Raw genomic sequence first — 72,089 nt, 5'->3', positions numbered from 1 at the left:
TGGAATGTTCTGTTACTGGCAATGTAGATCGCACTTTTGTTGTCACAACACATTTGTGAAGCCTTTGTTGCTTCAACTCCCATGTCAGCAAGCAGTCGTCGGAGCCAAACTACTTCCATGGTCGTGGTTGTCATGGCTCTGTATTCAGCTTCGGTGGATGAGAGAGATACCTTCTGCTGCTTTTTACACCTCCACGAGATTAATGATTCCCCTAAAAAGACACAAAAGCCAGTGGTTGAGTGTCTGTTATTGGGATCACCTCCCCAATCAGCATCAGTATATGCAATTAAATCAAGAAAAGAGGAGGAAGATAAGAAAAGTCCTCGTGAAATAGAGGACTTGATGTATCTGATAATACGCATGACTGCTCCCATATGAACAGAAGTAGGAGCATGTTGAAATTGACTTGCTGTATGAACAGCATGTGCTATATCTGGTCTGGTAATGGATAGATAGGAAAGTGCCCCGACAAGCTGTCTGTAAGGAGTAGGGTCTGCAAGAAGTTCTCCATCATCAATCTTCATTTTAACATTAACAACTTCTGGAGTGTCAACTTTCTTATCATCAGTAATACCAGACCTGAAAACAATATCAAAAGCAAATTTAGTCTGAGATAATAAATATCCTCTAGGAGAATAAGCAACTTCAATGCCTAAAAAATATCTCAACAAGCCCAAATCAGTCATTTCAAAATGAGATTTAAGAAGTGTTTTGATTGTTTCAACTCCCTGTTTATCGCTTCCGGTGATGATCATATCATCCACATAGAGAAGAAGCACAATGATCCCTGCATCAGAATTCTTAATAAACAAAGCAGTGTCAGTTAAACAGAATTGAAAACCAATATCAATCATAACACGACTAAACCTATCATACCAAGCTTTTGGTGCTTGTTTAAGTCCATAAAGAGCTTTTTCTAAGCGAAGGACTTTACCCTTAGGAATACTTAGACCACGAGGGGGTTCCATATATACTTCTTCAACTAGCTTTCCATTTAAAAAAGCATTTTTGACATCCATTTGAAAAATAGACCATTTTTTGATAGAAGCTAAGGCAATTAAGGTTCGGACAGTAGTCATACGAGCCACCGGAGCAAAGGTTTCTTCATAATCAATCCCATATTCTTGGGCATAACCTTTGGCTACTAAACGGGCTTTATATCTTTCAAGAGTACCATCACTCTTGGTTTTAATTTTATAAACCCATCGACATCCTATAGTTTTCTTCCCTGGAGGAAGATCTTGAATATTCCATGTAGAAGCCTTTTCAAGTGCATCTAATTCAGCTTTCATGGCTTCTATCCATTTGATATCATTTTTTGCTTGAAAATATGTGGATGGTTCTTCATATGAGTGAATTAATGCAATAACTGCCCTATATGTGGGTGAGAAAGACTCGTATGATACAAACTTTTCTGGAGGCCTCGAGATTCGGGATGATTGTCTAGTTGGAATGTTAGAATATTTCTCAAGTGCACATGGAGTATTAGACTCTTGTCGCCTGGAATATTGAATACTAGTATCTCTATGAACTTCTTCATTTTCAACATTAAGATCAATAATTCTGTGATCATCATCAAAGTTACAATCAAGGTCATATTCATCAGATGTTGATGTTAGATCTAGCAAAAAGGAGTACTCAGTGACGTCTTTTAATTTTCTAAAATCAAAGAAGCTCTCCTTTTCAAGAAAGGAAACATTTCTAGACACATATAATTTATTATTTTTGAAGTCAAAACATCTATAACCTTTCTGGTTTTCAGCATATCCTAAAAAGGCACAGGGAATCGCACGAGGGGAAAGTTTATCATTTTTGTCAGTAAATATGAAACATTTGCACCCAAATATTCTTAATCTAGAGTAGTCTGGAGAAATGTTCATAAGTTTTTCAATGGGAGTGATATTTTGTAACGAAGAAGATGACATCCTATTAATGAGATAGGTGGCAGTTAAGGCAGCTTCTGCCCAAAAGTCTTTAGGGACTTGATTTGCTATTAATAAAGTTCTAGTGGTTTCTATAATATGGCGATGTTTTCGTTCTGCCAGTCCATTTTGTTGAGGTGTATAAGGACAAGATCTTTGATGTGTGATGCCATGCAATTTAAGATAATTTTGAAAATCTGTGGATAAAAACTCTCCCCCTGAATCTGTGCGAAAAATAGTAATATCATTTTGAAACTTGTTTTTAACCATATTATGAAAAGTTTGAAAGTATGAAAATACTTCAGACTTATGTTTGAGAAAGTACATCCACGTATGTCGGGAGAAATCATCGACAAAAATAACATAGTAAACAAATCCTCCTTTAGAAATTACTGGTGCAGGACCCCAAACATCCGAGTGTATTAATTCAAGTGGTCTTGAAGAGAAAAAGGTTCTGTTCTGAAATGGTAATCTTTTCATTTTGCCGAGAATACAATCTTTACAATCAAATGATTCAGAGTTACAAAATTTCCCTAGATTTGGAAAATGTTGGATTTTGGCTATATGTGGGTGACCAAGTCTCTTATGCCACAGTTCCAACTCTATTTTTTGAATATTATAACAAAAAGCTTTCTTCGGCATTTCCAAAAAATTCATGTAATAGAGCCCTCCTTCTCTATGGCCTTCCCCAATCAGCTTGCCTGACTGGCGATCCTGTACCCAACAACCATGAGAAGAAAAAGAAATATTACACCCATAATCAGAAATTTGAGATACAGATAAAAGATTTAAATTTAATTTGGGAACATGTCTAATTTCTGGAATAAAAAAAATTTTTGTTTTATAAATTTTTTCAAAATTTCCTATTCCTTCTATTTCAAGAGAAGTCCCATCAGCAGTAAAGACCTTTGACACACTTGTTTTATTTTTAACACATTTGGATAGACTTTGATTATTTGGGGTCATATGAAAAGATGCACCAGAGTCAAGAAGCCAAGAAATTTTACCTAAATCAGAAAAAGATGAGGCTGCTGCGCCGGTTGAAGCTTCAGATGAGGAAGAGGCACCTTTGATGAGAGGCTGAAGAATCTCCATTAGTTGGGCCAGGGAAACTGGTGCATCCTGATCTTTAGGCTCCGATCCAGCAATTGCAGCTCTTTTTTCTCTCAGCTCCTTAAGTTTGGGACATTGTGGCCTGTAGTGTCCCGGTTCATGACAGTGATGACAAATAACTTTCTTCTTATCATAGTCACCATTTTGTCGGTTAAAGTGAGGAGGCCTATATGATCGAACATGATTCCCTGGTCTAGACACGGCTAAAACGGAATCATCTTCAATTTTTAAAGAACCTTTCCGGAGACGATTTTCTTCCATTGTTAACTCTTTAATAGTTTCAACAATAGAAGGAATTTTTCCCCGGTGAAGTAGGGCCGATTTAGTGGTTTCAAATTCCGGCCTTAATCCAGTGATAAACTGGTAAAAATGTTCAGCATCGAGTTGTTTCTGACGAAGCTCGATGTCTTCGGCACAATGCCACTTTGGTTCTAAAAGGGAAAGTTCTTCCCAAAGTTCGGACAACCCATTGTAATATTCACGAATAGTTTTGTCTCCTTGTGTCATCATTCGAACTTTTTCTTGGAGGTTGCACACGTGTGCAATATCTTTAAGGGAATACATATTCTTAAGGTATTCCCATGCCTTATCGGCATGATCAAATTTGGCAAGACTTGAGCATTTTTTAATGTCAACGCTATTGATAAGCCATGACATTATCTTCGCATGCGATATTCTCCATTCTTTCCATTTCTTCTCGTATGAGGCAATAGCCTTGATTTTCTCTTCTTCCGATAGAGGGACCTCTTTATCTCCCTCCTTTTTAGTAAGAGATAGCTTAGGTTCCGAATCGGAACCATCCACAATCCCCCATAAGCCTTTTCCCCATATATGGTGCTTCATGATTGAAGCCCATGTTACATAGTTCGTATCGCTTAGTTTCATAGGCATGATGGTGACTTTATCATTGTCATCCATCGATTACAAGGAGAGAAAGAATAGGGATAGAAGAGAAACAAGAAGAAAAATGAGAAAGAAAGAAAAAAAAACAATACAACAAGATGTAAAATCTTCTCCAATGAAGTGATAAAACACTTCTCTTCAAGTGGCGAACACTTTTACAAACGGGCACGGAAACCGAGGCAGCTTTTCCTCAAGATTTAGTACTTCCGCGGCTCTGATACCATGAAATGAAATGGGGATCTTCGAAACACGAGCTTTGATTAACAAGAGCAAGTGTCAAGAATGACACTAAAGCATAATCCTTAAAAAGGGTATAACTGAAAACAAAATAAAAATAAAAATGTATTCTTTATTGATATGAAAAACCAATTGCTTAAGAAGCATTGGGGTAAAATACAAGAGGGGCTGCACCCCTTTATATACACAGCTGAAAGAGGACTCAATAGAGCTGTTGGGCACAGTCCAACAGCTCTATTGCTAGTCAAGTCTGGACAGGACTTGACTAGCAACAGTCATTCTAGTTCAAACTGAACTAGATGACATAAAAACAAAAAATAAAAATAAAGGAAAAAAATACAAAAAAGAAAGAAATTAAAAATGTATTTATATATATATATATATAATAATATAATATTATTATATATACATATATGTACAGTTTTACATTTTAACAATCATGTACATGAAGGTACTGGGGGCATTAGACAACCCAAACGGCATGACTAACCACTCGTATAATCCATCACGTGTCTTAAATGCTGTTTTCCACTCGTCTCCCTCGCGTATACGAATCTGATGATATCCGCTTTTTAAATCAATTTTAGAGAAAATGGAGGCCCCGGATAACATATCAAACATATCATCTAGACGAGGAATGGGAAAACGGTATTTGACGGTGATGCGATTGATCGCACGACTATCGACACACATGCGCATGGACCCATCTTTCTTGGGAGTGAGTAAGGCAGACACGACACAAGGACTAACACTCTCACGAATGAAACCCTTTTGCAGTAATTCCTGAACCTGTCTTAGCAACTCCGCGTGTTCGGAGGGGTTCATGCGATAAGCGGGAAGGTTGGGTAGACTCGACCCGGGTACAAAATCAATGGCATGCTGAACCACCCTTGTCGAAGGTAATCCATCAGGAAGGTCATCCGGCATAACGTCGCGGAATTCCTCGAGAAGAGGGGCAACATCCGCAGGAATGGACACAGGTGAACTCATCACTGGCTTAGCCACCAGGGCATAACAATAGCCATCTTCCTGGCAGTGGTCCAGGAAAAGCCGGTACGAGAGGCCTGCGAGTCGGAGGACTCGCTCGGGTTTGTCAACTGTGGGGAAACCCGCCTCCCGGATTGGTAGAAGGACGATCTTATGGCCATTAAAGATAAAAGAGTAAGTGTGATTGCGGCAATCGTGAGTGGTCTGGCGATCAAACTGCCAGGGACGTCCCAAAAGAATGTGACACGCATGCATAGGGGCCACATCACACCACACCTCATCGTGGTAGTGTTCCCCTATGGAAAACCGGACTAGGCAACGCTGAGTGATGGGAACCTCATTTCTTTTCTTGAACCAGGCCATCTTATAGGGTTGGGATAACTTTTCGGTGTTGAGTTTCAAGGTAGACACCACACTCTCAGATACCATGTTCTCACATGCTCCGGTGTCAATGATGACATCACAAGCGTGACCTTCACAGTTGCATCGAGTCCTAAAAATGTTATTCCTTAGCCATTTCGATGGGGTCAATTCTCGGGGTGTGGTCAACACATGACGGATGGACAACAAACTTTCGATGTTGCCGTCGAACTCTATAACTCCCCGCTCATCCTCAACCTCAACTAATGAATTGTCCTCATTATCACTCTCACTTGCGGACTCGACAATCCCTTCAACTAGATGGGTGTTCTTGCTCACGGTCGGACACTTGGACGTGACATGTCCTAACTCTTGACACCTAAAGCAACGAAGGGTCGACTCAGTAGGTTTGGTTTTGGACCGGGTGTGGAAAGCTGGACCTGACTGGTCAGATTTGCTAAGGTCGGTCCTAGGTTTTGAGTCACTAGGGGAGCTTGCTCCCCTGGTTGGGAAACTCAGCTTGGGTCGGTTGGAGGGCTCACTACGGGTCGTCCGATATTCCTGCCTCCGCTTCAGCTTGTCCTCGATGTTCATGGCATAACTGCTGGCTTGATCTAATGTTTCGACTGTGACACAACTAAAATCATCAGAGATAGCAGGGCGGAGACCCGAAATGTACCTCGTGACCTGCTGGCGAGCTGTTTCCTCGATCTGCACACGCAGGGAAAGACGATGGAACTCCGCGGTGTACTCTGCTACAGTTCGGGAACCTTGGCGCAAGGTCAGGTATTCATTGTAAGCTCGCTCGGCGTGATCCGAAGGCACGAACTTTGACTGCATCAGTCTTTGCATTTCCTCTCACGACTGTACGCGTTCTAAGCCCTGCCGCTCCCTTGATCGTTGTAGCTCCACCCACCATGTCTGTGCTAGGCCTCTCAATCGTGTAGAAGCTAACGAAACACGACGGTGTTCAGCAACTGTGTGATAAGCGAAGAAAAACTGCACTGCATAAGACCAGTCGAAAAACTGCTCCGCGTCGAATCGCCCCGCAAACTCCGGAAGATCCAATTTCACGCCATAGGTGGAAGAGTGGTCTGGTGGTCTCTGTTGTCGCGGCTCCACTATCCCTGCAGAATGCTCGTTCCAGAAAATGTCATCGTCCCAAGCTGCTTCATTGCCCATATGGTGGTATTGTTCGCCGGGATGCTGGTGCTGTCGGTCTCTCCTGATGGGGGGGTCGGCGGTCGGGGCGCGCCGGTTCCTGCTGACATTGCCTCGGTCGGGTTTGCCCGTGGGCGGGCACCATCTGTGGCCGGTACGGTGGTACTGGAATGACGGGAAGTCCAAGGTTCGGGGGAGGGTTTAGTTGAGGTTCTGGTGCCGGACGGGTAGGATTGGTATAATATGGTTGTGGGTTAGGATTATGGTATGGGGTCGGATATTGAGTCGGGTTTTGGGTCAGGTTTGGGTAAACAGGTTGGTCTGTGTTTGGGTATGGGTATGGGGGTTGGTGGGTATATGGATGGGTTGACTCACCCGATGGGATGTGAATCGGGCCCACTCCTACACTACTCGTCGGACCCAGATATGAGTGGGTTGGATCGAGGTTCGAGTTGTGGGGATAAGAAGCTTGGTTTGAACTCGATCCCCGATCCATAGCATTATGGGTCTGGTTTTGACCCGGCTCAAATCCAAACTGGAGCTCCGTCCGAGTCCGATATGAGGTATCTGTTGAGGGTCGAGACTAGTGGGTTGGTGCTGGCTCGGGGCTGCCCGCGAACCGGAACCAACTAGGTAGGCTGGGTAAGGGGTGTCTAGACCCAAACCCGTTCCCTGAGACCCAATGGCTGGTCCCAGTGACACAGGCCTGGGTCCTGTTACATTACCAATTGGATTGGATCTTCTTGGATCTGGATCCATCAACAAAGGCTCGCCCATTCCAGCTCGCAGGGATGCGGCTACGGAGCCTCCCTGTGTGGGGTCGGGGAAGGAATGCTCGCCTCTCCCAAATTGGACTGATAGGACCGGGCCAGCAGCAGGGTCTAGTGTGACGCTGGGCCCCTGCCGACTCAGCTCACCCTGCGACACAGCCCGAGCGATTCCCTGCCACGATCCTGGGCCCGCAGGTGGGCCCAGCGCAACACTGGGGCCCTGCAGGCTCGGGCCGACCCTCAGCGCACTTGTTGTTGCTCCTGGCCACGCACCTTGGCCTGCAAGTGGACCCAGCGTGCCGCTGGGCCCCTGCAGGCTCGGGTCCACCTGTGAAACAGGCGCAGTCAACCTTTGTCGGGAGTGGGGTGCTCTTACCAGGGCATCGTTGTTCGGTGGGACCCCCTGGTGCTGTCGCGAGGTGTCTGGACCCTTCGTAGATGCTGAAACAGGCGCAGTCACTCGCTGTAGAGGCATCGGCTGGTGTGATTCAGCCCCTTGGAGGTTCAGATTTGCAAACACGCACTCATCGACGTCAACACCTGGTATTGCGCACATTCCCTTTCGCGCCTCAAGTGCTGTCAACCGGTCGTCCATCCCATCCAGCCTCTTCGATAGGCCTGCCACATCTCGGGTCACACGCAACACATTCTCCTGGATTTTTGTCAACACCTCCATGACACGCAGCATGGGATCTTCGCTGCTCGCTTCCTCACGCACTTCGCTTTGTACCGGATCGGTTCCCTCCTCAAGAGCCATACCGCTGATGAGGTTGGAACACCCGCTGCTCTGATACCACTTTGATGCAGCTCACGTTGAAGGAGGAGAGAAAATAATGGCCCACTGTAAATCGGTGGGACTGAACTTCTTTATTAAACTCAGAAATGTCTCAATAAACAATGGAAAAATGCAATAAACAGGGATGAATGCAAGGGAAAACAGGAAATAAGTAAAGGAAAAGGAAAACTGCAGCAAAAGAAAAGTCGGTTGGGCTTCTTTTAATCTTCAATGATCTTCACGCAACCCTAGACAGGCCTTTTAAAGACTGTCTACTGGATCGGGCCGTGGGTCCAGATTTGGATCCGACCAACGATCCGATTCAGTCCTTCTTTGCAGCTGGTTCTGGGGTGCGTGAGCTCCACCACGCCTGACGTAGGTGCGCAGGGGTACCTCCCTGCGTCGTGGCTCCGTCCCTGCAGGTGAGTCATAGTCACGGGGTCTTTCATCTGCCCTGTGTGGTGGATCGAGTGGCACGATGGGCCCAATCGGGTCCTGCCCTGCATCAGAATCCCAACGTCACTCTTAGGAGACCCTTTTTGTGTGTATAAATAGGGGTGAAACCCCATCTCAAATGTATCATTTATGCATGGTCTTGATCGCTAAAATATTATTTTTATTCCTTGTGTTTGCCCCTTTAGTGGGTGTTTGTGTGAGTGCATGTTGTGGCTTGTGAATGTTCTTTTAGTGTTTTAGTGGAACACTTTAAGCATCCACCTTGTTGTTTTGGTGAATACATTCTCAGAGGATCTTGTTTTCTTACATGGTATCAGAGCTTGGAGATCAAGCTAATTTTTTGGTGCATTGAGAAGTGTGTCACTCAAGATTTTGAAAAGATAAAATCTCTTTTGCAAAATTTATTCAAGTGCTCGTGTGTTCGTAGTGCTTTCTTGGTGACGGAGTGCTCGTGTGTTCAGGTTCTTCAATGGAGGTTCTCTCTTGGCAGTAGAGTGCTTGTGATACTTTTGATTATCGCCTTTTTTTCTTCCTCCTCTCTATCTTTTTTCTCTTAGCCCTTATAAATATGGATGACAATGATAATGTCATCCTAAAACCCATCAAACTCAATGATACAAACTTTGTGACATGAGCTTCAATCATAAAGCACTTCATATGGGGAAAAGGGTTCTGGGGATTAGTGGATAGGTCAGATTTGGAACCCAAACTAATTCTTACTAAGATAGAAGGAGAAAAAGAGGTACCTCTTAGAGAGGCGAAGAAGACCAAGGCTATGATCACGTATGAGAAAAAATGAAAAGAATGGAGAAAGGAGCATGCCAAGATTATGTCTTGGTTCATCAGTAGTGTTGATATCAAGAAGTGCTTGTGTCTAGCTAAGTTTGAACATGCAAATAAAGCATAGGAATATCTCAAGAGAATGTATTCCCTTAAAGATATTGCTCATATTTGCAACTTATAAAACAAAGTATACATCATGACTCAAGGGAGAAAAAATATTAGAGAATACTTTAGTGAGTTATCCAACCTTTGGAATGAGTTGGCTCTTCTTGAGCCACAATAGCATTATCTTGAAAACATAGAACTCTATCAAAGACAAATTGATGTGGAACATTTCTATCAATTTATCGATGGTCTAAAATCGGAGTTTGAGCTTACCAAATCAGTTCTTCTTCATAAAGGAAAAGTTTTTTTATTGAAGATATTGTTAAAGAGCCAAGTATGGAGAAAACCAGAGGAAAAACGAAGACATCTAAAAAATATGATGGTTGGATCCTACCCGTGTCTAGGCCAGAAAACCATGGTCATGCTTATAAACCACCATATTATGGGAGACCAAATAATGATAACCATGGAAAACAAGGTAATGAGTTTGAAAAGAAAAAAACTATTTGTTATTATTGTCATGAACCGGTACATGTCAAGACATATTGTCCTAAATTAAAGACCCTATGAGAAGAAGGTAGCATCGGTTGCACAAGAATCAAGTGAGCTTAAAGCTACACAAGAATCAAACATTGGGAGAATGTCTTTGACTCAACTTGTAGAAGCTCTCCAACCTATACTCAAATGAGCTTCATCAACCGGAGTTGTGGTCTCTTCTTTGGGCATCTCTAGCCCCGGTAAGACTCTTTGGCTTCTTGACTCTGGAGTCTTATTTCATATGATACCAAATGGTGATATCTTATGTGAATGTTATAACTCAAGCTGGTCAAATATTTTTAATGTTGATGGGACATCTCTTCAAATAAAGACAATAGAAAATTTTGAAAATGTTTTATTTCAAAAATTAGATATATTCACAAGTTAAACCTAAATCTTTTGTTTGTTTCTCAATTATCTGACCATGGGTATAATGTTTTCTTCTCTTCTATTGGTTGTCAAGTTCAGGATCGCCAGTGAGGGAAGCTGATTGAGGAAAGTCACTGGGAAGGAGGTTTATACTACATGGATTTTTTTAAAATACCCAAAAATACCTTTTGTTATAATGTTCATAAATTGGATTTGGATTTATAACATAAAAGACTTAGTGATCCTAATGTGTCCAAAATCCAACACTTTCCAAATATGAAAAAAAAAATGTAATTTTGAAAATTTTATATGTAAAGATTGTATTCTTAGCAAGATGAAAAGATTGTCATTGCAAGAAAGAACTTTTGTCTCTACATGACTGCTTGAGTTAGTGCATTCGGGTGTTTGGGGCCCAACACATGTTATACCTAAGGGTAGGTTTGCATTGTAAAAAAATAAAAACAAAAGCAAACAAGTGCCTCTTATGAGCTTACAAGAACACAATCAACCCACAAAGAACATCAATTAATCAATCCACACCACCCACACAAGGGTCAAGAGAATAAAAATAAATTTTTTTGTATTACACAAATGCTAAAGAGAATAAAAATAAATACTTTTGTATTACACAAATGCTTTTATTTTTATTCTCTTAACCCTTGTGTGGGTGGTATGGATTGATCAATTGGTGTTTTTCATGAGTTGATTGTGTTTTTGTAAGCCCATAAGAGGCACTTGTTTTTTTTGCTCTTAGGATGTGATTCATTCAGAAAGGCCAAGAGGAGGATCGTGAGATTGATGGAGCATCGGTTTGTGAAAATTATACAATCATCCCCTAATAGGTTGACTTCTATTATAAGGTAAAATGACCAAAATACCCCTAATGGGTATTTTGGTTTACATATATATTAATATATATATATATACATATAAATATATATATATATATATATATTAGAAGCACATCTTAACATGCATATTATGTAATCTTTGTTGATGACTTTTAGACATGTGGATTTATTTTCTCAAACATAAATATGAAGTTTTTTCATATTTTTAGATATTTTACAATTTGGTCCAAAATAAATTTTGAAAGGATATCTCTATCTTTCACATTGATTAAGGAGGAAATTTTTTATCAAAGGATTTTAAAGATTACCTAGAATTGATATTACACATCAAAAATCTTGTCCCTACACTCCACAACAAAACGGCTTGGCCGAAAGAAAGCATAGGCACATCATAGAAACTACAAGAACTTTGCTTATCTCAAATCAAATACCTAAAGAATTTTGAGCCGAAGCCACTTTGACTGCAGTTATCTTATTAACAGAATGCCATCTGTTATCTTGAAAAATATATCACTAGTTGAAAACTCTTTAAACTTACTCCTCATTGTTGTAGACTAAGGGTTTTTGGATGCAAATTTTCTGTATTCAATGATAAAAATCATAAACTTTCTCCTTGTGCTATTCATTGTTTCTTTTTGGGATATGCAAATAACCAAAAAGGCTATAGATGCTTTGATTTTAAAAATATAAAATTATATGTTTCAAGAAATGTGTCTTTCATTTTACAGGTCTATATAAAAGAGTGTCTAAAGTAGTATCTCAACATCAAACTCTTTTTGCAAACAGGAAACTATAACCAGCATATTAGGATATTTGACTGAATTTGACATGTTACCCTGATGGTGATGTGGTCTGCTGTGGATATGAGCAGCATATCAAACTTTTAGAAAGTGACACGGCACAAAAACTCAACATACATTATACATATATATGTATATATGTATATATGAATGGTGGAGGAATAAGGCAAGATGAATGATGATACTGATCCAATTTATTGTCTATTTATTTGTATGACAATATAATTCACAATGAATAAAATGATCCTTCTGTCACTTCTTTAATAACTCTAGTGTTAAAATAAGCATCATAGAATATAAATGATTATATAACTCAGAAATCGAAGTTAAATCTCAATTCTCAATTTACATATTAGCAAAGGAAACATTTAACATTCTAATGTAATCACTGAAACAGTTTCTCTTTTGCCTGTCTCATGAAATGAGAACTAAATGATCATGGTTGAATACAGTTTTCAATTTTAGCTTCTGACATAAGTTAAAGGTAGTGACAGTATGCAGAATAACAATGAAGAAGCCAGCACTCGTATGTCATGGGAGTACTATGCCGTGTCCTATGTTCTGTCTTGCAACACTAGTAACCAGATGAAAATGGTTGTCCTCGTAACATAGCTTTCAATTTTCCCAATAAGACGCGATACAAATACAAAAACTCGACTTATCCTTGATGCAACACAAATTGTCTACAGAACATTAGATATCTGAAAGACTTTTCCTAAGGTACCAGTACATTCATATTGAAGAAAAAAAGAATAAAAACTTAAGCAGATCACTCTCTTATGACAGCCCAACCATGTGAAAAATCACTATAAAACGTAGAAGCAACAAGGAAACTAGAAAACCATTTGTTACTTGATATACTCATATGTTTTTGTTTCCAATGGTGATATTATTTCTCTTATCTCAAGTTGAAAAAGAAAGAGAAAGAACAAATTTCAATCATCCATACAATAAAATTCTGAACTATGCAAGTTTATACTAGCTCAATCAAATATAAATAAGTGTCACAAATATTATCAATCATTGCAATTGGCGAATTCTCACTTTACTTAACAAAAATATAGAACTACAATCTTTTCTTCAGAAGGGAAAAGAGTTAAATATAAAATTCAAATCCCATTGTTTTAAATTAAGCAGATCAATATAAATCTCTGTTGTAGGACGACGACAACAAGATAATTCAACACATCAAACACTGGTTAAATTCAGATTGAAACTTGCAGAAGAGTTCTTGCAATATGTGTGATTTGCAAGATAGCATCAGCAATCTAAATTTTTCCAAAACAGGCTTCATTGACTGTGAGATGTTAATACTTGTACCTTTTATAAAAATCCAACAACAAACTTTACTAAAATTACAAAGATAATGTTTATAGAAAGTCCTCAAAGAATTTATACGGCAGATCAAGTCATTTATACTTCACTTCATCATAACCACTGCATGTTTTACATCTACCAACGTTATTCAAAGCAAATATATACCTGCAACTTTTGGGGAAGGAACAGATCAATCCTTCAGGATGAACAGCTGTTCTGTAAGGTAAGTCACCTTCAGTGCAGAATTCATCCACCTGTTGTTTAGAATATATTCAAGATTGTAATTGATGGAAAATACTTTGAATGACTGCTAGTACTTGTAAATCAAAAAATTAGTAATGAAATTTTCAATTTTAATTGGAAAAGATAGTTGCTTGGCGATCCTTCAAGGAGGTGGATGTCAAAACTTAAAGGATACCAAACTGTCATATGACACAATAAAGGAAAGAAAAAGAAACAAAATTTTTACAATGATATAAACTTGGAAGCAACTACAACAACCTGATCTTGCAAAATAATGCAGTAAAGTCATCAAAGCGACAACCCATCAAGATTAGGAAGAGTCCTTAGGTATCATGGTGAAATTGTGCCTAGAACTTAGGGAGATTGTATGCCTTCTAGTAAAGGCTAAAACAAAAATAATAATTACCCTCAAACTTAAAGAGCATTGGGTGGTCAGTCTTAATTCATGAAGTAATAAAATGGCTGCTGCAAGTTACAAGGACTATCTAGAAAGATTAGAGCTCAGTATAAGAGATGAAATTTTCAGTGATTAAAACACAAAGTCATTAATTAAACATTATCACAACTTTTATTTTCTTTTGTCAAACAAAAAAATTATTGAGAATATTCCAAGAGATTCTCTCTTGTACTCGATATTAGGGATGGGATGTAAACAGTTCTGACTTCAGATTGGGGTCAGATGTAGTCAATACCAAATCTGACTAACCGGATATTGGCTAATCGCACTCAGATTCTAATTCAGATTCAAATGAGAGAACTAATACTGAAACCAAAAAAACACATGTAATAGGATTTGGATATCCATCGGAATCGGATATCCATCAGATTCAGTCATGAAATCCTTATACTGAATCCAAATCCAAATCCAATTACTAATCGGATTAAGTTTTCTTAACCGAATCACTAATCGGATTCAGAATTGGATTGGATATTGGATATATCAGACTTGTTGACATCCCTACTCAGTATTGCCAGGGAAAGAGAAGAATAGTGGTGGATTGTTCGGTTGGAGGCAGAACTTAAAATTTTACTGACAAAAGTCCCCTGAGCACCAGATTTTCATGAATTGGAAAATACATGCAGTCCTTAAGATCCTACTTACTATCAACAGAAATAGGTTGTGTAGCTTTAGTGATAGATCGGGCTACATTTCCCTTCTTGTTGAGCCAAGGGCAGCTCCATTTCCAAAGAAGACTAGCTGGGGAAATGGTCTTCGTCAGTGACAACAGTGTCCTCTTGCTGATTTCATTGGGCAGCATGTTTCATGCAGATCAGCCCAAAAAAGAAGGAATTCAAAATTGCTGGTAGATGCTGCCTTTTAAGACCCACTGTGCACTTATTTTGGCAATGTTATTTCTTTGAGAAGATTCTAGAGTTGGCCTGGAATGACTGGGATTCAGACATCAAGGGGGTGGATAACCTGGTGAAGATATTGTTGGCACCACAGATTAAGATGAAGGGGATGAAATGCCTGTATTTTTGGAAGTGGTAGCTGACCCTTGCGTCGTGGTTCTCTTGGTTGGAAAAGAATCAGAGAACCTTTGAAGTTGAAGAAATTGATGTTTGAGTGGTTAGTTGAAAAAAACAGTATGGCATTTCATTATGTACACAGAACAAATAGGGGGATACAATCTGGACTCGATAGGTCACAGGAGAGTTGGCTAAACAAGGTCTTGAATCTATTTGTCATTTGAGCTTCAGGGTGACTTTTTGTCGCATATTTTTGTTGTTTTGTTCAATGAGACTTTGCTTTCCATTCAAAAATCACATCAATGTCACATTCAACCACAAGGAAAAGAAGAGCTCCGCAGTTTGTCAGCCTCTTATGTATGGGAAACCAAGCGAAAAACATGAGCATCCAACCACAAGGGAACTAGAGAAAATGATTGCTTTAATCCCTTATTTTCCATCGAAAGATTTCTTTCCCCTCTGGAGTATGACAACTACCTAAGACACTGGCAATCTGCAGAAGCAGACAAAAAAACTAGAAGCGTCTGAAGGGGTAGTCCACTTTAACTACTGAAAAATGGACCACAAGTAAATCATGACATCATCTGAAAAGTGATGAAGTGAAACTATAAAATCCAGGTAGCTCCTTATCCCTCTGTTATTACTGGAATTCGTGATATTCATGAGCCCAGATGCCTTTCATTTATCACCAGAAACCATCACATGACACGATGACATGACTATCTAAGCTGTATCAGAATCGCTGGTTATACATTAAGACAATTAGCTTAATTGGAAATCCCTTTTTCAAGTCTTCACAAGCACTCTGATTGAGAATAGCTGGCAGCTCACCTCTAGTGTCTCCTAAAAGCATACCTTTCTTGCACAAAACTTTTTGATTGGATGAACTTAACTTCCACAACTACCATCGAAAGAATTCCTTCACAGCTCCTCATCATTAACATCCCCACCCATTTCACAGCAACCTTCTCTCATTTACCACAACTAGGTGATGAACCTACCAAGTACCAAGTGCCTTATAATTCCCACTAAGAAATTTATCTGAAATTCCTCCTGTGAATTCATTCACATTTTTATCTAATAAATTCAACTAATACCCCACAATTCGATTACGTATTTACATAAAATCTATATCTAAGGTTAGTCATTGATCCACTAACACAAAGCCCAATTTTCTAGATTTTGGCTGTTCCTCAAAACCATCATCAACCAATTTCTAGATTTAGGTATTCCTCAAACCACCACTCTATCGTCGAGAAAAGAATTGAAAAACATGGGATCAGGAATGAGATTCATAATTTGAAGAATTACACGGAAAAAAAGTAATGGGAGAAAGGGGAGAGGCTTACTGGTGGGGAGAGGAAATTGGTGGCAAAATCGAATTTGGAGATGAAGATGGAGTTCTTGACGCCGGTTTTGCTGTCCCCTCCACCACCACTTAGCACCAAGTAACCGACGGCGGTAGTGGGGATCCCACCCTCTTCTCTCTCTTCCCTCTCTTCGCTCCCTCCTTCCTTCTCCTCCTCCTTGAAATCTATGGCGTGGAGGGGAACCCACGAGGCGGAGAACAGGGGCTTCCCGTACTTCTCCGAGCACGGCGGTGGTGGTGGTCTCCTTCCCCTCGCCATCCTCTCTCACAACTCGTCAGCAGGGTGAATAAAAGAGCTCCGGCAATGGAATTTCATGCAGTTAACTTCGAAAAACACCCAAATATCAAGTTCACTATTTTTCCTACTTCCAGTTTGACGTTATAAGAAAAGAGATCATATTTAAACGGAGAAAAACTCCTCAATTTATAGGGTGGCAGTAGTCTAGTTCAGGATTCATTCTTCAATTCTTTATGGGTCAAGGTGTTATTTTACCTGGAATACATCAGAGAATGAGACACCGCCTTTTTGAAAAGATCTCTAAAAATTTAAGGGTTTCGCTCATATGGTAGGGATGACTTATGAACGTCACCAAAGTTGACGGAACGTCACAAGTTCGAAACCTTCGGTTAGCGTTCATTACCGCAAGGTCGAAGCTGAGTGTAATTCCTGATGGGCACGGGCACCTCAAGGGTTATACCAACTACCCAAAAAAATGAATCAAATATTTAAGTCCTATATCAAGTTAGGGTTTAGAGTTGATGTAGATCAGAATTTGATGTAAAGAAAAAAAAATCTATCAAAACTATAATTATTACTAATTTTATCTAAAAAAGCAGAAAATTAAAGAGAAATGCATGAAATAAAGAGTAAAACAAGAAATTTAGAGAACAGAAAATAACTGATTCATCTAATTCAACTCTGATTTGACATCTAACATTCTCATCTTTTAAAGACGAAGGATTCCTAATTCTAATCAAAACAAATTGATAAACTTCTAAAAAGATTATACATATCCTAAAAATATGGATCAGATACTATGATCCAAATACAAGAACCAAAATAAACAAAAATCCAAAATAGAAATGGATCCAACCCACAATATGGAACCAAATCTTCATACTTCTCTGGAAGTAAAATGTATCAAATAGAGCCTGCCCCAATATATACCTGACTGGGATATTCTTCCCAAACCATCCATAGTCTATCAGATCTCTATACTGATATGGATCCAATGGTAGTTTGATCCATAGTGGAGAAGTTGACAAGCCAATGATCTGAATCTCCCGCTCTATCATCCCATGCCCCACATAATGCTGGTGATCCACTCCAAACAACCTTAGGCTCTCGGACAGGTTCAGTTTAAGTATGTCAGGTCTGGGCATGATTTGGATCTGGGTATTCAGCTTTGGATCCAAAATAGATTTGGATAATGGGTTTTGAGGATGTTCACTTTGAATGAGGTCAATTGAGTCTGGGACTGAATCTAAATTTGGTTCATTTTGGTTTGGATATTGGGGACTTAAGGCAGGTTCCGATATATCCAATAAGATGGGTTTGAATCCATTAAGTGGTTTCAAATCCAAATTTTCTTTAATCGGATCTAGATTTGGGATGGGCTTTGAGGGCGGTATCAGATTGGGCTTAAAATGGTGCTCGACTATTTTGATATGGGTAATTTTGGACATGGGAGTGGAGATAGATGATTGCAGATCCTCATCATATGTTAATATCTCTTCATTCAATACGTAGAATCGCATGCTCCAAGGATGTAACTTTGGAGCAGTTCGATTTAATACCTAGGTGAAGTTGTAGCCCAGGAATATAGCCTAGCTTCGGTGTCTTGGATCTGAGCTTTGGATCTAAGACAATAAAATTCTTCAGTAGTCTGAAACAGATTTACAACCTTGAGAAAGCAAGCAGTATTCCACGTGGGCTCGATCCGTTTTGGAATCTATGTGGGTCCCACATGTATCTAGATATCCCTTCTGCTTGGAAGGAACCTTGGTGGGTTTGGATCTTGAGACTTATGGATTGTTTAGGGTTTGTTTTTGGGTTTTGACTAATTGTGTATCTTGGATTGGATAATGGTTTGGAGAGGTAAGAGAACGGGCGTGGGTAGAATCCAGTTGAGCCAAAGAGGTGTTTGGGTCATATTGGATATTTGGGTGGTATTGGGTTGGGTTTATAAAGTTTTGAGATGGATACGGGTTTGAAATAAGGTTAGGATAAGAGGAGGTGGGCTTTGGATAAGAGTTTGGGTCACACTGGGCCGGTTCTGGGTTTGGATACAAGGAACCAACTTGAAAAGGCTGAGAACCAGCCTCGAAGGCTTGCGAACCAGCTTGTTGAGCTGAAACAGGTGTGAACCAGTTTGCCTAGCTCGTTCCACCGTCCCAACGGGTGGTGGTCTACGGCTGGGCTCCGACCCGCCCCTACCGCCTGCATCATCGGTCTCGGATCTAAAGAAAAATTCTACCAAAACCACAATTACCAGTAATGTTTTCTAGAAAAGCAAACAATTAAAGAGAAATGCAGGAAATAAATAAGAAAACAAGAAATTAAGAGAAAAGAGAATAAAATTAATTCATCCAATCCAACTCTGATTTGACATCTAACCTTCTCATCCTATTTAAAAATGAAGGTTCCTTAATTCTTATCAAAACAAACTGCATATTAAGATGAACTTCTAAAAAGATTAAACATATCCTAAAAATGTGGATCAGACACCATGATCCAAATACAAGAACCAAACTAAACAAAAATCCAAAATACAAATGGATCTAAATTGACCTTTATGGACCCTCTCCCTCTCCCTCTCTTCGCCTGTCGCTGGTGAAGGGTAGCAGTAGTAGGAGGAAGAGGGGAGTTGGGGGAAGCTGCAAGATGGAGGACGGGAAGAAGGTGGAGCTGAGGGAAAAGTTGGGCAACTCGCTCTGCAACCACCATCTCTCCCAGGTTTGGTCTTACTCCAAGAAGCTCTCCGACGATTCTTGTGGTGCTGAGAAAGAAGCAGACGGAGGGAGCAGAAAGAATCCACCTTTATCATCGTTGATGGGCAACAATTGCTACTGCTATTACTACAGCAGAAGTCGGGCGGGCTTGGAGGGAGACGAAGACAAAAAGGGTATCTGCAATAGCTGATGATGATGATGATGAACGTGGTAGGAAGAAGAATAGAGGGGAGGAAACGTGTCAAATTTGTTGGAAGAGGAGGTGAGAGAATTCAAATGAATAAAATGTTCCTTTTTTTTTTGGGATATGGAATAGTCTCATGTTGAAGAGTTTCAAGAAAGTTATGGGCTTTATAACCTATATGAAGACTTAAAAACTTGTTATAAATAACAAGGGGTTGGGATGACTACCACGTACGTGTTCGCCCGTCGTGTTGTGCTCGGGCTCAAGGTCAAATGTTCTTTTTGTCTCACTTTTCTGTGTTTATTTGGATAACGGGTCACGATTCATCGTAGTCTGTGTCCATTAACAAGTCTCGACTCCTCGGATTCCGTAACGGGTTTCTTTCGTGTTTTTGTAATCGTTCGTGGGTTATAAAAACATAGTGAGAGCTGAGGTTATGGGACACAGAATTCAGAGAAAATTTGATCCTGCATTCTCTCTCTTTCTCTCTCTCTCTCCCGAGTTATCTCAGAAAAGGATTTTTTGTACAGCGGTTCGGAGAGGTTGTTTTTGAAGGACAATCGACCATTGGAGTGCACTGATCCTGATCGTCGAGGCTACTGTATCCTAGGGAAAGGACGCCAGACTCTATTTGCACTGTATGTGGGGGCAAATCTTCTCTAAGAGAAGTACTTTCGTATGCCTTAGCCTTTTACATAATATTTACATGCTTCTTTTGTTTATATTATGTTTGTTCATTTGCATGTGTCTGAATTTTGGTATTACGCGGATATCGACATATTTGCTTTCTGTTTATATTTCGATCGACTGTCTATCATGAATATCATGTTTATACATGTTTTGATTTATATCATGTTGTTGATTGTGGAACAGTGTGATCTGAAATATGATCCAACAAAATGCAGATCATTGAAATCCTTGCTTTGATCACTCTTATTTGTTCTTTCTTACTCGTTTGGTCTCTTTTGTTGTTTGATAATGTTTGTTCTTGTTCTTCTTCTTCGTGTGGTGTGTGTTTCGGAGGATAATAATAAAAAAAAAGATTAGTCAGGGTTTCTTGTTTCTCTAGTTCATGATTCTGTTTGCATTTTTTTTTTCTAGTTGTATTGTCTATCGTGAGAAAATGATGGGATAGGAGGAAAGTGGAGATGGGGAATTCCTCCCCTGCCTAACAAGCATATTGTTTTTACCCCTGCTTGATTATTTCTTGTCATCATCACACATTCTTGAAAAAATATAGTTCAAGTCCATTGTTTTTCTTGAATCACACAAACATGGAACTTTCAGCTTTTCCTTTATTCTTGGTAGTTTTGTCTGTCTTTGTGAAGTTTACTTAGATCTATGAATCTTGGATTGAGTTCATTATGTTGCAGAAAGGTTTTCGTGATTAAATTTTGGCATGTTTTATCTTATGGCAAGTATTGGATTAATTATGATAGAATTTGTTATTGCAGGGGTAACACAAGGGGCCATTGTCAAAGATGGTTTCTTGGTTCTTATGAGCTAGGATTGACACATGTTAACGATCCCCAAAATTTTATATGTAAAAAGTTAGGGTGTACACATGATGCATATTTAAAAGTCTGACTCTAATGTGTCCTTGTCTTTGTTAATGGAGAAGGTGTTTGGGATGTTCATGGATTTTTTTAAGTTCGTGAAAGGTTTTCAAAAAAGTTGGTGTTAGTTATCAATGTGTTGATCTCATTGTAATTATGCAATTTGTCAATGTAGATGTGCCAGTTGTGTTGGATAAGCAATGAACATTGGTATTAATCTTCAAAAACTGAAGCAACAAAGTTGTTTTCTTTTTTCATTTTGGATAATGAAAAAACGTGCTTCTCCCCGTGCAGTTGCTTTTCTTAGCGAGCAGGTTTTATGTTACCTCTGAACACGGGACCGCGTTTTCGGGGTCCGAATGAGTGCCGCGTGGCACTCATTCGCCTGTTTCTGTACGGAGAAAGATCTTGGGATCCGCATTATTCCTCCATACAGGTGAATGAGTGCCATGTGGCACTCATTCAGACCCGAACACGCGGTCCCGTGTTCAGAGGGTAACATACAACCTGCTCTCTATGTTGCTGTGAAGCAGGTTATATGTTCCCCCCCCCCCCGAACAGGGCAGTTAGCTACATCTCATGTTCGGGGGTCCCAAAGAGCACCACGTATGTAAGCATGTGTGTCTCGTATCCCCATGTTTGTCAGCATTAATTAGCGTTGGAGTTTGATGCGATTGCAAAGACTTAAGTACCCTCTCCTCCATTGGTGTCAAAAAAAATGACGATTCTTGAAAAGGAGTGGTTGTAAAGACTTAAGTGCCCCAAAGATGATTATTTAAGACCCAGTCTCTGCACTGCAGGATTATCCGAGAAAGAAATCTCTCCTGGAGGAGGCCATGAACATCAACTCTCTCACACACTCTCTCTCTCCCTTTTCTTTCTGCTTCTGTGCACATCCAGCAGAAGATTCTACATTGCTCCATCAAGCACCGACTGACCTGCACATTGACTGTTGTAGAGCCTGATTCAGAGTTTTTACCCTTATAGAAGGAGGGTTTGGGGGCTCCTCCCAGCGTGGGTAGCATCATTCAACTAAATGAGTTGTAGATCCTGATTCAGAGTTTTTACCCTTACAGGAGAGGGGTCTGGGGGTTCCTCCCAACGTGGGTAGCATCATTCAACTTGAAGAGTTGTGGAGTCTGATTCAGAGTTTTTACCCTTACAGAAAGGGGGGCCTGAGGGCTCCTCTCAGCGTGGGTAGCATCATTCAACTTGAAGAGTTGTGGAATCTGATTTAGAGTTTTTACCCTTACAAAAGGGGGGTTCGAGGGCTCCTCCCAGCGTGGGTAGCATCATTCAACTTGATGAGTTGTGGAGTTTGATTCAGAGTTTTTGCCCTTATAGGAGGAGGGTTTGGGAGCTTCTCCCAGCGTGGATAGCATCGTTCAACTTGACTCGTTGTGGAGCTTGATTTAGAGTTTTTGCCCTTATAGGAGGAGGGTTTGGGGGCTCCTCCCAGCGTGAGTAGCATCATTCAACTTGATGAGTTGTGGAGCCTGATTTAGAATTTTTTTGGGGCATTTCAACAGCGATTTGTAGTGTTATCGGGCTTTCCTATAGCGATTTGTAGTATTTTCGGGTCTTCCACAAATCGCTATAGCGATTTGTAGTGTCTTCCGCAAATCGCTATAGCGATTTGTAGTATTTTCGGATCCGCGCCGGGGGGAGCCCCCGGACCCCACTTCTGTAAGGGCAAAAACTCTAAATCAGACTCCACAACTCATCAAGTTGAATGATGCTGCCCACGCTGGGAGGAGCCCTCAGACCCCCCTTCTGTATGGGTAAAAACTCTGAATCAGACTCCACAACTCTTCAAGTTGAACGATGCTACAGTCAGTGTGCAGGTCAGTCGGTGTTTGATGGAGCAATGTAGGATCGTCTGTTGGAGAGAAGGGAGAGAGAGTGAGAGGGTTGATGTTCATGGCCTTCTTCAGGGAGAACTCTTTGCCTCCCTTGATTTCTTCTCTAGAGAGAGAGAGAGGGTTTTACAGTGTTTTACGGAGAAAGAACAAGAAGACTTTGAAGAGTCAACATCATCCTCAACTTTCTGGACGGAAGACATGTTTGTCCTTTTTTTGAATGGAGAAAGAAGAAGAAGACTTTGAAGAGTCAACATCATCCTCGACTTTCTGGATGGAGAACATGTTTGTCCTTTTTTTGAACTGTTTGTTTTTTCTTTTTTGAATGAAAGGCATTTTTGTTATTTTCTCAAACCATCACTTTATGAGAAGAATAGGAAGAAAGGGTACTTAAGTCTTTTCAACAACACCAGAGTCCGATGCAAAGTTATGTCAACATACACGGGAATACGAGCCCCATGTGCTTGTATACATGGTGCTCATTCAAAGCCCCGAACACAGACGTGGGATTCAGTGAATCATCCGGGGGGAACATACACCAACCTCTCATGTTGCTGTGTACGTGCCTGACATGCTTAACTTTAAAAAGTTTTTCACTTGAGTAAGCTCCTGCGCAATGAAAAATTCAGGTGCAACATCATTGTAGGGTCTTTATGATGCCATTTGCTGCATGGATACCGTGAATTCGAGCACACAAACATGAAAAGACCAACAAAATTCTCCAAATTTCACTGCCCAAATTTTCAGCTTGCCTTGTGTCCTAAACTCATTCGTTGCATGGTCACTCTCACAAATATTATTACCTTGCATGGTCTCAATGATGTCAGCCCCACCATAAACATGCATTGACCAAGTGGGAGTGGAGGACCATTTGCCACATAGGAGCCACGACAAAGACCAAGAAGCTGGATCCGAGCAATCCAACCCCCACCTTTGCTTGGATCCAAACAATGACCACATTGCACACCATTTTGGTTTGATTCAGTTCAAGCCCAAGCACACTTGCACCCACATAAAATCTTTCAAAACATACTTCCAAAATGTACTGATGCAGAGCATCCTGAAGATCCGAGCTTTGAAGACGAATTGGATTCAAATTCAATTTTTAAGATCCAATTCAGGATGCGATTCAGGGCAGATCTAATCATGCAGGACTATCAGAGTCTGATTGGATCTTTGTTAACCCAGACCTATTTTGATTATCGTACTACAATATCTAAGATATTTTGCGTATTTCTTAAAGATTGTATTTATATTAATTGATTTCATTTTAGCATGTGAGAAATCACATTAAATACATTTTTTATTTGTAATCTTTTTTTTTAGGAGCTGAATTCTACGAATCTGAATAGTTCTGGTGCCCTGTAGGATCTTTTTGTGGTACTAGAGGGTGTATGTGGAATGCGAGTAGTTTTTATTTTTTCGTATTTGCATTTTTCTAATGCATTTTGTGCATGATCCTGTTTGATGCATGTTTTGGATCTACATCAAGATCTGTTTCAAAAGGAGGTCCTAGTTGGCGTTATTTTGGAGTAGACCATCTTGGACCTCATTGAAAAATTCAACCTTAACTAGTCCAAGTCAAATATGGTTGTTGGTCCCTTAATAGCCTTAGCAAAAAATAGTCCAGTCAAAATCTTATTTTTTAGAGCATGGCTTGGAAAGGCTATTTGCCTCTTTAACGTGGCTTTTCTCCATGCTCCAAAGCCTTTATGAGCGGAGGTCGACCAAGGGGGAGGGGTTGCTTCTTCATTTTTTAAAGTTGTTGTATGGCTGGTTCTAGAGAGGAAAAAAATGTATTTTGGTGCGGCTGGAATTCTTGGTTGGGTGAGAGAACGTTTTTGGTGAAAAAAAGAACTGAATCTCATTTTTGGTGTGGAAAGTGATCTTTGAAAAGATCGACCTAGAGGTTGTCGTGAAGCTTCTTGGTTCGTGTTGGATGTTGGTTTGAGCTGTGGTTCAAGAGAATTCTTTCTGTTGTCGGCTGCTTCCAAGCAACATCCATTGTCATCTTTATCCGAAAATCACATTCCCTGGTTCATTTGTCTTTTATTTTTGTTATTTTTATCGTATGTATTTTGTTTTCTTCGTTACATATTGCTTGTAAGTTGTGACAAGACCCTTGTTGATTTCAAATGCATGTTTAGAGGTAGAAAGCTCAATAATTTATTGTTGTCATTCTTATAGAGAATTTCTTGTACTATTTAAGTCTATTCTTATTGCCTTGAACAGATTCTACGCTGATTGTATTCTGACTTTTTGCAAAGATTATGGAGCATCACTTGAGAAGAACCAGACTCCGAGGACGAAGCCTTTCAATCCAGAGGGAATGATGCAAAGCATCTTGATGATCCGAGCTTTGAAGACGAATTAGATCTAAATCCAATTCTCAAGATCCAATCCAGGATGCGATCCAGGGCAGATCCAATCGTGCAGAATATCAGAGTCCAATTGGATCTTTGCCAACCCAAACCCATTTTGATTATCGTGCTATAATATCTGAGATATTTTGCATCGTTCTTAGAGATTATATTTTTATTATTCGATTCTATTTTAGCATGTGAGGAATCACGTTAAATATATTTTTTATTTGTAATCTTTTTTAATTTTATTTTTTTATTTTTTAGGAGCTGGATTCTATGGATCTGAATAGTTCTGGTGCTTTGTAGAAAATTTTTATGGTACTAGAGGGTTTATACAGAATGCGGGTACTTTTTATTTTTTCGTATTTGCATTTTTTTAATGTGTTTTGTGTAGGATCCAGTTCGCTGCATGTTTTGGATCTGCATCAAGATCTGTTTCCAAAGGAGATGCTAGTTGGCGCCATTTTGGAGTGGACCACCTTGAACTTCATTCAAAATCCAGCCTTGACTAGTCCAAGTCAAATATTGTTGTTGGTCTCTTAATAGCCTTCAAAAAATAGTCCAGTTAAAATCATTTTTTTAAAGCATGGCTTGGGAAGGTCATTTGCCTCTTTAACGTGGCTTTTCCCCATGCTCCAGAGCTTTTATGAGTGGAGGTCGACCAAGGGAGAGGGAGTTGCTTCTTTATTTTTGAAATTTGTTGTGTGGTTGGTTCTAGAGAAAAAAAAAACGTATTTTGGTATGGGTGGAATTCTTGGTTGGGTGAGAGAAAATGTTTTTGGTGAAAAAAAGAACTCAATCTCATTTTTGGTGTGGAAAGTGATCTTTGAGAAGATCGACCTAGAGGTTGTCGTGAACTTCTTGGTTCGTGTTAGTTGTTGGTTCGAGCTGCGGTTCGAGAGAATTCTTCCCGGTGTCGTCTGCTTCCCAGCAACATCCATTATCATCTTCATTAGAAAATCACATTCTCTGGTTCATTTGTCTTTTATTTGTGTTATTTTTATCATATGTGTTTTGTTTCCTTCATTACATATTGCTTGTAAGTTGTGACAAGTTCCTTGTTGATTTCAAATGCATGTTTAGAGGTAAAAAGCTCGAGAATTTATTATTGTCATTCTTATAGAGAATTTCTTGTATTGTTTAAGTCTATTCTTATTGTCTTTAACAGATTCTGCGTTGATTGTATTCTGACTTTTTGCAAAGATTATGGAGCATTGATTGAGAAGAACCAGGCTCCGAAGATGAAGCCTTTCGACCCAAGGGGGAATGATGCAGAGCATCCTGATGATCCGAGCTTTGAAGATGAATTGGATCTAAATCCAATTCTCAAGATCCAATTCAGGATGCGATCCAGGGCAGATCCAATCGTGCAGGACTATCAAAGTTCAATTGGATCTCTGCCAACCCAGACCCATTTTGATTATTGTGCTATAATATCTGAGATATTTTACATCTTTCTCAGAGATTATATTTTTATTATTTGATTCCATTTTGGCATGTGAGGAATCACGTTAAATATATTTTTTATTTGTAATTTTTTTTTAAGAGCTGAATTTTATGGATCTGGATTGTTCTAGTGTTCTATAGGATCTTTTTGTGGTACTAGAGGGTGTATGTGGAATGCGAGTAGTTTTTATTTTTTTGCATTTGTATTTTTCTAATATTTTTTGTGCAGGATCCAATTCGCTGCATGTTTTGGATCTGCATCAAGATTTATTTCCAAAGGGGGTCCTAGTTGGCGCCATTTTGGAGTGGACCATCTTGGACCTCATTCAAAATTCACCCTTGACTAGTCCAAGTCAAATATGGTTGTTGGTCTCTTAATAGCCTTAGCCAAAAATAGTCCAATCAAAATCCTTTTTTTAGAGCATGTCTTAGGAATGTCATTTGCCTCTTTAATGTGGCTCTTCCTCATGCTCCAGAGCCTTTATGAGTGGAGGTCGATCAAGGGGGAGGGGGCTACTTCTTCATTTTCAAAATTTGTTGTGTGACTGATTCTAGAGAGGGGAAAAAAAGTATTTTGGTGTGGCTGAAATTCTTGGTTGGGTGAGAGAATGTTTTTGGTGAAAAAAGGAACTAAATCTCATTTTTGGAAGTTATCTTTGAGAAGATCAGCCTAGAGGTTGCCGTGAAGCTTATTGGTTCGTGTTGGTTGTTGGTTCAAGCTGCGGTTCGAGAGAATTCTTCCTAGTGTCGGCTGCTTCCCAGCACATCCATTGTTATCTTCATCTGAAAATCATATTCCTTGGTTCATTTGTCTTTTATTTGTGTCATTTTTATCATATGTGTTTCATTTCCTTCGTTACATATTGCTTGCAAGCTGTGACAAGTACCTTGTTGATTTCAAATGCATGTTTAGAGGTTTTATGTTCCAAATTGATTGTGTTACTCAAATATTTCCTACATTTTTGTGAAAGTTCATAACTCGGTTTCTTTTAAGAAATGAGGTTTTCTGTTACGAGTTGCCAGGAATGACTCCAAAGAAACGGTGGTATCGACCTCAATACTGATCGGTTTTGGGTGTTCTTTAACTTTTCAAAAACCTAAGACGATTATCTACAACTTTGTAGTTTAGACCATTTCGTGAATCAGCTGTTTGAGTCCTTGAAAAGTGTTGATAATGTATCGGACTGACAGGAATCCACTCTCACTTGTTTGTTTTAGAACACTCCTAGTGGTATTTGGTATTTTTCAATTATCTAAAAATTTCTTGCATGAAAATTCATTTTGTTTGATTTTGTAGAAAGCTAGAACTTAGATTTAAAATTTTCATGTTTTGAGTTTTAATTGAATCTAAAAACCCTTTTGAATATACTGTCCACAGAATCTGAAAGTCTGTCATAGCCTTGTTCGTCAGTCCCAGATTCGAGTCTTGATTTCAAATTCATTGGAATGCTATGAGAGTCACGCACAACTTTTATTTGAGCCACATCTTTCAAAGCAGAGTGCACGGGTCCCAAAATTCTGTTTCTCAAAACCCTATTCGTATAAGCTTCCGTGCACGTCAAGATCCGTTTGGATCTTGGGTCGTAGTTTGGTACGTACCGAGTCCACATCATGATATTGCATCACATTACGTTCCAAAATCAAGATTTTTTTTTATTTTCAGAAGACTCCTAAAAATTTAAGAGGTTTTGAATTGAAGCCCTTAACAAGACCACCACCAGCAAGAATATTAAATTGGCAAAGCCCAGCCTGCCGGACCTTCACAGCTGTCATGACACAATGGCCTTGGTCCAATAGGGACCCCAGCATAGAGCAGCCCATCCTGGATGATGGTCCAACCCACCTTGCTAACAATGGTTCAGATCAAGTTCACAATTCAGCCCAAGACCCTTTTGTCCGCACAGATCAAGTTTACAAGATGAAAGATATCATGTTATCATAAGATAAAACACACAGGAAACGAAGAACAGCCCAACAGAGTGCAATGAAAATTCTGACGCATTAAATATAAAACATACATGGGGTTCTGTAGACATTCAGATTTCAAAATCTCAAGTAAAATTAGAATCTAAAATTCAATTCTCAAAATAAGTTACAAGTCAAAAGAACGGATTTCTCCTCAGAAAAATCCTTTCAGAGGAAGCAGGCATTCTCATAAAATGCCCAATCATGGGAACATATGCATCTCTTTAAAGCTGCAACCACCATCTGAGCCACAACTAGCCCCACCAAACCCTCCCGACCACCCGAGTCACAACCACTAGCCCCACCAAACCGTCATCATCATCGCCACCACCACCACCATTATCCGTCTAAACTCGTCCCAACCACCTGAGTCAGAAGTTGTAAACTGCATTAAGAAAGATTTATAAACTAAACAGAAATAGATCACGAGATCAAGTGTCTTGAAATAGTTTCCAGAACTGAGTTTGTCATTAGACCAAGTGCCTTGTTATTGAAACTTTGGCAAACATTTCGATATATCCATGGAATTTCTGACTGATGTTGGTCTTGCATTTGATCAAGCAGAGGGCTATCAGAGGATGATCATTCTAGATAAAACCAAGAACATGAAGGTTTAAGAGGGGCTAAGTGTGATGGACAGCCAATGGACCATGACATGATTTGAAGCAGAATAGTTAAGGCAGGAAAAAAAAAGAATTCATCCTATCAAGAAGTATCAGTGCTAGAAAGGAAGACGTGACAGTGGTTTTCTTGTAACATTGTTGAGCACTGGTCGGAAAAATGACAAAACAGTTTTCAGGAATTTGTGGAATGTAAGGTTTTATCCAGAATCTGTAGGAAGCACTTCTAACTGCTTTAGTATGGACAAATAGAGGCCAATGTTACAACAGATACTGAAAACCAAACCAAAAAACAAAGGCAGACCTGAAAAAATCTGAACTTCGACCTAGGTTGTCCCAGCCTGAAAAATCTGTAAATAAAATAAGACTTGCCCTAGAAAAAAGCAGACATATTGAGTGTTCTAGCTCTGAAGGCAGACAAAAACTGTGAAAACCTAAAGCTTACAGTGATTGAGTGAGAAACATCCTACTTCTCACACAGTTTTGGGTCGGTGCCTAACCCAAACGGTGTGAGTAGGATGTTTCTCACTCAATCATCTCTGACAATGGCTCCTTGTGTTACCCCTGGAAAATTATACCGTAATTAATCCAATGCTTGCCAAAATAGTGAACTCAATTCAATTACAAAAACATTTCTGCAATATAGTGAACTCAATCCAAGATTCAGAGATCTAAGTAAACTTCACAAAGACAGACAAAACTACTAAGAATAAAGGAAAAGCTGAAAGTTCCATGTTTGTGTGATTCAAGAAGAAACAGTGGAATTGAACTATATTTTTTCAAGAATGTGATGGTGACAAGAAATAATCAAGCAGGTTAAAACAATCTGCTTGTTAGGCAGGGGAGGAATTCCCCATCTCCACTTTCCTCCTATCCCATCATTTTCTCACGATAGACAATACAACTAAATACAACTAGAAAAGGTAAAAAAAGGCAAACAGAATCATGAACCAGAGAAACAAGAAACCCTAACTAATCTTCCTTTTCTTATCATCCCCCGAAACACGCACCACAAGAAGAAGAGCAAAAATTATCAAACAACAAAACAAACCAAAAGAGTACGAAAGAACAAACAAGAGCGATCAAAGCAAGGACTTAAATTATTTGCATTTCACACGCTTCCTCCCCTTATTCCTCTTCCTACCACCACCACCACCGTCGTCGTCGTCATCATCATCATCATCATCATCATCATCAGCTATTGCAGATACCCTCTTCGTCTCCCTCCAAGCCAGTCCAAATCCCATGTAGTAATAACAGTAGCAATCGTTACCCATCGATGACGATAAAGATGGCGTCTTCTGCTCCCTTCTCCATCTGCTTCTTTCTTGGTGCCACAAGAATGGTTGGAGGGATTCCTGGAGTAAGACCTCACCTGGGAGAGATGGTGGTCGCAGAGCGAGTTGCCCAACTTTTCCCACAGTGCCACCCCTTCGCGTCCTTCATCTTGCAGCTTCCCCCAACTCCACCGTTCCTCCTACTACAACTACCCTTCACCGGCGACAGGCAAAGAGTGGCGAGGAGAGGGAGAGGAGAGAGAGTTTGATCGCAAAAGAGAGTTGAGAAGGGGCATTAAATGCCCCTTTTCCTGGCAGTTGGATCTCACATAGATCCAACGGAAACATTAGGTTTGGTTAGGCACCATTCCATTACTCTCTCAGATATCACCAATATTTTAAAAATATCATGATATTATTGGAAATTTGATAATATCGGAAACATATCACATCAGCAAATAGAAAATATCACAACATTTTCTGAGTTTTTTTTTATTTTTTAAGTTTGCATTTCCTTTTTCTTGTTTCTTTTATATTTTATAACCTTTAAAACATGTTTCTTTATATTTTCAAAAGAAAAATAATACAAAACATTGGGTTTTTGTTATTATATTTTTCCAATTTTTTTAAACTCCCGAGATTTTACTGAGATGTTCCTGAGATTTATGAAAATCTCTCCGAGAAATACCCTCGCCGAGAAATTACCTTTAACAACACAGGTGACTGATTTTATATATATATATATATATATATATATGCAAAACAACATTTCGCTGGTATTTTCTCAAAAAAAAAAATGTTGCGTGAGTTTCCTTCAGCCTCCTTTTAAAAAACTAATCTTGTAATAATCACATGGCATACATTCTCTCTCTCCAGGTGCAGTTTTCCCATGTGAAAAGAAAAAAAAACAAATTATATTGCCATATCAGGAAGCTAGATGACACTACTTATCTCCTGATAACAGCTTCCTTATCTGTATATATATTCATGCACTGCTATTCTGTTTGCAGTAGGGTGTTTCAATACATACATTATCTATTATTACCAAGGGGTTTGGTGCAGTGGAGGGGGCCTTGGTCAGGGTTTCATTCCCATGAGCATCAGCCCCTTGCATTAAATGAGGGCAAGGGACAAACCCTTGACCAGGATGAAGCTTGGTGATACGCCATGGATTTACACAGTCTACACATCAACCATAAGTATGGCAAGCTTAGCCAGTGTAACTAGGTCTCTGATCCCTGTCTTTGATGAAAAAAAAAACATGATACACTATCTGCTCAAGTATGAGAAGAAATTATTACAATTCTGAAACATAGCAGGAGACCATATTGAGATACTTATCTCCTGATAACAGCTTCCTTATCTGTATATATTCATGTTTTTGTATCTGCTTTAGGTACTGCTATTCTGTTTGCAGTTGGGTGTATCAATACATACATTATCTGTTATTACCAAAAGCTAAACAAGATACACTATATAGCCCCAAGGGGTTTGGTGCAGTGGAGGAGGCCTTGGTCAGGGTTTAATTCCCATGAGCATCAGCCCCTTGCATTAAATGAGGGCGAGGGACAAAACCTTGACCAGGCTGAAGCTTGGTGATACGCCATGGATTTACACAGTCCACACATCAACCATAAGTATGGCAAGCTTAGCCAGTGTAACTAGGTCTCTGATCCCACTCTTTGATGAAAAAAAAAACCATGATACACTATCTGCTCAAGTATGAGAAGAAATTATTACAATTCTGAAACATAGCAGGAGACCATATTGAGATACTGAATAATGCACTCCCATGAATCCTCCATTCTACATTCTTCCACAATCTTCTACAAGTCTACGGCCATCACAAGCTTCCTATCAATATCTTCCACTTTTTATTTAGATCTTCTCATCACAGGACAATGATTTACACATTGGCAGCTTCCACATAATATCAACTGATCTGTTATAGATATTTGCTACAAGCACATGGTAAGCCTCCGTATCAGTGGGAAATCTGATGTCCACCATCGAGGAATGACATTATAACCAAGAATCTAAACATCAATACAGCCACATCATTTTTTAAAAGAAAAGATTTTTTTCTTTTTGAAAAGACATCCATATATCGTGAATCTCATTTTCTTTTTCTTACAAGTCTTAATCTCCATCAAAGAAAAAATGAAAAAAAGGCAGAATTTTTTCACATCTAAAGAAGATATATTCCTCAGAACAATAGACTATAGTGCACCAACCTTCTGTACATTCTTAGTGCTGAAGGCAAAGCCTGCCAGATGCATCTTAGCAACCAAAAGAATTTGCAACCCATAAGCATCTTAGATGGAACTTGATGATGTTGAAATAGCAACTAAAGCATACCTGTTAATAGACCAAACACCCCAACAATAACTCATGCTCAGGATTGAATAATCTATCAAATGCTGGTTAGACATGAATGACAAGGAATGGTGGGAATACAAAAGAGTAGTCCATTTTTGTGAGTGCAAATAAAAGACTATACTTCGATAGAAGACCATGTAACATTTCATTTCAGTACAACATCATTCAATACTTATGCCCCAGTCTATGTAGTCAAAAGCGCTAGCCGGTGCCTAGACAACAAACCTTAAAAAGACTAATCGAGGACTGTGGGACTAGTCGATACCCTAATTAAAATATAAAAAAAGTATACAAAACATACATAGAACTATGTTTAATTCTTTTAGTAATAACTAATAAGATGTTTTCATCACAAGTACAAACATGCTTTCATAAAATATATTAATATACATAAATACACATAACAAGAATATATATATATATATAAAGTGGTAGCTGTGCAACCCTTAGGTGCCACAGCTACCAGCAGGATTCTGCTGGCAGTCCATCGCGGGCCTTGATGGACAGCCAACACCAAAATATGCAAAAACACACATTTTTCGCATTCTGCACTTGCAGTGACGGTCAAAAACCTGTCACTAAAGGCCCCAGTTTCCGCTGGGCCTTTAGTCACAGATTTCTCACTGCAGCTAAAGGTTCCAGTTTCCGCTGGGACCTTTAGCTCCGCTAAAGCCAAAAAAGTGGCAAAATGCACACGCCTATGATGGACGGCCAATATGGTTGTGCACGTAGCTACCACGCACTGTGTGTGTGTGTGTGTGTGTGTATATATATATATATATATATATATATATATATATATATATATATATATATATATATATATATGTGTGTGTGTGTGTGTGTGTGTGTGTGTGTTTTCAGCCTTTCACAGAAGCACAATAACACATACATATATAAATAACATATTATGTAATCCATAATACTAAACATGCTTTCAGGCTTTTATAGAAAAATTCTTCAGAAACAAAGTACCACAAATATAAAAAATCATAATCAATTAAAATTAACTGGGCATGCTTTCACAGATAAAATCACAAAAGCAATTACACAGACTGAGTAGATCTATCGCAATACACAGACTCGACTCGGTTTGTCAAAGATTTTTTTATGGCTTGGCTCGGTTTGGGCAAGCCCAGACCGAGTCATATCCCGGTCCACCCTGACTCGACTCAGTCTGGGCCATGCCCAGACCAAACGGTATGCAGACCAAGTCTGCCATTCATGATCTGCAACAGTTTCGGCAATCCTACTATTGTTGGCCCTCTTTTACAGAAGGCAGGGACAAGGTTCTCTCTGTTCCTGCACCTCTGCAACTCGTCGGCAACCGTGAGGTTGCTGGCAACCTCTGTATTAAAAAAATGAGAGGGAGAGAGGGACTTACCTATCAGTCGGTGGGTTGCATCGCCTCCTTCTCTCCTCCTATTCTCTCTACTTCTCTCTCATAACATAATCAATATATATAATTAACTAGGCATGTTTTTTCATCATCTCACGGAACAAATCTTATAAACACAGAAACAATATTATATATATATATATATACAAAAAAGACAGAATATATCGCACCTAGGCAGGGGCAGTTTAGTCACTGACTAGGCACCCTAGTCTGTGCCTAGTCGGCAAAATCGTTATCTTTTAAGGAACCCACCTAGGAATTGCAAAAGCGTATGTGTTTTACTTATGCCTAGACGGACCAGTCGGTGCCTAGTCAGTGCTTTTGACTACATAGGCACCAGTATACAACAAGGTGGAGGCTTTAAGAAGAACATCAACAGAAAGACTGGTGAAAGGTAGACGAAAATAAACAAACTGGAAAAGTTTGCAATAATGTACTGTACAACAAAAAGAAATAGCAGGTGATTAAAATTACAAATGTTTATTTCTATGCCCAAAGTGACAACAGAGGAATTGGAAAGGCACACCACAGAAGTTCAGGGCCATTCTTAGCAAGGTTGTATAGAATTAGTTTGCACATATTCCGTTCATAATTATTTCCATGTGAGAGCCACCTCTGTACATATATCATCGTTTGCAGGTACTTATTACATCCCTAAATGCACCCCATCCAATTCCCAAAACGAACTTAAAAATCAGGGATACTTTGACTAGGTTGAGAACAAAAGAAAAATCATTTTCTACAGCAAAGCACTGGCAGCCTTCTCATTAAAGCTAATATCTACTTGTTAAGCTATGTCAAATAGATGTAGCACAGGATGTGGATGCAAAGGGTATGACACGGCAAATTCAAAACATTTATCTTACAGACCGTCTCAAACCCCTTTAAAAAACATAGTTGCATGTGTTTTTTGCTTAATCCAAACTTGTAGATGTGTTGCTTATTTAATAAAAACCATGTTTTGAATCAAATCAATTTAACAAGAAATCTTGAATTCTAGTTAATCAAGTTTTTGGTGCAATATATAAGCCATCTATTTTTTGTTGAGCTAAAAACACATCTAAACATGAAAAATGTTTGAACTAATATATATTTTATACTAAATAAAGTATAGAGATCACATCTACCAGTTTGGAATAAGCAAAAAAGACACGCAACTATGTTTCTTAAAGGGGTCGGGGACGGTTTGAGAGATAATTGGTATGGAAGATGCACACACACACACACACACACACACACACACACATATATATATATATATATATATATAAAAAATTTTAAGTCTTTTTTTGTTTTGGACCTATGTTGCATAGGTCATAGGTGCGGGTTCTTTGGAGATGCAGAAGCAGCCATGTTACACAGTTGAGGCATTATAAAACGGACAACAATATTAAAGCAAAAGGATTAAATGGGATGGAACAATTGTTTTGGGATGAAGGCGTAGTTGTTGTTGTTGTTGTATTAAATGGGATGGAAACCACCTCAGAACCTTCATCAAATTTCATCCTAGGGTTCAAGAATAACATCCTATGTCACATTGACACGTACAGCACATGAGCAAACGTCACACAGACATAATATACACACAGATGTACAAATGTATGAAACATATATATGCAACATTTTTAGTCTAAACCACCAATGCATGAATAAACTTTAAACCCCGGTATTAACCAAGCTATGATCGAGTAAGTTTTCTGGGCCAGAGTAGAATGACTTTTCCCAGTCACCAACCAGGAAATATACCTCTCTTACAATTACAGAGTAGAAAATCTGACCTAGGAAGATTCAGAAGGCTCATTTAGCTTGAGAAACAAAAGAAAGAAAATTTTAACTAAATAGAGGATGGGCACCTACATCCAACAGATTACAGAATAAAAGAATCCAACTTCCCTTTTGGCCCAAAAGCTTGAAATGAACCAAAAAATGTTTCTAAATATTGAGTATCCCAAAGCAAGTGCCCTCTTCATCTGCTGAATACTCAAAAAAAAAAAACCACTTCCATTACTATTTTGTTTATCATCTGTTGAATACTCAAAAGAAAAAAAACAAATTCCATTACTATTTTGTTTATTGTTATATCAATCTATAGGACTCTCCTCAGCTTTTCCTCCTTGTTGAAAGTTAACACAAGGAAGCAGCATATCTTATTCATTACTACCTTATGACCACAACTTTTCCTACTGAATTTTCTCCTTAAAATTTCTTTGTAAGGGGAAAAACAGAACACAAACCCATAATTTCTCAATCAAGAAGGAAAGTGTTTTACCTATTAGCTACATTTGGCTGAATTATGTATTCAAAATCATGCAGAAGATGAAAAGGAAAAATAACCTTAAAGTCCCCAACATCAAACATCAAATCCACAACTTTCCAAACTTATACTATTTAAAAAAAGTTCAGAACATTCAATGCATCTTATAATTCTATCATATTAACTACTATGTAATACTGATTCCCAATGAAATTCCAATCGAAACTCCAGAAACATGTAGCATAGTATTTGAATTCTCAAACTTCTTTCCTCAGATTTTAGACCACCAAGTCTTGACAAAAATTAAACAAGTAACATTGATACAATAAGAAGCACAATACACAAGAAAAGTCAATAAGTCCCAACATTTTTTGTTCTTGAATGCAACTGAACATGAATATCCAATGATACTATGAACATCATAACAGACATGCATGCATTTGAATAAGAATCAGGTATCCGACTCACCAACATGTACTAAGGGTGGCAATCGTGTCGGGTTGGCAGGTCAACCCGACGGGTTGGCGGGTCGGGATACCTCAACACGTTTATTAAACGGGTCGGCTGTGGCAAACACGAACCCGGCCCGTTTAATAAACGGGTAACCCGCCACGACCCGCCCACCCATTTAATAAATGGGTTGGGTTGGGTAAACGGGTTCTCAGGTTGGCAGGTCGGGTTGACGGGTTGACCCACCCGCCTAACCCGTTTATTAAACGGGTCAGCCGGGTTGGCATACCCCTAACACGAACCCGACCCGTTTAATAAACGGGTTAGGCGGGTCGACCCGTTTATTAAACGGGTTCATTTTTTCCAAAACCGCCTAAGAGGCGGGTTGGCGGGTCGTGTCAGATTTTGCCACCCCTGGCATGTACTGATGTGAAGCTATGTCACAGGGACTCGGCAAAGCAAGTGCTCCACCCGCGTCGATGCAACGCGACGCAGGTGCGCGTGCGGGTGCAGCACCGGGTGTGGTCAACACGACCCTGGGTGTGGTCAACGCACCTAGGGTCATTTTCGTTCACATTTCGAATGTTTAAAAAAAACGATGAAAAGGAGTGATTAGGGCAAATTTTTTTTTTGCCCAAATCACTCTTCTCCTCTCCTCTCCTCTCCTTTCCTCCTGACACCACCTCTGAAGCTCCTCCTCTCCCTCGTTGCAGATACGTCCCTCTCGCTCTTTGCTTGTGTCAGCAGGGGAGGGGCCGAGCCCCCCCCCCCCCCTCTCGCTCACTTGTTGGGTCGGCAGGGGAGGGGCCGAGCCCCTCCTGCTCCCTCTGATTTCGGCAGGGGAGGGAACGAGCCACCCCTTTCGCTCTCTTGTTGGGTCGGCGGGGGAGGGGTCGAGCCCCCCCTGCTCCCTTTGTTTTTGGCAGGGGAGGAGCCCAGCCCCCCACTCGCTCCTTTGTTGGGTCGGTAGAGGAGGGGCTGAGCCCCCCCTGCGCCCTCTGTCAGTCTGTATAATTGATTTAAAATTTTAAATGTATTTTTTTTGTGTTTTCAAGATAAAAATGACAGATAAAGACAAAGGACTTGTGTCATCCGCATCCATAGAGGGATTAATGATGTAGGGCCACTATGGGTACATGTAGATAAACTTGCAAAAACTGGAGAAGGAGGTGGTGGAAACAAGAGATTTTGATGCAAGCTCTGCGAAAGAAATTTTGTTGGGTCTTACACAAGAGTGAAGGCTCATTTGTTGAAGATATCAGGACATGGCATTTCAGTTTGCAGAAAAGTTGATGAGGCAATGCGAAGACAATACAAGAAAATACAAGAAGAATATGAAAAGAGAAAGGCAATTGCGGATTCTTATGCAGTTAGTGTGTCATTTGCAAGCCACCCTGAAAAAAAAAAAGTCAATGTAGGAGGTAGAAGAACGATACAAGCATCATTCAATACATATGACGGAAAAAGATTGGATAGAAAAGTTGGGAGGTATTTTTATTTTGGTTCACTCTCATTTAATGCGGCTAAAAATCCTTATTGGAAGATTTAGTAACATCCTTGGCAAATTGTAATTTGAGTGGTTATGTGCCTCCAAGTTCAAAAAAAAATATGAACCACACTTCTTGCAAAAGAGAGGGCAAATGTAGAGAGGTTGCTGGAGATTAAAAAATATTCATGGGAGCAAAATAGAGTTTCTATTGTATCTGATAGATGGACAGATATTCAAAGGCGTCCATTAATCAATTTCATTACTTGTTCGCTTAGTGGCCCAATATTCTTGAAAGCAGTTGATGCATCTGAGGAATATAAAAATGCAGAGTATTTGAAGGAATTGTTTATAAAAGTGATAAAAGAAGTGGGTGATCAGAAAGTGGTACAAATCATTACAGACAACGCTCCAGTTTGTAAAAGTGCAGCGTTGAGTTTAGAGAGTGAATACCCTCATATTTTTTGGACTCCCTGTGTAGCACAGGGCTTAAATCTAGCCCTAAAGAGCATCTGCAACCCCAAAAAAGAAGAAAATTCACAAGCATATGCTTTATGTTCATGGATTGAAGATTTAAAAAGAAATGTCAAAAGCATTAGGAATTTTGTTGTTAACCACCATGCTATATTTAATAGGCATTCTGATTTGAAATTGTTGAAGGTCGCTGAAACACGTTTTGCGTCCATCATTGTGATGATGAAGAGAATTAAAATAGTGAAGAATGCTTTGATTAACATGGTGACTGATGAAAATTGGACATTCTATCGTGTTGATGATGATATCAAGGCTCAAGAAATTAAAAAATTCATTTTTGATGATGAATTTTGGGAGAGAGTGTTATACTTCCTTCAATTTACGCAACCTATTTGGGAAATGTTAAGAGAAGTTGATAAGAATGAGCCTATGCTTCACAGAGTTTATGAAATGTGGGATAATATGATTGAAAAAATACAAGTTATAGTTTTCAAGCATGAAGAAAAAAATCTTGCATTTGATGATTCAAATTTTTTTAATCATATTCATTCAATTTTAGTGAGAAGATAGGATAAGAGCAACACTCCTTTACATTGCATAGATATTCTCTTAATCCAAAATATTACGCAAATAAGTCGCAGGCTGGTGACATTGGTTGTGTCTCTCCAAATTTAAACCCAGAGCTATCAAGACATAGAAATATGTGTATGACAAGACTTTTTCCAAAAGCATATCTTCTACATCAAGTCACACAAGAGTTTGAAAATTTTTCATCTTCGAGATTATATGGACCGGCATTATTCGCGAGAGAAGAAGATAATATAGATCCTATCACATGGTGGTCAACATTTGGATCGGAAACACCTCTTCTTCAACGTCTTGCATTGAGATTTCTATCGCAATCTGCTAGTTCATCTTGTTGTGAAAGAAATTGAAGCACATAATCTCAAATCCACAACATGAAGAGAAACAAACTCACCAGCAAGTGCAAAAGATTTAGTATATGTTCATTCAAATCTTTGATTACTTTCGCGAAGCAATGATGAATACAGGTACTAATTTGCTTTCTTAGTTATTTGATTATTTCTTAGTTTTCATTTAAATATACTTGTATTGTATTTAACATTTTCAAATTGGGTTTGTAACGCAGACAGAAACATCCAAATTTTGGGATGTAAACCCAGAAGAATGTGACTTCGAGGGAGAGCATGATTTCAACATAACAAATATAGATTTAGTTGAGCCCAGTATTCCTTCTAATGATGCATTTGATGATGAAGAAGAAAATTATTGGTTCTTTTATGCTTTACTTATTTGATTGATATTTAAGTTGATTTATGTAATTGTTTTACTTATTTGATTGATAATATGATATTTAGGTTGATATACTGCATGCATGATGAATGATATTATGACAATGTTAATTGTTAATTGTTAAACTGTTAAAACTTCAAAATTATATATATATATATGTATATATATATATATATATTGCCCCTGTCGCACCCCCGCACCCAAGTTTTTTGGAAGTGCCGCATCCCCGCACCCGCACCCATGTGACATAGAAGTGAAGGAGGCAAAGTAGTGACTAGTAGTTACACTATGATTAAGTACTTCAAAATGAAAGATAACCTTTTAGAAGATAATACATTAATAAAACAAGTTATCTAGCTATAGCACCTAAACAAAAATAAATGCAATGAAGGAAAAGACTTACATGTGAACCTTAAACTTTACATCTCCAAACCTTCAAGCATCAGGGAAAGATGAAATCATGAAATGGCTATGATCAATGAAACTGAAAAAGAAAAGGAAACCAGAAAATGAACAATCGAAAAGACCATAAATTAAAATTGTTTATAAGACAATCCCTCTTTTACTTTGTTGTATGCTCCTAGATTAGCTAGGTTGGATTTACTAGAAGTAGCATGGCTAACCAAAAAATTCCCAATTGCATGAAAAGATCAAATTCCCCAACTACACAAAAGGGAAGTTCAACATAAAGATGAAAATAAGAAGCATGCATCAGTAGAAAAGTTCAGCCAACAAGACTACCTTGTATGACACAACCACCATCTTCGGCATTCTATGACTCTTTTGAACAAGATAAGCTCTCATAGTAAGCCATAAAAAGTACATCATCTAACCAAGGTTCTCTTAATGCAACCCGAATTCTATAAATATGTACATTTAATATAAATTTTATCTGATTCAAACTGGATCATAGAAACCATGTAACTGACATTGGACTTTTGATTCACAGCACAAAAATATTTATTATCACTCTTATATATTCACAAATTGTTCAAAACGATAGAGAACACCTACGCCAACATATGTGCCATATAGAATAGGAAATGAGATTATATAAGAATCCTCTCAACCGTCTTCAAGTTCCTCCAAACCTAGACTGTATTCACATCTTTGTGAGAACACAATGCAAAACCACTACAAAAATAACCAAAGCCAGAGGGTTTTATGATCTCATACGCATGATGCAGGAACGAGAGAACCATATTAGTGGCAATGATCCTTTTGTGTCCTCATCTACAGGAACGTAATGCTTTCTACAGCCAGGGCACCGTCCATCTGCTTCAAGGATCCTCTTGTGGCAGAAGAGGCATAGCCGGAACCCACAAGAACATGGAAGGAAGCTCGAGTCTGTGAGATCTAGATCTTCATAACAAATGGGGCAACTGGATGGTTGCGGAGAAACAATCCCAAGGCCACCCCAACTCATAGATCCCCGAGAAAGATGTCTCTCTGACTGAGTCGGGAAGCTCATCTGCTTAGAAAGTGTCGGTAGTGAAAGCGGACGGGAAGCATCACCCGGACGCCATGCTCGACATGCGGTAGCACGATCAATCTGGTTCTTCTCAAAACTACTTGGCTTCTCCTGATATTCTGGTCTAAGAATTCCTTGAGATGCAACCTCTGTTGAAAAGCATGACGAGTTCTTCGGTAAATCTCTGTGCTCTGGGACAAGGCGTACAATTTCACCACCACCTACTGAAGGATCAGCCAATGGCTTCTGCAAATCTACCATACTAAACGCATCAGCAATGGCCTCCCAATCATCGAAGCTTGCATCAACATCTTCATCGCTCACATCAACACTCCCAGAGAAACTGCCGCTGCTGCTGCTCGTACAAGGTCGTTCCAGCCTGGAGCCTGTTTTACCGACCACGCAACTCCCTGGGCTATTTATCGGTGACCCCAAGTCGCTGTCATGCAAATCCAAACTCTCATTCCCACCCCTCACAGACCGGTGGTCCGAGTTCCCCGGAGATCTGCTAATCTCTGTTGAAGGAGAAGAATCTCCATTCACATCTTTCTGCCCCTTATCCCTAACTGCCCAAACAAATCGTAGAATTGAGATATACAATCTTTTACAAGAAAAAGCTTTGTTTCTTTTAAAGGAGGAGAAAAAAGAACCCAGAGCCCGCACCTTGAGAAAGCCATTGTTCCCTCTTCGCGTCGAGCTTGCATTGCTTCAGTTTCGCCGACCTGTTCGTCTAAAAAAACGAAAGATTCCCGCGACTCAAAACGTAAGAAAGAAAAAGTATTGTCTCCCTCAAAACACGACAAAAAATAAACTGTAACAATAGAAAAATCCTAACAAAAAGCAACAGGGCACGGGCACCGAACCACCGCCCCTAAAACCCTAGCCACAAATCCTAGGATCAAAAGGAGGATGACAAAACTAAAATAGAGAGAAACCTCACCCTCTTCTTCCTCCCGAGCCCCCGCCCGGCCGCTGCTTCAGCCTCGGTCATCGCCTTCGTAGCCTTCCCGGCCTGCTTCGACCGGAGATCGGTGGCATCCACGGGCTCCGGCGCCACGCTCGCTACCTGAGACACCATCGCGACGGTCGGAAATGGAATATTCCAGCGAGATTCGGATTCGGGGAAACGATGAGAGAGGGCAGACGAGGAGGAGCAAAAAACGGATAAGGACGACGAAAGCGCAGAAAGGCGAAACGGCCACTCGCTCGCTTTTTCCGAAGAAACGAATTGAAAGCCTCGCCCCACTATTTATAGACCGGCGAAACAAACATCAAGAATCACGGGGCTCCGGATTCCGTCCACGTGGAAAAAACTAACGGTTAATATTGGTTCGGATTTGGTTCATGACCGAAGCTCGTGGTTTGGTTGGCTTGACAAGGAAGGCTCGGCAGGCAAAGCAAAATATCCCCGTTATTTGTTTCGGATTTGGCTTGGGGTTTGGTCAGTGTGGTCAGTGGACGAGATTGATCTTAACCTCTGCTTCGGACCTGGGTCCGGGTATGGATCTTAGAGGTGTTTCAGGAACTGGATCTCATTGGTGGAACTGATCTTTCTTTCGGTCATACATGGAAAAATTAGCTAAGGCTAGCCTGACCCTAGATTAGGTAATAAATATGGTTAATATTTTCAAAAATATTTTTCCTTTAAAAAAAAATCCATCTCCTATTTTCGAAACGTTTAGGAAACACCGTAAAAAATCATGGAAAACGTGTTAAAAACATGCTAAAACACTTTACCCATACTATAAGAAACCGTTTCCCATAAGTTTCTTTTCATGGGATATATATATATATATATATATATATATATATATATATATAATTTTTTGTTTTATTATATTATTTTTTCTTAAATATTTCTCGTGTTTCTCAATCGTTTCTAGACTTTTCCAAATCGTTTTTCAATGTTTTTGAAGTTGGCCCTTAAAAAAAATGGGATAAAAATAGTTATTAAAGGGTTTTACCAACAGGAGGCCATCCAAGGTGCAGTCAGCGATGGAAGGAATTTTCCTTTTGGTTTAGCAAAAAAAAAATCACATCTCATATTTATATATTTTCTTTGTTGATATATATAACAGAAAATTGATTGTATTTTCTTTGCAAAATGGCATGCATCTAGAAATGTTTACCAATTTGATAAAATCTGCCGCAAGTCCAATTTTTTTATTTTAAACATCTACCATGTTGACAACTCATTGTTGTGAATGTTCTTAAAATGTGTAAACCTTCTTTTATAAAAAAAAAAATCCTTAACAAATATAGCATCATGTTCTCAACTCATTATTGTAAATGTCCCCAAAAATGTGCAAACTTCTTTTTATAAAAAAAATGCATGAACAAGAAGACCTCTACAAAAGCAGTACAATATTTGCAACTCATTGTTGTGAATGTCTTTATACAAACCTCTTTTTATAAAAAAAATGCATAAGGGGCACAGTCTTGGGGACCTTCACAAATATAATAGGATGTTCGCAACTATGATTTGTGGAGGCTACTAAAATTTGTCAACCTCCTTCACATAATGGGCATAGTCAGTAGGAACTCCACAAATATAGCATGATCTTCAAAATATGAAGACATCCTTTTTTACTAAAATCACATAAGAAGCCCAATCAAGACATCCTTTTTTACTAAAATCACATAAGAACTTTCACAAATATATGCATGAAGTCATTGGCAAATGTGTGAAGACATTCACATGGGCTCATTGATAAACCCTTGCTTTGGGGTGGCTGCGAGCTTGTCACAAGCCAAGCTAAGCTTTACAAGCTGATTAGTTTTTTAAAAAACACAATTTAAGTGTTTTTTTAATATTTTAAAAATAAATGATACATAATATATCTATTATATATATATATATATAAAACTAGCTGTCAGACCTTCACCTGTTTGTACCGACTCAAATACCTAAACCAACTAGCTTATAGCTTATAGCTCAGCTCAACCAGCCAATTTTGAATCTAGCAGAACTGCTCGTCTCGCTTCCCAGCCTTACATCCAAGGCAAGCACTCTAGTCAAGAGATATGGGGCTCGGACTTTCTTTTTTGAAAATGACAAATATATCCTTGCTCATTTTGAAACTTTGTGCACCTTAAAACATTTAACCTGAACCAACGGATTACCTATTGGATGCCAAATGAATCAGATTTTATCATATATCTGACGATTAGTTGCTTTTGGTAAGCTAAAAATATATCCCATAATAATAGTTTATCATATATGCCAAATCTGAAGGACATCCGAATCCGTTTACATACAAAAAAGTGAATATGATGTGAGCCAATTGAATCCGTTTAACAACATCCGATTGGTCAAATATGGTAGTGGTCGTATCTGATCCAAATCCAAACCGTTTATATCCTTAAATATTAGAAAGTCACGTGGGCATTTTAGGCAAAAAAAAAAAAAAAAGAAAAAAGAAGAAATCATCTCATACTGTCCATTGAATGTGTTACAAATTACAATACCCTAATATTCATGACTCATGATTAGTTATGTCGGCAGTACGGTCAATTAGATAGAGATAAAGCTTTAACGCAAAGTTTCAGCCAATGGTTTGTGTGGCCTCCAAAAGGACAAATAGCAAAAATCTTCTTTGGTTTGGGACTTGGGAGTCAAGGAAGCAAACGGGTGGATATTGGCCTGTCAACCATGACCAGACATTAGATTTATATTTAGATCTAGATCCAGATTCACATTTTGAAGTGTAGGTCTAATTTTGGACTTAGGTCTCATTTAAATCTTTTTTTTTTAGAGGCAAGATGAGGTTAGGCAGACTCCTACCAGATATCTCTTAAGCACCATGTGGTAGAGGGATTCGAACCTAGGCGTAGATCTCATTTATATCTTGCAGTATACTTCCTTATTTGCTTATGATATTAGGCATTTGGGTCAGGTCCAAGGAGTGCGCAAAATTGGTACCAGACTAGGTGGGTTTGGAGGAGGTTATAATCACAGTTACCAGAAGCGTAATAGGGAGTTGGGAAACACATTCTCCAGAAGCGCATTTTGGAAGCGTGAAACGCTGCACTTTCAAAACGTGCTGAAAAGCACAAAAAAAAATTAGAAAGCATACTTTTTTTTTTTCGCTTTCTAAGTAGCTTTTGATTTGCTTCCTAAGTCTCTTTCGAGACGATTCCTGATTCGCTTATAGGTCGCCTTACGCTTCTCCCTTCCTAAAATTTTGAAAGCTCCTCACTTCCTGCTTTTCACTTTCGCTTTCTCGACAACCAACTCTGATCATGATGTTGGGCTAGGTGGTGGGTTTGAAGGTGGTCATGGTGGCAGGTTAGGTCGTGGTGGATTTGGAGGCAGCTATGGCAGTGGGCTAGGTGGTGGGTTTTGGAGGTGGGTCTTGTGGTGGCCTAGGTGGGATTGGTAGATGCTCCGATGGTTTTGGTGGTGGTTTGAGTGATCGAGTAGGAGGAAGATCCAGTGGTGGTGGAGGTGTAGGAGGAAGATCCAGTGGTGGTTTCAGAGGTGGAAAGGGTGGTGGATTTGGAGGGGGAATGGCAGGTGGTGCTGACTGAGGAGGAGACTGCACTGATTTTTCTTTTTCCTCACTGAATTAGTTTGTGCCCGAAGATTCGATTTTAGTGTTTTGCATATCTACGTGATAAAATGCCAAGATTTGTCAATGTGCTGGATGTAAAAGTCATTCGACCAGTTGCTTGCACACTGATTGTCAACGTTAAGTCCTTAAAAATTGTATTGTTTGTATTACTTTATTTTGAACATTATTAGAACATTAGTCATGAGATGTTGGTATTCTGTTATTATAACAAAAAATGAAAACTCATATGTCAATATATTTAAAAAATAGTTTCATCATTTGATCCAAGATATAATGTGCAAGGATCACCTGACATTAGTCTATCTACGGGATTGTGGTTGTATACTCTGGAATATGTAGTTGGACATGCTCACAACATTTTCTTCTTTTGGGAATCAAGTTTTCAATCATTTGCATTTTTCAAGCACTCACCATGAACAACTGAGATTTCTGACTCATGATGCTGCTGCTTCCCACATTCCCTGCTACCATACTGTGCACACATTCTTGGCTCACATGTATTGTTGTTTATTTGGCGTTTCATACATATTAGTCGTCATGGACGACTTTCATATAACACATCACATATCTGCTTAATCTTCAAAGCAGCAAAAAAGTATGATTGGCAACCCGAAATTTCACTATTCTAGGATGACATGAACAGAACTATGTCACATGGATGTGGGTGCAGGTGCATGTATGGGTGTGGATGACGATGCAGCACTTTAAAAAACCTTGGGTGCGGGAGTGCAGGTATATATATATATATATAATTTTAAACAGTTTAAGTTAACAATATGTGTATTTATGTATTTATATATAATATAGATAAAAATGAACTTGATTAGGGTTAACCAAATCTACTTTTGGATAGAAATGGACTTCTTGCACCCGCCTGAGTAAGATGACCTTTTAGAAGAATTCGTGTCACATAGGAACAGAAGCTTCAAGTTTCAACGAGTTAACTTACAACTGATATACCTGAAAATGAATGTGTAAAGGTTGGTCACATAGGTAGATGGAAACAATGATAACGTGGTAGTCCTTTTTTTATGCTAATTGACACTGCATGGATGGTGAAATGAAGCCTTATATACTTTGGTTAAGATGATTCTAAATACTGGAATGGATGGGAGTGTTGCCTTTCATTGTTTCCTCTTCAGAATGTCTCTTTATCATTATAGTCACCAAACTTTGTGAGGTTATGTACAATCTATGGTAGTTGTTGAAAATAATAGACTTTGTTTGGATGCCTTATTTTTCCTGTAAGATTTACAAAAAATAAACCAATTCTCATTTAAAAGAGCCTTATTTTCTTACAAGATCTTAGTAAAGTGTACACAAAATTGTCTATATCCCTTGGTTTTTAAGTTTCTTTGTTTTTTCCAGTCTTATTGTTTAACTGTTTGAAGATATCGTTCTTAAGATATACAATCTATTGTAGATGTTTGACTGCTTGATAGAAACTGGGGTAAATGAGAAGATTACATGTTGGCACATAATATGAACAAGTATGTTATCTCACTTTTTTAAGACTAGGATTAATCCGTTTAGTGATCATCCCCTCAATTGCATAAGCTCTTCGTTTAGCAACTTCTATGCCAACCTTTGTCAAAGGGCCATCTGTTGGCGTATCTACAGAATTAAACACAGAAACATGTACCCGAAGGCACCATGGTGTGCGAGTGCAGGTGCTTGGCATTCTCCTCCGCCAGTCGACGCCCACGATGAGCTCAGGCCTTAGGTCGATGATGAACAGGACCCTAAACCCAATAAACCGAATGTGAGTTAGGCTAAGGTTGTTACTGTATGGCAATGGTCACTCATTATCCATTGCAGTCAGCCACCCCTTTATATTGTGGAGGAGGGAGAGGAGGTACAGTGAATGTGGACAATCCACATTTACGTAACCTCCTCCCTTGTGGCATTAATTGCCCTCCACTATCAGTTCCACTAACCCACTAAGCTTTTAATGTCAAACTGAGTCACCCAATGGGTTGGACCCGATCCATATGTCCAACATTCTCCCACTTGATTCATTGACATTAAAAGTACACTAAATCAAGATTTATAATGTTATCTCGATTTAATTCTTCATGTAGGTTCACATGCTACACTTTATCATAGGAATGAATCATATGAGTCATAAAGATGAACACTCCTTTATGAAATGTCATATTTTCATGTACTACATTATAATTCACCTTCAATTCTTTAGCATATTTGAAATTACCTTTATGAATAGGTTGGACTCTTACCTATTATATTGGCCTTTTAATATTATTATTTTGTTATTATCTATAACCCATATGAGAGATCCTTTATGCAAAATCAATAATATACAAAGTCATAGAGAATCAATTGATTTTCACAAATGTGATCACATATAATGTATTATCATACATCAGAAGGAATAAAAAAGACTCATTCTCCTTACATGCTGGGAATACAATCCCGGTGCTAGCCCTTTAGTAAATGGATTCACAGTCATTTCTTTTTTCTCAATTGTATCAATACATACCAGATGATTCTCAGTCCTTTCTTTAACAATAAAGTATTTTAACTTTATGTGTCGACACAGGGTTGAACTCTTGTTGTTATTTGAAAATGACTGTTGCTTCATTATCACAAAAGATCTTTAGTGGTATCTCAATGGAGTTCACAATATCAAGACCTATAATGAAGTTTCTTATCCCAATAGCCTATGATGAATTCTCGTATAGAGCAATAAATTCTGCCTCTATGGTATAAGCAACAGTGGCAGACTGTTTTCCACTTCTCTATGAGATAACACCACTAGCTAGTTTGAAAATGTATCCAGTAGTGGTTTTTCTGCTGTCAATACACCCTCCTAAATCTGCATCAGAGTATCCAACGACCTCTAGGTGGTCAGCTTTCCTGTAGGTCAACATATAGTCTTTTGTTTCTTGTAAATAGTGCATGGCCTTCTTCGTCGCCTTCCAGTACGCAATGTCTAGATTTGATTGATATCTACCAAGCATTCTCATAACAAATGTTATATCAGGTCGAGTGCAAGTCTGCGCATACTGTAAACTCCTAACTATCGAAGTATATGAGACAATTGTCATCTGAGCCTTCGCAATATCATCCTGAGGACAGTCTTTTAAGCTCAACTTATTCCCTTTCACTATAGGTGCCAAACTAGGAGAACAATTCTCTATCCTATATCTTTTCAGAACCATAAGGATATAAGATTTCTAAGAGAGCCAAGGACACCCTTAGTTTTGTCATGACGGATCTCGATTTCAAGGACATATGTGGCCTCACCCATGTCCTTCATATCAAAATGAGAGAAAATAAAATCTTTTGTTTTTATTTAATAGACTCAAATCATTAGTTGCAAGAAGAATATTGTCAACATATAAAACTAAAAATATGAGCTTACTCCCACTAGTCTTTATGTAAATGCATTTATCAATAATGCTTGCAGTTAATCCAAAGTTCATAATTACCTTATTGAACTTCTTATACCACTAGCGAGAGGCCTATTTAAGTCCATAAATTGACTTCTTCAATTTGCAAACTGAAACCAGAAGGTAGTTGCATGTATACCTCATCTTCTAGATCCTCATTCAATAAGACAGTTTTCACATTTATCTGATGTAACTCTAAATCAAAATGAGTTATGAGGGTCATGATTATCTTCAATGATTCTTTAGTTGAGACAGGAGAAAAAGTCTCATTATAATCAATGCACTCTATATGTATGAAACTTTTTGCAACAAGCCTAGCCTTGTATCTCTCCACATGACCTTTAGAGTCTGTTTTGGTTTTATAGAACTATTTACAACCAACAGGTCTGACTCCATCAGGTTGAGGTACAAGATCCTATACTTAGTTGTTTGTCATAGAGTTAAGCTCTTCTTTCATGGCATTGATCTTGATTTTTCACTTTCAATGGCTTCTACAAATGTGAAGGGATCATCATCAATGTCTATGAAATTATTAGACTCTTGCAAATATACCACATAGTTCAGATGGATAGTAGATTTTTTGATTCTCATGAACCTCCATACATGTGCTACAGGTGGTTCAAAATAAGCCTTTGTATCCCGTTGTTGTTGTTATTGTTGTTGTTATTGTTGTTGTATATCCTCATCAACAACTAGATCTAGTCGGCATTTATGTTCATTGATCGGACTTTCTCTTACATTATTCAAAGGGACAATGATAAGAAAAATCGAGTCTTTATCCTTAGCAGGTGTAAAACCTAAATCTTGCATTTTCTCAAAATCAATATTTTAAGACGCATCTATCCCAGCAAAACCACTTTTCAGAAATCTCGCTTTATCTGTTTCCACTATCTGTAGTGTATGAGATAAACAATAAAACCTAAAGCCCTTTAACCTTTCTGAATAACCAATAAAAAATTTAGTAGTCGTCCTAGGATCAAAGACTTTTATATGTGGGTTATATAATTTAGCTTCTGCCAGACATCCCCATATGCGCATATATGACAAAAAAGGTTTCCTACCTATCCATAACTCATAAGGAGTTTTCTGAACAACCTTCGTAGAAACCTTATTCAAAATATGCATTGTTGTCCTAAGAGCTTCACCTCACAAAGTCAATGGAGAGTTTGAGTGATTCAACATCGATCGAATCATTTTTTTAAGCATACAATTTCTTTTTTCCGCTACATCATTCTGGTAAGCACTATCAGGCATGATATATTGAGGTACTATGCCTTTCTCTTTTAAAAACTGCGCTAATGGCCCTTCTTTTTGTCCCATCTCAGTAAAGCGACCAAAATATTTGCCACCTCTATCAGACCTGACAACCTTAATAACTTCATCGATTTATTTTTCTACTTCTTTTTTAAAGTCCTTAAAATCCTGAAAGACTTCTGACGTTTTAAATAGTAAGTAGAGCTACATATACCATGAGTAATCGTCTATAAACGTGACAAAATACATTTTACCCATATAACACAGTGAAAAAGGGCCACAAATATCCGTATGTACTATCTCTAACTTTTCATTATTGTGTTTAGCATCTTTCTTATATGTGTTGGACTGCTTAGCGTTTATGCAGTCGACACATGACTCTATATTCGTGAAATCAATGAATCTAAGGATTTTCTCTTTCACGAGTCTTTGGACTCTCTCTTTCGAGATATGTCCTAACCTTCTATGCCAAAGCAGATAGGATTGACCATCTTTTACGTCACGTTTATTGTCAATCATTATGTTCTCAATGGAGTGCGATTCTCGAATTTAGAATTCGATTCTTAATTGATACAAGCCATCACACATATATGCAAAACCTATATTCATTGAATTTTTCATAATAATAAGCTTGGAATTTTCAAATTTAAATATAAAGCCAAACTTATCAAGTTTTTGAAATTGAAATCAAGTTCCGACTATAGGATGAAATATAGAATGTATCGACCAAATCCAATATGAATCTCGACTCCAACATAATTCTACAGGTCCCAATGTTTTTGACAAGCGAACGCATCCTATTTCCTAAAAATATGTTTCTTTCATACTCTTGGTTCCCTCTTGTTCAGAAATGCCTGCAAAGAGTTGGCAATGTGTACCGTGGCATCAGAATCAATCCACTAACTATACAATGGAATATAAATTAAATTGCACTCATGAAAAACAAATGACTCATTACCTTTATTTTTGAGTCACTTCTTATACTTCAAACAATACATCTTCTTATGCCACTTCTTCTTGCAGAAGAAACACTTTATAAAAGAGCCTCCTAACTGGGATTTAGCTTTCACCTGAGAGTTTGAGCTCTCCAACGGCTTTCTTCTGATTCTTCTTCTTGAAGAAGATTTTCTTTGGCCTCGACCTCTGTTTATTCTTATGAGAGGTCATATGTGCACTTGGCACCTTCTCATCATTCAATCTTTCCTCTTCTTCAACACACTTGCCAAGAGGTCATTAAAAGATCGCTCATCATTATGTGTGTTGTAGAAGATTTTGAAGGGTCCATACTTAGTAGGTAATGAGGTTAAGATCATATCGACCAAGGAGTCAGAGATGGCGAACTTCATGTCATTTAGTTGAGTCGCAATATTTCTTATTTCCAGAATGTGTTGTCGGATGTGATTGTCCCTGAAATATTTCATAAACACTAATTTGGACATGAGGGTATTGGCTCTTGCCTTATTAGAAGTGACAAATAGAGCCTCAATAGCTCCCAAATATTTCATCACTATCTTACAATGAGAAATAGTGCCTCGAATATTCTTAGTCACTCGAGATTGCAAAAGCAACAGGCTAAGTCTGTTCGAGCACTCACACTTCTCAAAGGCATCATTTTGATCGATTGTACTCTGCTCTATAAGAGCAAAAGTTTCATCAATTCTAAGGGCTAGATCTAGATCTATATAGCCCAAAGTGAATAACATAATTTCTTTCCAATAAAAAAAAATGATTCGTCTAAAAGAGAGATATTACTAGAACCATCGATAAGGAAGAAACCTGATACAACAAGAAACAAAAATGAAAAGATATTACTATTATTTCTCATATGAGATTCATGATAAAATGTAAAAGTGAGACCCTTTATTTTTACCTTTTCTGAGACAAGCATAGTTGAGCTATTATCGTTCTACTTTGGTGGAAACGACAATACTCATAGTTGCTTCGTCTCTTCAATTCTCAAAGAATTGACTTCAGTTGGTGAAACTAACAGATCATATAATCAAAGGCAATTCAGCACTGTACCTTTGGGTACAAACATGATTTATGGGCTGGAATACACATCTACTATAACACCTTGTCTGAATTTAAAACACAACGACCTACCTTTGGGTAGAATCGATGTTTCATAAATTTACACATAATCATAATAACGAATCTTAATACGGTCCAAAAAAATCACAATCAACACAACTCAGATCACTTTGGTGATAACATGAATCGGTCAATCAAGATCTTTTACCAAAAATATATTTGTATTATGGAGCATGCTCATGCACACATTTTAATGTATGTATATTCATGACAAAATATACTTTATATCGTCAAAATGCCAGTTCATGCTTTCACTTATATGCATAAACTAATTTTGATAATAAAATATCATGAATTTAGTCATAATTCATGCCTAAAATATTATGCATAACTTAACCAATATAAAACATATGAATTAACATGCATAAGTCATGCATTCCTTAGAATAAACACTTTATAAAGTATAAAAAATAATAAAAGCAAGCTCATAAAGGTAAAACTCGGAGACCTCAAGTTGGAACCGGTTTAAAGACACACTGAACCGGCCATGAACCGGTTATCTAAGGTTCTGAACCTGATGAACTAGTGCATAACATGAACAAAAGCTCATAAAAATCCTATGACTGAATGAGAAAATGCATGTATTTTTATAGATTCATGAAAACAAGGTCTCTATATCTCAGAATCAGTGAAAAATTGAAAGGAACCGATAAAAAATAGCTCTGAATCGGTCCAGAAAAGGGTTTTATCAGTTTTTTATCCGGTTAAGGTGTAAACAGTATTTGGACCCTATTATGGATCCAAATAAGATCTGGGTCTGACAAGATCCGAAGAGGATTTGGGTCTGACCCAATCCAAACTAGATTCGAGACTTTTGAATTATATCAAGACCCAAATACCAGATGGGTCCGGATCATAACCTGGTCCAAATAATTTTGGATCTTAACTCGGTTCAATCGGATCATACCAGACCCGAAACCAAATGAGTCTGGTTTTGATCCAACCAAGTCAGATTCGCTCATCGACCGAACCCCAATAAGAACCGGGTCTGACCCGATCCAAATAAGATTTGGTTCTGACCTGATTCAAACTAGATCTGGGTCTAACCCGATCCAAATTGTACCCGGGTCGGATTCGATTTGAAATGGACCCAATCTTTTTGGATGAGACCCATACTCGGAACCGTTATGGGTCTGGGTCTGATCCAGTGGAAATAGCAGACCCGATCCACCCAAAATGGGTTTGGATCGGGTCTGTCACCAGGTCAGAATGCTAAACCCGATCTGGTATCCAACAACTAAAGGTTGCATTCGATTTCTGAGAAACCAAAATGCATTCAGTTTCTCAGAAACAGAATGACCTATCAGCGACCCACATCGCCAGAGAGCTATAATCAGTGACCCACGTCACCTAAGCGGCAACCAGAGGTCACCAGCGACCTACTGTTCAGCAACGGCAACGTCACCGACCTCCAGTGGAACCTCTATTGACCAAAATCCTAGCCTAATCTCTAAAGAAAATAGGGTTTTCAAAACCCTGGTTTTGGTTGCCACACATCGCCGACAATTCGGTGACCCCCCCCCCCCCCCCCCAACGATGATCCGCGATGACATCTTCATCGACCCCGACAATTGAAGGAGCAAAAAAAGGGGGTTTTCAAACCCTGGATGCCTTATGTCGCTGGACGAATGCCGACAATCCGGCAACCCCCTCCCCCCCCCCCCCCTTGTGATGTTTGCGCCGACGCTCTAGGTGACAATCCTGGTGACACCCCGGTGAAGGTAAACCTTTTTTTTTAATTTGATCTGCCGCTAGGGATGTTTGTTTCCCCACGGTGACCATCGCCGCCTACCAATGTCTATCGCCTCACGATGACTTCGCCATCGCCGTTCACCGACGATAAAGAATCCCATTACCCAACGCCAGAGGTAAACTGAGAAGAAGGGTAAAAGGGTTTTTTTTTTACCAGTGTTTCACTGGATTGTTGGCCATGATCAGCTGGTAACCGATGAACCACATCGCCCCACGATGATGATCGGCCGATTACCTGCAACCTGGTGACCTGCAATTGACTAACTACATTTAGTGCCACCGGCGAAATCGTCGGTCATCCACTGTCTTTTAAAAGTCATTCTGGTGACCAACAAACAACAAAAAAATGGATCGAGCCTGCCATGATGCGTTGTCACCCATCAAAATTCAATCGACTCTTTGCTGAATACAAATAAGCCACGACGACAGGCTCAATCTGTTACAGTCTCCCCACATCGACAAACACTATCAACTTGTGACTTACCTTACCCCACGATGATAGTTGTAGCAAAAAATGCCGAAAGGCCCTACACGCACCCATGCACAGCAGAATGCATGGTAGTGGGCCCATAACCCAATGTTGGCGTATCAAAAGAATCAAACACAGAAATGGTGTGCGAGTGTGGGTGTTTGGCGTTCTCCTCAGCCGGTAAATGCCCACGATGAGCCAAAACCTTAGGTCGACGGTGGGCAGGACCTTGAACCCAATAAACCGAATATGAGTTAGGCTAAGGTTGTTACTATATGACAATGGTTAGTTATCATCCATTGCAGCCAGCTACCCCTTTATATAGTGGAGGAGAGAGAGGAGGTACACTGAACGTGGAATCCACATTCATGTAACCTCCTCCCTTATGGCATTATATGCCCGTCACTATTATGCTTACTAACCCACTAAGCATTTAATGTCAAACCGGGTCACCCAATGGGTTGAACCCAATCCATATGTCCAACACCATCCATCATATTAGATCGGTGACTTCCAAAACTTTTACCTACAATTACATGGTGCCAAAAAAAAAAAACAAGATGTAAATTTTTAGATCAAATAGCAAATTGCAAAACAAGCCGAGCTTTAATCAAAAGATTAAGCTTGCTGCATTATCTGTTAAAAAGACAAAAAAAAAAAACCTTAAAAGAACTTAGCTCAAGCACCCGAGGGATTGCTCAGTTCGTTAGGACAGGCATCAAGATGTAAGGAGGTCCCACGTCAAGAAAAGAAACTTGGATTGGGATGGGTCGGGCATGGATAGGGTCCGGTGTATATATATATATATATATATATATATATATATATATATATAGAGAGAGAGAGAGAGAGATGTGGTAACAAAAGTGTAAGATTTAAGGATTTTAAACCATTTTGTGAAATAAATGTGTGGTGTACTTGATAAAACACAAACAATCTTTATAACGCACTTCATTGAGCATGTATAGGATTCCACACATGCATATAAGAGGACCAAGAAACAACTTTTTGTCAAATAAGCTTTGCCATGTACTTGGAACAACACATAAATAACCTTTATGATGCACTTCATTGAACATATATTCATATTTTTGGGTCATTTTCTAGCCATCCTTATCTTCATGAATTGCGAACCATTGATTTTTCACCATATTTAAAATTAAAACTTAATGTTTTATGGGCTTCATTGCACATATATGTATATGTTTTGGGTCATTTTTAAACAATCATTAATTTCATGAATTGTGAGCCCTTGAACTTTCGCTATCTTGAAAATTAAAACTTAGTGGTATATTAAAATTTTCAAGTCTACCACAGGGGTTACGTAGGGTCTATTAGTGCACGTCACCTTGTATTGAGACGTTGCAAGTTCAAAACCCAATGTACAACTGGTGGTGATATATTAATGTGATCAATTGCCTTCTTATGCATAATTTGACTTTGTTTTATATGCCAAAAAATGTGGAGATTAGATTGGTTCACATCTTCAAATTATTCTTGTCCAGTCTTAATCAATTGGTACCAACGAAGGCTCCACTTGAAGCAGTTAGTGCACGTCGCCTTGTGTTGGGACATTGCAAGTTGGAATCCCAATGGTATAGTTGTATAGCTGGTTGGGGTATGCCTAAGTTTAAATGAAAGTCTTAATCAATTGGAACCAAGTCTTATGCTCGATGTAAAGGGGGTGGTCGTGGTATTAAGAGATTGTCAAGGCTCAACATTGCCTTCTGAAGCAGGAGCGGAGAAAAACTATGTTACACTACTCTTGCTCACAAAAAATGAGAGAAAATATTGAAAGAAATTGCATAAATTCAACAAAAATAATAATAATAATTAATCATTCAACTCTAATCAATCATCTACATAGCTTTAGATGAGATTTCCTAATTCTAATTCAAATAGACTTCTTAATTTGATAACCATCTTAAAAGATAAACTTATCATAATCTAATAAAATTTAGATATTGAATCAAATACATTATTCAATATCTATTACAAATGAACCAAATAACCATCCAAATATAAAAAAATTCAAATGATAAAAAAATCGAAAATATAAATTAGATCTAAATGAATCCTTATGGACCTAAGTCTTCTGCTCCGCTCCTGCATCACCTTCCTCTCCAAATGATGGTGGTGCTTGTGCACGGAGGAACTTTCAATTTTTAAAGTTTCTGAAAACCAAATATAAGGTGATCATACATATTGGGTCTCTAAGCCATGTTGGAAGAGGGGATCACGGCTATGAAAAGGTTTGATCAATGCATTTGAGACCTCTTATTTTTTTATCAAGGGATGACACCTCTCCTAATGTCAAATGGTCCATTTCTAAGAAGGGACTTTCTCAGTGGCCTCTTGCTACAGGGCTTCCATGGAGGTTGGAATGGAGTTGTGGCCACGTGAATCAATACGCAAGATCGACTTCGGTGAATGGGTATTAATTTTGCAAGCAGATGCCCAATGTGAGAGACTGAGACTGAGTCGGAATGTCATCTGCTTTGGTTTTGCTCAGCTTTTCAATGGCTGCTTAAGAGGGCTTGGCCATACATATCTATCATTGTTGAGAGCAGGTTGTATGTTCCCCCTGGAACACGCAGGGTGCATGTTTGGGGTCCGAATGAGTGTCGCGTTGGCGCTCATTCGGCTGTCCTGTACGGAAGAATACCTTGGAACCCGAGATATTCCTCCGTACACACCCGAACAGCCGAATGAGTGCCAACGTGGTGCTCATTCGGACCCCCAAACACGCACCCACATGTTCGTGGGGGGGGGGGGAGGGGTGGGGAGGGAGATTGTTCCGCTCTGCCTGGTTGGTAGGAGCTGTCAGTGCACGTCTCCTCGTGGGACATTGCAGGTTCAAACCCCAGTGGTACGTTGAATAATAATGGGTAAGGGTCTTCCTAACCATAGCTTGCCTTTCAAAAAAAAAAGAAGTATGGAGGTGGTCGATAGTGGAGGGTTTGGGAGGAACAAAATAAGTGTTTGTTTCCGGGAAAGCTAGCAAATCTGATCTGGGCTAACCTAGCTATCCAAGCTGATGTGTACTTTATTGCTATGTTGGTTTGGCCCAACCTTGATATCTCTTGGATTGGCGAGAAGAGGCTAGGCTCTTTTCATTCTCTTGGGGATAATCTCTACTAATGTTTCCATGTGTTTTTGATGTTTTTGTCCCCCATTAATGGTTTGTTCTCCATTTCAATCTTCACCATTCCCCATCATCAATTATGAACTTATCTTCCTCGATAAGGCTTTTCTGTTAAAAAAAATGGTGTCGTGTGTGTGGTATAGAGCTGTTAGTGCAGGTCATCATGTCCGGTGATGTTCCAAGTTCAAAACCCAATGGTATGTTGTGTAACTGGTGAGGGTCTGCCTAACCCAAGCTTGCCTTTGAAGAAAACAAAAAAATGTGTAGTATATATGGCACTAAATGAGGACACCTAAGCACTTTGTGAATAAACTTTCAAGTTGCGACTTCAGTTTAATACCAAAGAAGGTAGGTATTAGTAAGATAAACCTAGTCGTAGTACCAGGGCCTTCACCATCTCTGATTTTCCTCCTGGGTGATTGTAAGGGAGTTTTCAATCTCCAGTATGGTTGGTGAATCAGAGATGAAACATCTGTTGCCTATTTTTTTGACCCATGCAATTTATTATATTACCCCTCCCCGTAGTTCAAAAATGAATAGGGAGGGGGTTAACAAAAGCAAGCAACCAACCTTAAAAAATATCTCTGTTGCTGATCTTTTTTCTCCTTTTTGCTTAAGTCTTAGGATGAATCTATCTACAAAATATTGAACATAGAAGTTGAAGAAAGAATTGACTTTGACAAAATTATTTGGACCAAGGTATTATTTGGCTCAAAATTATAACCTTTTTTAACCAAGATCTTTGACAAAATAACACTTTCTTTGCCTAATTTTTTTATGATGCATTTTGGAGAAAAAAAACCATTTTATGAAAAGTGCTTAGTTTCACATTGAACATCTTTGAAAAACTCTTTGAATTTAAAATGTGAAGAGTTGGTTTAGAGGCTAAAGCCCTCAAGGGACTTGACATTTGGGCCTTAGAGCCAATTTTCTGATGAATCTAATTACTACCTCTTTGGTAGCTAGCAATTCCATTCTTTAATGTAAATACAAAGGAAAGAGGACCTCACTTCGAATCTCAAATTCCAAACAACCACTACCAAGGTAGGGTTTTAACAATTGCATTAACTCGCATCCCAACTGCTAGTTTCAAAACAGGGCCTAAAGGTGGTAAGTTTAAATACTTTTTTTTTTTGCTAAGCCAAGGAAAACCCTCTCCACAAAATCATCGACCCATAGGATTCTAATTAGGAAACCCTTGAGTTCTTCTTTACACCTAGCTTCGACCTTGTAGCAAGTGATGCCTCCAGTGAGTTTCTAACTTGTGACATCCCATTATTTTGGTGACATTCATTACTTGCCCCTACCAAATGAGAGAAGCCTTGTAGCCATTGAAAAGCCTACATTTGTGCAGTTTCTTAAACCCCTTATATTTGAACCAAAGAAGTAAAACATGGGTCCCATAAACATTTCAATCAACAGCGACACAAGGATGGTAGAGAAACTATGACTAGTCACTTCTTTGTGACCATCACTTGGAAAAATCTTTTTAAGGGAATCAATTTACTTCACCACAGTTATCTCAAAATTTCAAAAACACTTAAAGGTATTGGATTTTAAGACTAAAAGGAATAGCCATGTAAAACAAACAAATTCATGAGCAAGCAAAATATAATAATGAACTTCGTGTGAAAGAGAACATATGTAGGTCTCCACAAGCATAGTGACAAAAATAAAGAACGGCAAAATCTCGGCAGCCAAAAACTCATGAAAAATATTTTTATGTTTGTAAATCTCACATTATTTGGCAAAATCTCAGCAATAAAAAATAAATTTAAAATATAAAAATTAAAAATATAAAACACACTGTTTTTTATGAAAAATAGCCAATAAAAACATATTTCATATTTAAAATGTGATATTTATGTTTCCGACAAACAAATTATGAGAAATTTCTGTTTTTAACTTTTAGGTAATTTCTTGCGATATCTTCATGAGATTTTCATAAATCTCGCTATATTTGTCACTATGAGTCACCATGAACTAACAAAGAGTTAACTTAAGGGATGGATTAAGCTAGGTCACAGGCACATGCCATTTTGGCTTGTGTCCATAGTGACATGACTGGACATGCAATGACGTGCTGACACCAACATGGATATGAACATGTATTATTTTACCATTTTAATGATTACTAATATTTTTAATAATATTCCAATAAAAACTACATTTTTTGTATATTAAAACTTCAAAGAAAGCCAGCTTGCCTATCCAAAGAAGGCAACATCAAAAAGGGTTTTATTGACTAAAAAATAAAAATCTGTGTCATCATGTCATATTTTTGAAAAAAAAAATTGGAACTCATGTCACATGCCAGGCCATACTATATCTTTCTGACATAGGGATTAAGTATATAATCTCTTAGAGTCTATGAGTTGGCAGGGATTTTAGATTGAAACTGGATCAGATTTCAGCTCTAGTAATTCTACATCAGCAAAACCATCCCTAACCTCTAACCAAGGCCTCCCTATACACTTAAAGCCAATGTCCATTTTAATTGCGTAGCCAGAACTGTGTAGAACAGTCCTGTTTGGACATTGCTGGTTGGGCACAAAGTTGACCTGACTAAGCCGAGTTTTTGTCCCAATGTTCCACTCAAGTCATTTTTTTTTGGGGTTTTTGCCCTAGGTATTCCGAACACCACTGCTCTAAGGGGAAGGGAAACATTGCAGAACACCTAAAAGGTGTCCAGTTAGACGTGTGGAATGCAATGTTCCAGGCGTCCCATGCATCTACCATTTGAGTCAGGCTCATGAGACACATTGTTGTCCGTGCAATCAAACGCCCCCTAAAGATGCATTTGCATCATAGGATGGATGCCACCTGAAGGACGACTTTGTCCAGACAGCAAAAGTCAGAACCCTATTATCCAACTTTTGCATCCCTTATTTCAGGGACAAAATGCATACACCCATCCCTGAAATGTGAGTACCATGTCTGATTAATCCATGGGACAGGTCACAGTCATCATCAATCAAACGACCCCTAAAATTTGATTTTTTTTTTCCCTCGATAGGAAAAAGTTTTTTGCTGCCTATATGTCGGGTAATGAAAATGACCCCACAACAAACTCATTTTGATAACAGGAGACAATGACCAATTCACTCTCCTTTATGGCCAAATTACAGAGGCACCATACAGAAAAAATAAAACAGGATAACTTACATATAAGCGTCTAACATACAGTGATTTATGGTTAACAGACTCAAGTTTCAAATATTTAAACAAAAAAACTCTTTTACTGAAAATACCGATTGTGTTTAGCCTCTAATATTCATTATTTGCTCTCTCTCTCTGTACGGGTGTGGATGAAAGAGGTTGGTAGTACAATATGACTATACCTGTTTTTTTGGAAGGCAAGCTGTGGTTAGGCAGACCCCTACCAGTTATACAACTATACCATTAGGTTTTGAACCTGCAATGTCCCAACGCAAGGTGACGTACACTAGCTGCTCCTACCAGACAAGAGGAGCCCCCGTTGGTACAATATGACTATCCCTATCCATAACCAAATGCCTTCCAGTGTCTCCATGTGCTAAACTTCTGGCAAAACTAAATCACCATCTTCATTTTCTCCAAAGCTATTTGCCCAAAGAAAGGATTAAATCTGTCATTTTATGAGTTAACTAGAGTTGGATGAACAGAAAGTAACTCAGACCATCAACTAAGTGATTTCTTAAAAAGTCAGGCATTTACCTTAAATATTTAAAACCTAATTCATCTATACGTAAATTTTCCACACACTATGTGCCCACATGTAAATTATCTAACAAAAGAAAAAAAAACCGTTAAAAGAGAATGCCTTCTCAACAACAAAAGGGAAGTTAAAAGAGAATGCACAACCTTCAAAATTAAATGGAAACAGCGGTCACAAAACTCGTTGCAAAATAGATATGGATCTTTCCTTACTGTTAGCATTACCATCAAATTGTTTTGCTTAGATGGCAGAAATTTGTCGTTGCATTACTAAGTTTCATTTTTTAAGAGGGCATTCACATCTAGACACGTCTTTATCAAAGCTTTCCACCAAACTCTATTTAATTATAATTAATTGCCATATTATATTATATACAACTGTTGTATGATCAGTAATTATTATCACCAATACTTCCCATAAGTTCTGCATTTTGCATTTGACTACAGAATATTATTTAGTAGTTTCATAAACTAAGGCACTAAAGAGAAGAAGGAAAGAATCTATTTCAAGAAAGCACTTGAATTCATTCTCAACCACCCTCCTCACTGCTTTGTTTATAATGTTATAACAACTCTGCGAATTTGATATTCTGAGGGCTCAATCATTTGCTTCTGTGGGAAATGAAGCCGATTTTCTAGACATGATCCAGAACTAAGTTACAATGCCCAAACATGTTCCCCCTTTTTTTGTTTCTTTTTTTGTTTCCATTGCTGCAGGGAGATAGCTAAGAAAAACGATTCATTTTACTGTACACCTTCCATACTTGATATGGGATGAATACCTTGTGGCTGAGTTCTACAAACAAAGAATGCTAATAAGCAAAGGGGTAGAGTAATGCAGTGACCTCGTCTATCATGGAATTCTTCTGACTAGAACTTTACTCAAGTAGGTCCACGCACTACTGACAGATCGATATGGGGCATCAGAATTTCTACTCGTATTGCAGCTGCCAGTTGCATTTCACCAGTCATGTAGACAACCTGAGAGATGATGCAGCTAAATATCAGAATCAAGTAACCATGAATTATTAATGCAGTATAAATGAAAACTTCAACATCAATTTCTCTCAGCAGTACTGGACAATCTTGATTTGCTGGGTCCAACCTAGATCATGTCTAGGATGAGGTCTGAGCAGAATGTTAAAAAAATTGTGAAGGACCCATGAGACGCATACTGATGTTGAAAATTTGATCTTGATCTTCCATTGGAAATTTGGAATTGATTGTAAAAACTGTTAGCATGTCAAGGATGAATCACCTGTTGGCCACATTGGATTATGACATGACTGTGATGGAAGAACCTTCATTCATGCTATCTGCAATTGAGACTCCTTGCTTCTGGATTTCATTATGTATCACCTCCACAGCTCCTGAAGGGTGAACCTCTGCCAAGGGATTGACCATAAGCCCACCCTGGACACCTCTGAACCGCCTGTTCTCCCACTTAGATGACTCGACGCTTTCCTTATTCCCCGTGCTATACATGCCACCGGATGATGTAGTGCCAGACACAGAGAACCTGCCTGATGTATATCTTCCTTCTGCTTTCCTCCAAAACTTTGAGCTCAGGAACTCAGTGCCAGGCAATATGCAACATCTGTTTCCAATGGTGTCAATACTTTGGACCCTCCCAGTTGATACAGCCAAGTCATGTGAGATCTCATCCAGGGCCATCTCAAGACCATGAACTCTAGATTCCAGAGAACGCATACCATTTTGTGAGCTCCCGATGAACATCTAAAACGAAAGAGCAAGATCAGGGAAGCTGATAATATTGTAGCTAGTCTATGCTTAATCAGAAGGAAATATAGGAACATGAAGTATGTGCAAGGACTTGCAAGCAAGGTTTGCACTTTGCATACTTGAATTTTCACAGATTTAGACTAAATGATGAATTGGATTAGTAGTCGATCTGATGATAATGCAAGTATTCAAGAAAGATAACAACAAAATACGATCAGCTGACTTGCAACTACAGTATCAGGAACAATGTAGAAAAACCCCATGTGCCAAGGGTGGAGGAACACAGTCTACTTGTATATGACCCAAGGTGAGAACATGAATAGCAAATGAGCATCCGATGATAACACAATTTCGTTACAATCGCAAAAAGGGAGAAAACCCGACCATTAAATTTGTGAAAGATGTACCTGAAGAAGATCTAACAAGCTAGTTTGCTGGTTTTCAATCTGCAACAGCTGTTTCCGTATCAGAGAAAGATCATTTTCAGCATTGTCCCTGTCAAGTGACTCAACAACATTGCTTACTAAGACAGTAGAGACAGAGCTCTCATTTTCATGCAAGGGAACTACACGAGAAGCAGACCTCCCACAAATCTTGTGAGTCCTCTCTTCACCATTTCCATCAAACAGCTTGGAGTGTGCATTGCTCAGAACACTGTGATTTTTGGATGTTGCATCTTTATCAGAAATCCTCACTTTACCCCCACTTCCATCTCCCTCAAGACCATCCTCACTGACAACTTTAAAAGGTAGAGCTAGAGGTACTGCAATCTCTATCTTCCAATCAGATACTTTACTTCGATCAATTTTACCAAATCCAGGGCTTGATCTATTGCCATTCATTGCACTCTTTTTCTTTGTTCCAGTAGCAGATGCAGCATCTGGAGGTGATTGACTCCTTGAGAATTCCTTTCTTCTCAGAAATGGAGAATTGGATGCAGTGTTATTAATATGTTTGGCATCAAGGGCTGATTTTCTTCCACTTATGTTCCCTGAATCAACATATGTTCATTTATATGAGGAGATGATAGAAGACAACATTTGCAGAAAATAAGGGAAACGAAAGATGAAATTAGATGTGAAATCCATTAAGGCTCTGTTTGGGAGCCTTGCAACCTCTTGTTAATGGTCAAATGTATTGGGGCTGCCAATTTTATTCCCAACGCAGTGTTCTGGCAGCACTACTGCTCCCAAACAGAGCCTAAAAGGCATTCAACTAACAAGAGGTAAGTCATAGCTATACAGAATTCATAAGTGCATAACAATAAAGGACGTGAACATTTTTAGGAAAATGCATTATATTTTCACTAGTTCATAAGCAAGCTGAGGGCTATCCCCTTGTAGGATTTGAAACCTATGCTCCTCACTAGTTCATAAGCAAGCTGGCGTAACTCTTCATTTCAAAAGAAACACTAACTTTTGAGATAAAAATATGGACAGTAAAATAGAAATTTTACTTGAGAATTGGAATTTGCATTTCTACCCCACATGCAATTCCCCGTTCATTAGTTTCCACTTTCCAGTTGCCAACATAATTTAAATTGTATTACTTACTAACAAAGGGGACACCTTGATGATGCCAATCACGACCAGTCATGCAGGACCACAACAGAAAAAGTGAAGGAAAAAAATTGGTCCCATCAAATCCATTCAAACCAAAAACTCCATCTTCAACCGATAGCAGTACCTTTCAACGGATAAATTTCCTCGGACTCGCTTGGGACATTCTTATATGCATCCAATGCCTGATTTACTGAATCTCTAACGTGCTTCACCTGATCACAACAATGAAAAATACATATTTCAATATTAGGAAAAAAAGGAAAAGAGAACTGCAACCCAAAAATAATCAGAACACTCGTCAAGTTTTAACTTGTATATGGTGGAATTGAAGCCTGAATTAAACTTTGAATTATGCACACACACACACACACACACACACACACACACACACACACACACACACACACAAGCGTGTGGAACATACACACACATGCACACATAGTGGTGTAATCATGAGTACATGCACAAAAACGCTCATGTGTATGCATGCACGCATGCTCACATGCTAAGATGAAGTGAGTTGCAATTGGCTGAGATCTCGGTTAAAATACATACAAATTAAATGAGAAAATGAACAGATAATTGGATTCACGATATCAGCAGAAAACCAATAAAAACGCCCATGTGTATGCATGCACGCATGCTCACATGCTTAAGATGAAGTGAGTTGCAATTGCCTTCTGCAATGGCTGAGATCTCGGTTAAAATACATACAAATTAAATGAGAAAATGAACAGATAATTGGATTCACGATATCAACAGAAAACCAATAAATGGGGATATCAAGAAGTCAATGATTCTATTTCTAAAGGAGAAGACAATGACAACTCAAAGCACCAAGAAGCATGGATATGACCTATCCCAATTGAATTAAAACTCTTTAGAAAAAAATGCAGAAATTGGAGATCATGAATTGAATTTCATCAATCACCAGCAGATTATAAGATAGAAGCAAAGGAAAAGCAATCCATAAAAAGACCACAATGAAAAATCAATAAGAAAAAGCTGAAGCGACACCACTAAGATCTAACGTTAGGTAATCAAGATCTGAGTTACACAAAAAACCCAAAAAAATCCAAACTTGAAAAAGAAAACCAAAATTTCCCGAACGCTCTAACCATCAAATCACACTACTCGAACTTTCACACGTCAAAATCAATTTCCAAACTTATCCAACACATCAAAATCAATATCCCAATTTCCCAAATAGCAAAAAAAAAAAACAGAATAGTGCAGATGCAAAATCCAACTGGAGAATAAGAATTGAACTCATCAAGAATCAGCAACTGAAAATTTACAATTGCCCAAAAGCATTTTCACCATAAGAATAACTCTCAAGGATCAAAATCGCATTCCACTGGAAAATAAAATCATAAGAAACCCCAATTTCAAAAAACTTTTTTCCAAACACCAAATTATTCAAAAAAAAAAAGTGGGATAAGTCGGGAAACCTTTTGCACGCACAGACTTGTCCAAAAAATTGGTTGGGAAATCGCATTCTGCATGTGATTTCCTGATTTATCCCACTTTTTTACATAAATGGTGGATCTAGACATCCCAACCATCAAAACCACGATCTACTCGAACTCTACGCAAAATCAAATCGGGAAATTGGGAATCGAACTCATCAACAACTGAACCACATCAATATCCCAATTAACCGAAAAGACCACATGATTGCATTGCCCGAAGAATGTCGACTTAGAAAAGCATACCCAGATGCAGAAACACTGTAGATCATCAAAATCACGGTCCATTGAGCTCTTCTCCGTCAAAATCGACATTCCAACTTTACCAAAACATCAAAAACATTCGATCTCAAAAGATCACAAAATCCTGAAATATCGATCGATCCCTCAACGAATCAATATCAATAAACCCACCATCCCCAGATCCCCGATTATCCAAAAAGACTCGGAAAAGAAGAATGCGAACCAAAATGCGGTAAATCTATCGCAAGACTCAGATTCATCCCAACCTTGTCGAATCGGCAAGACTCAAGCGAGTCGACGCACCGCGACCGGAACCCGGCGGCCGCCTCGCCCTCGAGGGCGGAGAGATGCCAGATCGCATCCGCCGCGGCCTTCCTCGTCGCCCAGTCGCTGCTCTTCAGGCACTCCGCCACCGCCGGCACGAGCACGGCCAGCACCGCTCGGCTCTCCGCCGCCCCGGCAGAGATGATTGCGGCCGCCACCGACAGGAGGGCGGCCCTCGCCTTGAAGCTCTGGCTCCCCAGCAGCTTCACCACCCTCGGCACCATCCTCTGCAGGTAGGCCGGGTCCGGATCGGGCGATCCCTCGATGGCCGATACGAGACACATGGCCGAGCCTGCCTGCACGCCGGCGCCCTGCTCCCCGAGCGAGTCGAGCAGCGGCTTGAGGATCACCGATACGGGAACCCGAGTCACCCGCTCCGTCATCGCCCGGACTGCGTCGGCGCAGGCGGACCGGACGCCCGAGTCGGCGTCCTTGAGCCGCCGGGCGACGCCGGCGACCATCTTCGGGACGAACCCGGCGAGCGCGTCGCCGTGTGACTCGGCCATTGTCGCGAGGAGGCGCACGCACTCTCTCCGGACCGGCGCCTTCTGCTCCGAGTCGGTGTCGGAGAGGCACGAGAGGAAGGGGGAGAAGAGGTCGGGGGTGAGGGACCGGGCGAGCGAGTCGAGCTCGGCCGAGGCGAGACGGAAGGTGTCTCGGTCGGAGAGCTTGTTCAGGCAGGAGACCGTCCGCTGCCGGAGCTCATGGATCGCCTGCTGGGGCGTCGGACCGGGCCGTTTTCCGGCGGGTCTGCACCCGAAGCTCGCCGGAGAGGGGGTGAACTCCGCCGGCATTTTGTCATCAAGTGGCGTCGACTCGGGGGGATCGGCCTGAGAACGAAGAATGTGAGTTCGGTTGGTGGACGGAATTTTGGCCGGAAGAATTTCCCGGCAGCCGGAGCAGGCTTGTTGGGGAGTGACTGGATCAGTTTGCTTGGGGTTCTTAAAGGGTTGTGGAGGAGGGTGAACACATTGGGACCACAATAGGCATTACGAATTTGTTAGAGGGCGTTTTCGGGAAAGAATGATGGGGTTTCAGTGGATCAATGCCAGGGTGTTTTGGAGAATTACTAGAGTGCCCTTTCTTGAGTGAAGCTTTGGGGGTATGTATTATGTCACCCTTTTGCCCTTAAGAGTTTAAAAAATGACTATTGCATCCCTGGGAGGGTTTTACTGGAGGGTGGGATTGTGTGGTCTGTCAATGGGTTGGGTCTGACCTGAACCTGACATGGACCCACCCAAGTGGGTCTGATATGCTTGTCAGGTAGGGATGGTTTGGAGTGGTAGGGTCTTGTGGGTGAAATGTTAGAGCAATGAATTATGTGCTTCTGAGAACTTGAGTGACCATGATATCCTTGAATGCTTGGGATCCTCAATGTGGATGTAAATGGTTCGGGTTTGGGTTCGGGTTTGGGTTCGGGTTCGGGATTGGTTCAGGTTCAGGTTTGGTTCAAGTCTTTTTACTTTTCTTTATAGATAATCTGCGTGATTAGGTGCTAGTCTCGATTGAATTAACCAAGATATTACCATGACTGCAATTTTAAAGAGACGCGAAAACACAAGCCTATGAGGACACTTTTACAACTAGATAACCAGCATTGAAAATGAACTTTACATTGGATGGTTGGGATTTTGATTAACCCTACCCCATTGACTGTACCTCGTTGGATCTACAAGCTAAAACAAACAAATTGAATTTTTGGCCTTTATCATAATTAATTGTTTAACAATATGTAGAAAGGGCCTACCTAACAGATCTAACTAAATGATTCACGGTTGTCTAATATCCAATCCAGCAAGAGATAGGGCCTACTCTATAAGGCTTTACAATTAACTAGCCTAAATTTTGTTGCAGTAACACGCCATTAAAACATTTTATCTGATTCCATGATTAGTCAGCAATGCATTATATATATATATATATATATATGTATGTATGTGTGTGTGTGTTTATATTAAAAACACATTAATGCAAGAATTATGGCTTTTAATTATGTATATATAGGGGTGGGCGTTGGGCCGGCTCGCTAATGGACCGGGCTGACAGGGATGTTGACCGGGCCGACCCTGTCAATGGCCCGGTTCTTAACAGGCTTGGGTTTGAAGAAAAACCCATTGTGCAGCCAATGTAAAGCGGGCCGGGTCCAGCTCGACCCAATCTTAAAATGCACGAATGCTTGACTGAAATAATGGTTAATGAAAGAATAACAAGTTTTCATGTAACGAATTCTTAATTAGTGTAACTAAATAGGTAATTAGTGTAATTAGTGTAACTTAATTAGTGACCCGGTTCTCAGTGAGGGTTTTCCTTAAGTCATAAAAATAAAAAGGTATAACACATCATGTTGGAGTCAATTATTAACACACTAAAACTGTAAATTTAACAGTTAAACATGATTAAAAGGTTATATTTTGCTTTTTAGAGATTAAATCTATCTAAATCAGGTAAATACCACCTTAACTTATGGACATTATGTACATATACAATAATTTTGAAAAATAAAAAAGCCTGAACTGAGGGATCAAGTCCGATTGCTGTTAATTACTTTAAGCACGCCATTCACATATCTTAGGCATAAAAGCAGGCCGAAATGGACCCAGCCTATAAAGCACTTTGCTTGGTATAAGCCAACTGCAACCAAAGTCATGTTAGATCATTTTTTTTTTTAAAGGCAAGCTAGGGTTAGGGGGATCCCTACCAGAACAACAGCATCCTCATGTGTTAGAGGGATTCGATCCTGGGCCTTCAGCTTGACAAAGGACCCTGCTTACCACATCGGTAGTAAAGTCATGTTAGATCATTGGTCATATCCCATTGCTTCTCATTTGGGCTAAGAAAGGTACAAGGAAGATAAATGTAAAAAAATACTTAAATTAATTTATTATTATTATTTTAACATTATTTTAATGGTTTTAACATGTCTCACGTTCTTATTGACATGAAATATTTTTATGTGCTGTTTTTTCCCTTGCCCTAACAAAAAAAAAGAAAAAGAAAAAAGAAAAAAAAAAGAAAAAGAAAAAAGAAAAAAAAAAGAAAAAAGAAAAATCAACTTTCCTAACCAACCAAACCAAAACTATTTTGGATCTTCTGCAGCCAAAAAAGAGGTCAAAGAGTCCAATTCATCATGTCAAAAAAGAAAAATACGAAGGGCATATCGGTAAATTAGTAGGGGTGCCATGGGGGGTAATTATGTCAACCCCAAAAGATTCAACACCATTATTAAAATGGGGGCATGTGGGAGTGGGGGGAGGAGTCTGGCAGTTGCAGTCGGCCATCTGCTCGTAGATGCCACTGACAATGAATTGTGTGCGCGCGAGGGCAGCGGGGATGGTGTGCGGTAACCCCCCATTTCCTTCGAGTACGGCCTATCATGTATTTTCATTTCCAATTTTAAATATACCTTTTATGTTTATTTATTCACGAATTATTATCACGCGGGTAAAGAGTCACTGACATTCGGATCCCGTGACTCAAATGATGCAAACTGTGACCAACACTCATCTGGAATATATATACTCAGCAGAATATGAGCATTTCCAATGTTTTTTTTTTCCAAATTCAACCAATGTAGATGAGTTCAACTTGGTAAATTCGTTAGGAAACAAATGTTTGATTGGGTATTTTGGATGTGTGATTTTTGAATGCTTGAATATTTAAGAAAATTATGAGTCGTGGATTTTAAAGCCTTAAAAAATCTTTTTTATTCATCATAACCAGATGATTTAAAAGCTTGTCCTTATAAAACCAAAACCAAGAGAAAAGAATAAAAAACCTTGAAAATGATAGTTCTCATATTTTTTTAAAGTGACTCTTTCTCTCCATTTATATATACTCTCTCTCTCTATATATATATATATACTCTCTCTCTCTCTCTCTCTCTCTCTCTCACTCTATATATATATATATATATATATATATATATATATATATATATATATATATATATATATATATATATATAGCTGGTAGGAAGTTTTATATTTTCAATCAGGGATGGCAGCCGATCGAGGCGGAGGCCAGGGACAAGGTCTCCACTTTTGCCCCGTCTCAAAATTTTGCCCTCCATCTTCACTTTCAACGCCGTACAAGTTTTGATTTTAACCTCCATCTCCATTTCATGTCTTTCATTCCCGGTCCAAACGGGGAAGGGCAGGACCCCATTTTTCCTTGGTTCACTGCCATCCTTAAAGGTATTTTAGTTATTTTATTAACGGAGATCGAAGATGAAACGGAGCGAGAAAAAGTGTAAGTCCATCCCCGCCTCCATCACCATATGGGTTTTGATTTTAACCTCCATCGCAGTTTCATGTCCTTCATCCTCGGTACAAACGAGGCCAAGCGGGGTGGGGTCATGTTTTCCCTTGGTCTACTGCC

The 72,089-nt window shown here is 39.1% G+C and overlaps 2 protein-coding genes across 2 annotated transcripts; both read right to left on the bottom strand.

Annotated features, from left to right (window-relative positions):
• Positions 1-41,454: 41,454 nt before the first annotated feature.
• LOC149812809 (uncharacterized) lies at positions 41,455-43,192 on the bottom strand. Its single transcript, XM_089991326.1, has 3 exons — positions 42,918-43,192; positions 42,641-42,707; positions 41,455-42,543 (listed from the first exon to the last, which is right to left on the bottom strand). The coding sequence occupies exons 1-3, from the start codon at positions 43,053-43,055 to the stop codon at positions 41,669-41,671; spliced, it is 1,080 nt and encodes a 359-aa protein (XP_089847452.1). The 5' UTR covers positions 43,056-43,192; the 3' UTR covers positions 41,455-41,668.
• Positions 43,193-62,875: 19,683 nt separating this feature from the next.
• LOC149812808 (TORTIFOLIA1-like protein 4) lies at positions 62,876-68,524 on the bottom strand. Its single transcript, XM_089990782.1, has 5 exons — positions 67,655-68,524; positions 65,801-65,888; positions 64,522-65,105; positions 63,630-64,108; positions 62,876-63,352 (listed from the first exon to the last, which is right to left on the bottom strand). Exons 1-4 carry the CDS (start codon positions 68,504-68,506, stop codon positions 63,647-63,649), a joined length of 1,986 nt encoding a protein of 661 aa, XP_089846908.1. The 5' UTR covers positions 68,507-68,524; the 3' UTR covers positions 62,876-63,352; positions 63,630-63,646.
• Between the last annotated feature and the right edge of the window lie 3,565 nt (positions 68,525-72,089).

Source organism: Nuphar pumila, chromosome 16, assembly GCF_984573655.1.
Source record: "Nuphar pumila chromosome 16, dmNupPumi1.hap1.1, whole genome shotgun sequence".
Classification (NCBI taxonomy): Eukaryota; Viridiplantae; Streptophyta; class Magnoliopsida; order Nymphaeales; family Nymphaeaceae; genus Nuphar; species Nuphar pumila.
The sequence above is the reverse complement of the archived record's forward strand: the minus strand, read 5'-3'. Positions and strand labels throughout refer to the sequence as shown.

Bases quoted from the DNA above. Each gene is read 5' to 3' on its own strand.
- LOC149812809 (XM_089991326.1), bottom strand. From the start codon at position 43,055: ATGGTGTCTCAGGTAGCGAGCGTGGCGCCGGAGCCCGTGGATGCCACC. The intron at 42,708-42,917 runs GTGAGGTTTCTC...TCGTTTTTTTAG, and splicing joins GGCTCGGGAGGAAGAAGAGG to ACGAACAGGTCGGCGAAACT. The intron at 42,544-42,640 runs GTGCGGGCTCTG...TTGTTTGGGCAG, and splicing joins GGAACAATGGCTTTCTCAAG to TTAGGGATAAGGGGCAGAAA.
- LOC149812808 (XM_089990782.1), bottom strand. From the start codon at position 68,506: ATGCCGGCGGAGTTCACCCCCTCTCCGGCGAGCTTCGGGTGCAGACCC. The intron at 65,889-67,654 runs GTTGGGATGAAT...TGTTGTGATCAG, and splicing joins AGTCTTGCCGATTCGACAAG to GTGAAGCACGTTAGAGATTC. The intron at 65,106-65,800 runs GTACTGCTATCG...ATGTTGATTCAG, and splicing joins GGAAATTTATCCGTTGAAAG to GGAACATAAGTGGAAGAAAA.